The sequence below is a fragment of the Cupressus sempervirens genome, chromosome 2, assembly GCF_028749045.1.
Source record: "Cupressus sempervirens isolate cs-2001-9-10 chromosome 2, ASM2874904v1, whole genome shotgun sequence".
In the NCBI taxonomy this organism is placed as follows: Eukaryota; Viridiplantae; Streptophyta; class Pinopsida; order Cupressales; family Cupressaceae; genus Cupressus; species Cupressus sempervirens.
The window spans coordinates 122,102,073-122,174,161 of NC_143119.1; the positions used below are offsets into that span (position 1 = coordinate 122,102,073).

Sequence of the window (72,089 nt, forward strand, 5' to 3'; positions counted from 1 at the left end):
AGGAACCTTTGACTTTGGAAGACCCCCTCCATTATCAGATCCATCTCACCCGTTGTTTGGGCAACTACCACCACCCATAGGCTCTTGTGATCCAAATTATCCTCAATATATGCCAAAAGAAGAGCCTCCAACCAATCCATGTGATCCAACAGGCCCAAACATACCATCATCCACCCAAGTTGAAATCTCCATGCCGCAAGCCAACCCAACCACCACCACTCCATCCTTGGTTCATACCTCTCCGCTCCAAACCCCCTTTACCCAAAACACCTCACCGTTCACGCCCTTCACTATTGATGTTGTTGCTCCCCAACCCAGCCTTCCAAATCCACCCATCTCCCAAATCAGTGCTAGCATCTTTGGCCAACCTCAGCAATATACAATAGGGATGCCACCCATGGGGCCAAGTAATCAACCTTTCATCACCCCTAGCTTGTTCACCATAGCCCAAAGCACAATCCCATCATTTCCATTAGGTCTTGGGAGCTCAGTGCCATTAGCCACAAATCCACAAGCTACTACCAATTTTTTGCCTAGCTCTTAGGTGACCCAAGCTCCCGCCACCACTCTACCAAGCTTCCAAATCCAACCACCAAGCTATCAAACCCCATCAATTCCATTTCCTAGCTTTCAATTCCCACTACCTCCACCACCAACTAATCCATTACCTCCTATTACCAACTACTTTTCAATGCCACTTCTAGGAGGTAACCCACCAATCCAGCCAACCACCAATTATTTGCAGGTACCATCCCAAATGGGGACGCAGCCCACATACCTTGGTCAAACCCCACAAGCCCCTCGATCCTTTCCCCAAGCTTCACAACCATCTTATACCTTACCTCCACAAAGCAATTCATTTATCCCATCGCCAGCTTATGTTCCTCAATCCCAACCTCAAATTCCATATCAACAGCAAACCTCGTAGCACATGCAGCACTATGCGCCACCTCCCCCTCAGCAAACCATCATCCACCATGCAGCTGCCCAAACAATGTACAATCCCTATCAGCAAATCCCTCACAACCATCCATATTCAGTGGCCCCATCTAGTGCATACCTACCTCAAGGCACTCCTACATTGGGGGCACCCCAACCATCACCCATTAATTCAGAATGGGAAGCCATGAAAATAGCTTTGAAGAACATCCAAGAGGGAAATGATCCAAAAAATTTCAAGTTTGAGAATGTGAGCCCTTACCCATTTGACAGAGCCATTACCATGACACCATTCCCCAAGCATTTTGAGACACCCAAATTTGACAAATTTAGAGGAAAATGAGGCCCTGTCACACATATCAAAGAATTTTACATGCACTGCTAAGAAGTGGCATACGATGACGTCTTCCTCTTGCATCTCTTTCCCAAAAGCTTGGCCGGACCAGCTCTTGAATGGTTTTATAAAATCCCCTATGGCACAATTAAAATTTTCGCTGAATTATCTAAGGCATTTGTAGCCCAATATGCCCATCTTGTTGAAACAGAGCTATCAGTAGTTGATCTTGTCCACACCAAGCAAAAAGGTGGAGAAAGCCTTCCCGAATATCCGCAAAGATGGCAAACCCTTACCACCTGCATATCTTGCACCTTGCCAGAGTGCCATTTGGTGAAAATGTTTATTGATAATGCCCATCCTAGCTTGGCTCACCACATGACCATGAACTGTTTGCAGATCTACAAAGATATCAAAGAGAAAGGAATGATCCTTGAGCAAGGACTCATTAAAGATGGTGTGGTCAAGATTTACAAGGAAGCCAACCAAAATCAATCACATTCCAATGACAAGTCTAGGTATTGGAACAAAAACAACCATGTTGCAACAGATGGCGCCACTGACACCAGACATGTGAATATTGTTGGTCCTTCTCACAAGCAGTCCAACCCACCCTATCAACCAAACAATCATCAAGCTATCAACTACCAACAGTAGAATAACCACAGCTATCAAAACCACAATTCAAGACCAAACTTTCAAGGGTCTAGCAATCAGGCTAATGCCATCAATGTAGCTGCAGGACAAAAGCCCAGATTCCAACCTACACCTAGAAATTATACACCCCTTGGTGAACCTTTGGATGTCATTTTTGAGAAATTAGTCAAGGAAAACCTCATCAAATTTCCTCCTACCCAGCAAATCGACCCAAGCCAATCCAAAGCTGCATGGTACAAAGACAATGAGTACTGCAAATTTCATAGGGTAAAAGGTCACACCACCCTCAGATGCATGAAACTGAAGGATTATGTGCAGGATCTCATTGATCGAAAATAAATCACCATTGGTGCCCAAACCTCTCCCAATGCAGGCTTACAGATCTATCAAAATGCCTTTCCTCCACACAACAACCAAAATCCTAGAAAAACACCTATCCAAGCCAACAACAACAACACCAACCACCGCCAGCCAAACCAACAGCATGGGAAGAACAATGACCACACTTCATCCTATACAGACTATGGTAGCCTTATAGGTTGTATATCCGAGAAACAACCTTCTGTCAATGTTATCAATATCCAAGGACCAAACAATGAGTGTGCAGTCACCACTCGAAGAGCCCGATTTAACATCGCAGGCCCACCTGTTTCACTAGCACCATTAGCTCCATCAAAAAGCCAGTACAATATCTTGGAACACCTTGGGAACATGCCAACCCAAATCTCCATTTTAGACCTTCTTTGCACTAGTCCTGTGTACAAGAACATCCTTGACAGTGCTCTCATAGAATCCCATGTCCCTTCTGATGTCAATGCTACTAATTTTCGTAATCTTGTTGGACACCTTTCATCCTCATGTGCCCTATCGTTCAAGCCCACTGACATACCTGTGGTCGAGCCAGATCACACCCTTCCGCTTCACATAGCCATCATGGTATCCAATTTTGCCGTGAAAAGAGTAATGATAGATAATGGATCAGCCTTGAATATTTGCACCCTATAATTCATAAAACAAGCTGGGTTTATTGAGGCAGATATCATCAATGAGGTTATCACCATCAAAGCTTATGAAAACTTGGAAAGAACCACAGAAGGAACTATTTTGATGCCAATCAAGGTTGGGCCAGTCATCCAAGAAACACTCTGCCATGTTATTGATCTAAACCTACCATTCAACATCCTCCTCAGTCACCCATGGATTCATGCCATGAAAGCCATTCCATCCACTTACCATCAGTGCGTCAAATTTTTGCATCAAGGCACTGAGGTAACCATCCATGCCAATCCAGAACCCTTTGCTTACTGCAATGCGGTTGAAGCTTCATATACAAACCATTGCCCTGGAATTGATATCGGCACATCCATCGCCAGCTCATCCCACACTTGTAATGACCCAAAAACCATCCTCGCCTCTACCCTATCTACCATGAAGATCAATAACAAGGGCTATGGAGAGTATAGTCTGTCAGATGCATTTACTGTCGGGGCACTCCCACTTGATCCACATGCCCATGGATGATCAACATATCACAAAGCTAAGGAGATTCCACCTCCTTGATACAAACAGTTTGGCCCAACAACCTTTGTGTCCTCCAAAATCCCTCTTCATGAGGAGCTCACTCCAGATATCAACAAATGGTTACATAAGGATGCACCTCAAAGGAATCAGGTACGCCTTGATCACTTTAGACAAAAGTATCCCCAAGGTAGACCAATACGGATGGCCACGCTTTTTTGAACATTCACCGCGACCTTGTCAAAATCAAAGACATTCCTGAGGAAGTTGAAAAGAGAGCCTACGACGATATCCTAGACCAAATCTCCCTCAGAGACTTTGTTCTCCAAGAACTATCCATCCACCTCATTGACCTACCACTCGCCCATCCACAACTCATAGATTGGGACCAACCAAGCGTCATACACATTGATGAGTTCACATCAAAGGAAGCGCTTCTAAGATTCATGGGAGCTGAAACACCTCACAAGAAAACAAAGCTAGATTCTGCCTATATCTACAAGCTAGATCCGAAGGGGTATTTTGGAGAAAATCCCCAACCTAGTTCCGATACACCCAAAACTGGAACTAAGGTGAATCTGAGACTAGCTAAGGCAGCGAAGAGAACCCCTCAGCAAGAACATCCAGAGCCACAAGCAGAACACGAGGATTTAGCATTACCTCCTCAAGATAATCGACCAGAGATATCTTCTATTCTAATTGAGGATACTAGGGAAGTCAACATTGGTTCTTCAGAGATCCCAAGGCTTGTTCACATTGCTGCATCCCTATCACAAGACCAAGTTGATCTCCTCTTTGAGGTCTTAAGAGAGAACATTGGTCGATTTGCATGGTCATATCAGGACATGCCAGGGCTTGATCCAAAGCTTGTAGTTCATCATCTTGCAGTCAATCCACAGATCAAGCCCGTCAGACAAAAGGTTAGAAAAATGCACCCCAAGGTGGCATTACTGGTCAAAACCGAGTTAGAAAGAATGTTAGCTGCTAAGGTTATCCGACCTATCGACTATTCAGAGTGGATCTCCAACATGGTCCTCGTCACCAAGCCTTCTGGTGACATCAGAATCTGCACTGATTTCAGAGATCTTAACAAAGCTTGTCCAAAAGATGATTTTCCCTTGCCCAACATAGATATGATTGTAGATCTTATAGCTGGACATGAAATTTTGTCCCTCATGGATGGATTTTCTGGGTATAATCAAATCAATATTTCAGAAGAGGATCAACATAAGACAACATTCACTACCCCTTGGGGAACCTTTTGCTACAACATGATGCCTTTTGGCCTAAAGAATGCTGGGGCTACCTATCAAAGAGCTATGATAGCCATTTTTCATGATCTCATCCATAGCATTTTGAAGGATTATGTGGATGATATCTTGGTCAAGTCTCATACCTTCATGGATCATCTTGCTGACCTAGAGAAAGTCTTTGATAGGTTAGCCAAATATCATCTCATGCTGAATCCCAAGAAATGTGTCTTTGGGGTCACATCTGGCAAGCTTCTAGGCTGTATAGTTTCTAAACGAGGTATAGAGATTGACCCCAAGAAGGTCAAGGCTATCTTAGACATGCCTCCTCCCCAGACACTGCGACAGCTTCGTTCACTTCAGGGAAAGCTTCAATCTGTTCGGCGCTTCATCTCCCAGCTTGCAGATAAGTGCACACCATTTTCACATTTACTGAAGAAGGATGAGAACTTCAAGTGGGATCCTTTATGTCAGGGCAACTTCGACCATCTCAAGCAGTATCTCATCAATCCCCCTATCTTGGTTCCACCAGTTCTTGTTCGTCTCCTGATTTTGTACATATCAGCAACACCTACTGCTCTAGGGGCACTTCTAGCACAGCTCGATGACTACAAAAGAGAAAGAGCCATCTACTACATCAGTAGAACCCTAGTTGGTTATGAACTCAATTACACTCCTATGGAAAAAGCTTGTTTGGCAGTTATTTTCTCAACTCAAAAGCTTCGCCATTACATGCTAAGTCATACCATCCAACTAGTCTCCAAGATTGACCCTCTCAAGTATATGCTCTCCAAAACAACACTTACAGGCCGTTTGGCCAAATGGGTTATGCTCCTTAGTGAATTTGACATCCAGTATGTGGATAGAAAGGCAATCAAAGGGCAAGCTATAGCAGATCACCTAGCTGATGCACCTCTAATAGATGCTTATCCATTGATCACAGAATTTCTAGATGAGCATATTTGTCTAATTGAAGAACAACCCCCATGGAAACTTTATTTTGATGGCTCATACACATCTCATGGATCAGGGGCAGGAATATTGTTGGTCACACCTCAAGGAGATTACATTCCAAAAGCCTTCAACCTACAATTCCTTAGCACCAACAATATAGCTGACTATGAGGTCCTCATAACAGGATTAAAGATAGCTGCAGAATGGAACATTGCTGAGCTACAAATCTTTGGCGATTCTCAGCTTATCATCAAGCAAGCCCTAAATGAATATCAAACCAAAGATGAAAAGCTATTACCCTACAAAGAGCTAGTTGATCAGCTAACCCAGCATTTTACAAGGCTTCAGTTTACACAAGTGCCTCGAATACAGAACAAAGCAGCAAATGCTATGGCTACTATAGGCTCGCTCTTGGAAATTCCCCAAGCAGCTACACAGTATGAGTTTTTAGTGGAGCAGCTCCTCACACCTGCCTATGCGAATGAGGATTCAAACCGTGTTTGTATCTTGGTTGGTCCCCAATCCCCTTGGTACCATGAGATTCACGCTTACCTTAACGATGGTATCATATCCCCTCACCTCACACGTACCCAATGCCAAAACCTCATCCGAAAATCATCCCGCTATGTTATCATAGCCAATACCCTATATCGTCGGGGTTATCATGATACTCTCTCTTGATATTTAGACCAAAACAAGGCTACGATGGTGTTAAAGGAAGTACACTCTGGACTTTGCAGTGCCCACACGAGTGGTATTGTCCTAGCGTGAAAAATCCTTAGAGCAGGCTACTATTGGCCTACCATTGAAGAAGACTCCTATGACTTTGTCAGAAAGTGTCTCCCATGTGAGCAGCATGCAAATCTTGTGCACGCTCCAGCACAGGATCTACAACCTATTGCACCACCTTGGCCTTTTGCTTGTTGGGGCCTTGATCTAGTTGGAACTATCACACCCCTCTCATCTGATGGACATAAATGGATAATAACAGCTACAAACTATTTCACTAAATGGGTGGAAGTAGTCCCCTAGTCTCAGCTACAGGAGTTCAGGTCTCCAAGTTCATCTTGTACCACAATGTTTGCCGCTTCGGCATCCCATCCACCATCTTCACCGACCACGGAGGTAACTTTGAAAATCTCAACATGGAAGAATTATGCACTTCCCTCCGCATCCATCACCATTTTTCTAGCCCATATTTCTCACAAGGTAACGGCCAGGCAGAGGCAACTAACAAAACCCTCCTCAAAATCTTAAAGAAAGTTGTCAATGATTCCGACCGTGATTGGCACCTACAAATAAATCCAGGCCTATGGAACTTCCTTCCGTACATCCACATGCACAACTCCATACTCCCTAGTCTATGGTGCCGAAGCGGTACAACCTATAGAGGTTGAACTTCCCTCCTTGTGCATATCTTTGCAAGGGCAAATATCAGATGAAGAATACAAAGTACCTCGGCTCACCCAGCTAGATCTCTTAGACGAGAAGCGACAACAAGCCTATGATCATCTCATAGTCTATCAAACTCGTCTCAAAAGGAATTTCATCAAGAAGGTGCTTCCACGACACTTTCAGCCAGGTGACATGGTCCTCAAAGAAAACATGAAAGTCCAAGCAGATCGAGAAAAGAAAGGCAAGTTTGAACCTACATGGCTTGGTCCTTATGTTGTCACTGCGTCCTTTGGCTCCAGAGCCTATCAGCTATCTACACCGGAAGGAGAACTCTTGAATGATCTTACTAACATCATTCATCTCAAGAAGTTCTATGCTTGAAGATCCTTGGTATACCCAGCTTTTGAAAAATACAAAAAAAAATAGTAAAGAGAAATAAGCATCCAATGGTGAAAACTTGGCAATTCAAGCGCCTTGGATAGGTACCTTGGTGAAAACCTGGTAATTCAGGCACCTTGTGTACTAAAGACTAATCCATTATCTATCACTATCCTATCCCTCATCCATTCACCCACCATCCCATAAAACACCTGCTTGTTCCCTTGGTGTTCCAACCAAATATCCAAAATCTAATGGAGCTTGTAAATACCTCCTGTACAGCTTGTAAAATCTTGTACCAAAGCTTGTATTATACCTTGTAAATCTTGTACCATACCTTGTATATCCAAATCTTGTCCAAAGTTTGTACCATATTCTAGCCTGTAAATAATCTTGTATCCTAGCTTGTATACTATCACATGCACACACAAAACCCCATTTTCACTTAAGCTTTTCGCAAACCATCTAGCTATCCACCTATCACCTATTATAGACATCCCATCCTTCATAAACATTTCCATCTCACAAAAACCAAAACATGAACAAACTTGTACATTTGTAACATATCTTGGTCCATCAGCTTGTACATCCTCTTTAGCTTAGTACCATTGTATCTATCCAGCGTTCATGTCAGTTCGTCCTTGATTAGTATCCTGCACCCATCGCACATCTTGGTTAGCTATTCCAATGCATCCTTTTAGCTAGATTTCCTGTCACCAAAGTGTTATCTTTCTTAGTTTAGCTTGCTAGACGCATCACTCATCCAAATCCACCCGCTTAAGTGCTCTCCGATAGGTCCTTGCAGGATATAGCTTTCCTCATGTCTGATCTTGGTCCGTTAGTACCTCGTCCTACCCATCTCGTTGGCAAACGGTTCTCTTTTGGGTTTTCGCTTTCTTTTGATTTGGACTCTTCCCTGTTGGGTCTTGAAATATCTTTTCCAAGCAATCTCCTTGTTCCCTCCTCAAGGTTGCCACGATCTTCCATATCATGGTATACTACGAATGAGGCAATCAGAGCATAAGGTCTTGATCATGTCTTTTGCTTGTTTTCTTTTTTGCTTGTGGGTTACCGAGTGTCGTTTCCACATTGCTTCCTCTGGGATTCATGTGTGATACTGGGGCAATCCTTCCGTGTTTGTTTTGAGTCAGTTCGTCAGTCCTCTGGACAGTTGGTGAAAAGGCCTTGATGTTCTTGGTAACCTTGGCAATTAACCAACAGTCCTATAGCAAATCTAGTGCTCAACTACATGGTGGTACTTCTCTTTGAAGTATCCCCCCGCTCAAAAAGCTTCAATGGTTTTCCTTCATCTCCATTATCCCCCATCCATATCCAACATCCATCTCTCTTACCCCAGCTTATGCATCAGTATCTCTTTGAATCACTCCTCACCTTTAGCTTCAGGGATCCACAATCCTAGTCTTAAGGATCCACCAAGCCTCATCTTTCGAGATCCACAATCCTAGTCCTAGGGATCTTCGAAACCCATCTTCCGCCAATCAGACTCTTTGAAATCCTATTGCATCAGCTTTATAATCCCCTCATCCATCTCCCTATCCTGGATTCCTTTTTATAGCGCTCCGCTCCTTCATCCTCCACCTTCCCTAAAGTCTTAAGCTTGCTTCCTCTTGTGCATCTGATTCTCCTTTATCATTCTCCCATAATGAGAGTTTGAGCTAATTCAGCCCCTTCTCTTTGCCAATCTGAGTTTCCTTGCTCATCCGAGATTCTTGAACTTTTCAAGAAGCCATCGAGCCTCGCTTTCTCTCTCCGTCGCCTTCTTGAGGGGGCATCTCACAGTCCATTCTCTCATCTTCTGCTCTAGCCTTGGGCATCTTATTTTCTTATCTTTGATGCCATGCCACTTGCGGCATCACATCAAAGAGGGGCAAAATGTAGACACCTAAAAACCTTTAGAAAATAAAGTATTTTTATTTTCTGAAAAAGTCCTGACGACATCATCATTTATTAATTAATTAATTAATTAATTAATTTATTTATTTTTATGCCATTAAATCCCTTTATCTTAATTAAAAATATTTAATTAAGGAATCCCTCCCAAAAATGTTTAAATCTTATTTAAACATTATTTCCTTATTTATTAATTATTTAATTAATAAATTGACCAAAAAACCCAAAATAAATAAAAATTTTATTTTTTGCCCAAAACTTGGCCAATTTCCTTAAGACCACTAACCTCTTCCAAAATCTTCTAATCCTTCTTTAATTTTGATTAAAGGCTAATCCCATCATTTCCTGCCCCTAATCCCAACTCAAAATATTTAATTAAGATTAAATATTAATCCTCATGTTTATTAAAAAAGTTTTAATAAATATCTCCTCAACCCAAACCCTTGAAATAAATAAAAACTTTATTTATTTCCTAAAATCTAATTTATCCTTATCCTAAGAAGTTCTAGACTCTTCTAGAAAGTCTTCATCCTCATCCTAGGAAGTTCTAGACTATTCTAGAAAGTCTTTATCCTCATCCAAAGTCTAGACTCTTCTAGAAGATGTCTTTAAACCTAATCCTAATCCCCTCCTAACCTTGTCACATTCCCTAAACATGGGTTAAAACTTACTAACCCAAGCCAAAGTTAACAAATATCTCCTCCTTCACCCACCCTCATTAAATGCCATCCACTTGCCTATCCCTAAGCTAATCCTAAACCATTCTAATCCATCCTCTAATCATTTGCACAATCCTAAGCAAGCTTAAAACCCTCCTAATCAAGCCCAAGTCGAAATTGCTCTCATCTCCCTCAAAATATCTCAACCATAAAACTTTATGAAGCCCACTAGGCCATAAATGACTCTTCCAAGCCCTTTTATTGCTCTTACAAGCCATTATGAGGGTCTTTATGAAGATTTTATCCCTTGAGCCTCCTTTGTTGACTCATCCTTCCCCTTTCCTCCATCCTCTCACCCTGTGACATGTGTCACTCCCTGATTGGCTGTAAGGAAGCACAATCCATGTGCTCTTCTCTCATGCAATCTGAGCCCTCCATGAGCTTTTTCCCATCCTTGCATCTTAGCCCTCAATCCCTCAAGCCTCTTGCCTATTTAAGGAATCCTCTCCCAAGCCATTTTAACACAATCCATGAAGTAAAGTCATAATGCCATTTTAAGAAGCCATTTTACATCAAAACCATATACTCACACCCAAATTCCAACTCCATTTGAAGCCCTTTTTGAAGCATAAAGCTTGAGCATACATCCTATCTATTTAGACAAAGCTACTCAACAAGAGAGCTTCTTATTGAGAGAGTCCATTAATGGCTCATATTCTCAATTGAGAGCTCATCTTAGTCTATCTTGAAGTTTATGAATTTTGTTTAGTTCGTAGAAGCTTTATTTAAATTTGGTTTCTATTAGCATACTAACATTGCTCATATACACCACAAATAATGATGCCACATCCAAATTTGACCTCCTCTTCTAGAAATCCTCCAAATACTTTGGCCCTCATAACTATTGAATGCCTTTTAGGAAACTCGGGTCATCGATAACAAAGATGCGTTTCAGGCGCCTCGTGGATATTCGATCTTCATAGGTTTGTATCTAAGAATCTGAACCAAGAGAAAATTTCACCTCCATTTCTGTCTCAAAGAAAAAACAATGAACTTTCCCTACCTTCAGCCTGAATTTATTTCCTCAGAACTCTCTAGAACAAAGTATCAAACCAAACCAAACACTCCTTTGACATGTGCGAGGATACATTGGTATTGTGGAGATCTTTGCTTATCCTGGGATGATTAATGTCCTCGTGAGTCAAATCATGATGCCATTCCTTTCATACTCAAAATTGAGGTACCATGAGTGATTATTAAATCTAATGTCCATCAAATCTGCTCTCTTTATTTACTCTCCAAGGTGACAAAAGTCCTCAAAATTTTCATATTGAGGACCCCATGCTAAATTAGCTAGCCGATCCACCACTCTATTCGCTTCCTTGAAGCAATGTGAAACTTTAAAATCTTCGAAGTCTAGAAGCAACTCCTTGATTTGTTGTATGCTTTGATCCAGATGCCATGCCTCCATCTTTCCTCTCTTAATGCCATTGATAATGATTTCCAAGTCTCCTTCCAAATGTATACGTTTACATCCAATTTTTGCTCCTAACCCCAAAGCTTCCTTGGTAGCAAAACATTCTGCAAAATTATTTATACCATCTTGCAGGTGTTTGGCTATAAATGCAATTATGTTGCCTTTTTGATCTCTTGCCACACATCCACACCCTACTACACCTAGGTTTCCCCTTGCCACCCCGTCAAAATTAATTTTAACCCATCCCTTCTTTGGAGGTATCCATAATGCCTTCTCCCTTTTCAAGATTGGATTAACCCCAATACACCCATGAATGAGCTACACTTTCTTTAATAGTACTATACATAGTGCATGGTAAAAAAATTGTTCAACATATAAAGTTAATTTCTATTATATTATTTTATAATGCACATTGTAATACTAAAATATTATATAGTACATAATTAAAAATTAAAAATTATATTATATATCTATCTTTTTAGCTTTATATATATATATATATATATATATATATATATATATATATATATATATATATATATATATATATATATATATATATATATATATATATATATATATATATATATATATATTCATTATTATAATATTTAATGACTGTTTCTATTACAATACATTCTAACGATAAGTACATGCCACTATGTGACACTTGTTATATTATTATGTCTGAGTCATCTTTAAATGTCAGTAATGGTTATGAAATTTTGCTCCTATAAGAGACAAAACATATGAGCCAATCAAATTAGAGTAAAATAATTTTAATGATTTTTAAAATTTAAATTCACATATAAACATTTGAAAAAATAAAAAATAAAAATAGAAATAAAAGGGTGAAAAATTAAAAGTTAAAATTAGAGATAAAAATACTTAAGGTAAGATGATTACAACAAGTGCCATATAATGACTTAGTACTTGCCTTAGTTTTAATAGTTTTTAGTATAAATCCAGTGTTAAAATAATAAATTTATCATATATAAAATATTTTAATCAACACAAATCTTATATAGTTAAATTCTATTCATATATATCATATATACTATTATAAATAAATTATAATATCAAAATAAAAATATTTTAATAATAATATATAATATTTCTTAAAATATTATATAATATAAGTATAGATAATATTTTTTGAAATATTTTAGTTCAATGAAAAAAATTAATTCTTAAAAATAAAATAATGAAAATATAAACATCTAAACTAACTTACAAATAAAAATATTTAAATTCAATCTTCCACATGTAATATTCAAAACGATTCATCTAATCAAATCACCCATGAATGAGCTACACTTTCTTTAATAGTACTATACATAGTGCATGGTAAAAAAATTGTTCAACATATAAAGTTAATTTTTATTATATTATTTTATAATACACATTGTAATACTAAAATATTATATAGTACATAATTAAAAATTATATTATATATCTATCTTTTTAGCTTTATATATATATATATATATATATATATATATATTATAATATTTAATGACTGTTTCTATTACAATACATTCTAACGATAAGTACATGCCACTATGTGACACTTGTTATATTATTATGTCTGAGTCATCTTTAAATGTCAGTAATGGTTCTGAAATTTCGCTCCTATAAGAGACAAAACATATGAGCCAATCAAATTAGAGTAAAATAGTTTTAATGATTTTTAAAATTTAAATTCACATATAAACATTTGAAAAAATAAAAAATAAAAATAGAAATAAAAGGGTGAAAAATTAAAAGTTAAAATTAGAGATAAAAATACTTAAGGTAAGATGATTACAACAAGTGCCATATAATGACTTAGTACTTGCCTTAGTTTTAATAGTTTTCAGTATAAATCCAATGTTAAAATAATAAATTTATCATATATAAAATATTTTAATCAACATAAATCTTATATAGTTAAATTCTATTCATATATATCATATATACTATTATAAATAAATTATAATATCAAAATAAAAATATTTTAATAATAATATATAATATTTCTAAAAATATTATATAATATAAGTATAGATAATATTTTTTGAAATATTTTAGTTGAAGGAAAAAAATTAATTCTTAAAAATAAAATATTGAAAATATAAACATCTAAACTAACTTACAAATAAAAATATTTAAATTCAATCTTTCACATGTAATATTCAAAACGATTCATCAAAAAATATTTAATAGAAATTTTGTAGTTTAAAAATTTGCATCTAAGCATTTTATAATTCAAAACGATTCATCTAATCAAATCATCAAAAAATATTTAATAGAGATTATGTAGTTAAAAAACTTGCATCTAAACATTTTATAATTAAATTTTAAAATGATAAAATTTAAACTCTAAAAACTCTAAAAATAATAAATTTTAATCACGGTAGCCTATCGGCAAGTACTAATAATAGTACATTTGGGCAGACGTTGCCGTTTTGGTCCACACGATAGCCTGCCTATTCGAACCGGAAAAACGTAAGGGACCTGCGCTTAATTGTGGATAATAGCAGGAATAATTTTGTGTTTTGATTAGCTAAGTATTAGTAGTGCAATTGTGGAGTTATGGCACTCTGTTCTGTTACTCCTGTTACTCTTCCCCTAGTCAGTGTAAATATTTCTACTCCAAAACCCCAAAAATTTAGCGGCAGTTTCTCTCCAGGAACAATTCGTTCATTTCTGAAATGCGGACGCCTGGCAGTTTCATCTACGCCGCGAGCTCTCCTTGTAAGTTCCTCGTTTTCAAGCATCCAAATAATCAGTCTGTTGGCTGCAATCTTCTAGTGCAAAAAGAAAGAGAGACTCAGGTTTAAAGATAGCAACATTGTGTAAGCGAAAGAAATAATCTCCGTTTAAACAAAACAATGCAGTTTAATTAAGAGAAAACGAATAATACTGAAGGTTGGAGTTGTAGGGAGAAGCCGGGCGGAGAGAGTACACATCTGTGTTGATTGTACCAACGGGAGTGGGAGCTACCATTGGGGGCTTTGCAGGGGATGCTCTTCCTGTTGCTCGAGCCATGGCGTCCGTTGTCGACTGCCTTATTTCACATCCAAACGTAATATTTTCTTGCCACTGTCTTTCATTTATAATCTTGGAATCAAATACCTGGTCTTGCTTAAGGGAATTTAAAATTATCTGTATCCGGTTTTCTGTTTTTAGCTATTTGTAGATTGGATTATTGTGTTATTTGCGAACGCGATTAATTCCTTAAATCTGCTGAACTGCTCTACATTAGGTTTTCATGGATGGGTTGGTTTAATTTCATGAAATTTATTTTATACTTCTAAGTTCCTAATGTACTGTTCATTCTCTTGCGAGATATGTTCTTGCTCATGAAACATGGCTCAATTAGTCGAGTAAAAAACTATACTGTTAAGTTAAATTCTGATAGTAATATCATAATTTGACTTATTTGGGAAATATCTCTTATCTCTTACTTATTAGTTGCTGAGCTAAAAGGCTCTATAGTGAATGGTACATAAAGCACAAGACTCGCCGAAGGTTTTGTCAATGGGGTAACAAAAAAAGTCGGCTTAACATTGGAGGAAACTCCATTACTAAGCATGCTTGAGTAGAGTAGTAGTGGATGGGTGACCTCTTAAGAAGGCCTAATGCTTCACCTCTGTGAGCATTGTGAAGGTGCAATGAGTGCTAAGTGTACTATTTGTTCGCATGAGAGATGAGTTCTTGTGAACCATTACTACTCATGAAACATGAGCCAATGTGTTTGACTCAAAAATGACATGGTTGAATCTTGATAGCAATGTCATAATGTAATGACATCCATATTCGTTTCTTTATATTTCTTGCACTGTCCTTTTGGTACTACTGTTCTTCCTAGGAAATGTCTCCATGGGGCATGGACATGATGGAGAAGTATACTTTTTTGAAATAGGGTATGTGAGCAAATGAATAAGTGATTATGTTAAAATATAGTGATGCTCGTAGTTTCCGTTTGGCCTAAAGTGGAGAAACATGGGGCAAACCTACAATTTTTTTGAATTTTTTAGGCCACTCAAGGACCTCTTAAAGTGGGCCTTATTTTGGCCCTTACCTTCATAACTAGGACACAAAGGCTATCAAGGATTCTCCCAACAATGTTCCCCTGAAATTAGTGTGCACATCTTTGAGGGTCCTTATAACTATGTTTTCATGAAATGAGTATACACATCTTGTTGAACCTGTTTGCTTTGACAAAAAGATTGTTAGACTCACTCCATAACTTTGCCAAACCTTAAAAGACGTCTTTGAAGATACCTTTTTGTTTATCTATTTCTTTATCATTGAAGAGTGGAAGAAGATGCAACCATGCCTTTGCACTCTGTATGTGCTATTAGTTTATTTTCTATTGTAGTCAAATAAGGAGAGTGACACCAAAAGGCTGTAGTGCAATTGGTTGAGCATTTTGGTGAGGGTGATGGTACATTCCTTGAATACACCTCCCACTATGGTTCACAACATTGAAAGTATGATTTGAGGAATGAGGTTGGGATTGTGCCCTAATAACTTTGTGGATTGGATACCCTACAATCCTCAACTCTTAGTCAAAGATATGTCAGCATAGGCTTGTGATCTCATATTGGGTATAAACAATGGGCACGTGGATTATATAAAATCCTCCAAAAAAAAAGAAAAGAAAACGAAGGGGCTATTTGTTCAAGAAAATAAAGTACTATAAAAATACAAAATACAAGATTAGAGATAAAAATAAATTTAAAAAAGGCAAATTAAATGTAGTCATTTTTTCCTAATTGATGGTAGTAAACCAATAGTCAAAATTATAATGTAATTATCATTTTTTGCATATACCTCCTTTAATAGATTAGTGGAGGAAGTGTTTTTCACACCTTAGCTTCCTTCCCTCTGATAGTAAAGCATGATCAACTCAAGTGCTAGGTGTTAGGACCAGGTTTTTCAATCTAATCTTATTTGAGTGGGAGTTTGTGTAGGAGATCTTTCAGCAAGAAAACTCAAACACATTGAGCATAAAAATGAAGAGGTTCATTAACACTAACTTTAATTTGTGAGTTCAATATTGAGGATATGCTTGTAGAGAAATATATGGGTTGCCACATCCAGATCCAAACTAATCGTAATGTCATGGGCCAATTAGGATTTGTTGCATAGAAAAGAAAAGGGCATTACTAGACTTTGGTTGACGCATTTAGTGTTCTTGAATATACTTGAAGAACCCACCACCTAAGGTCTTATTGTGACCTTTGCACACCATCACCCCATTGCAAATGGGGATCCCTTCTTTACGTTGTGTTAGTTTTATGGTTTTGACAATAGAATGTTAGTTTGATCTCCATAAGCTCCTGTTTTACACTGAGAAGTGGGTAAGCTTCCAAGTCTCCAAAGTTGCAAATATGGATAAGTCGTAATGTTTTGTGATCATTAGGGTCAAGCTATAAGGTTGGTTAGGATTTGGGTAAATCTTCCTAAGTATCAAAATGTTTGGATAGTCAATTGTTTTTCAATATATATTAATGCCATATTTTACTTGTAAATTTGGGCTAAATGATAAACTCATGCAAGAAAAGTGCAAATTGCTTATGGGGATTATTTTTCCATCAAATTTGGACTATTAGTCCCTATGGAAATCGTCTTTCTGTTAAGTCTTGATGAAATGTTCTTATGGGGGTCCATTTTCCATTCCTAGAAGACAAGAATGAATAAAGTCCACGTTCAAGTGGCCATTAATTCCAACAGGGCTTGAATTTCCACTTGTGGGAGACAAAAGCAAGTGAAATCATGTTGAAAGAGTCATTAGTCCCTATGAAGGTCGAGTTTCCACTCCAGGGCATGAGAAACAAGGTCAAAAGCCAAAAGTCCTTATAGGGGTCATTTTTCCACCAAAGTTCAACCTGACCCATAAAACATTTTTTGGAAAGAGTGGAAGTGGAAAGTTCCTATGGACAAGGAATTTCCACTTTGTCCCTATGAAGGCCATTTCTCCACTAGGTAGCCATTGAGATTTTCTTTTGGAGTTAAAGAGGGGAAAGTCCTTATTGACATGGAATTTCCACCAATCCCCATGACCATAGAATTTCCACTTTGTCCTTATAGAACCAAAATTTCCACTTGAAAGAACTAAGGATGCAATTTGTCCTTGTGGACAAGGAATTTTGACTTGTCTTTGTGCTTGTTGAATTTCCACTTGTCCCCATGATGGTTGATCTTCCCCTTGAGATGAATGAATGAGGACAAGATGTGCTGGGATCAAGATTGTCCCTATAGAGGTTGAATTTTCCCTTTGGTGAGTGAATGAATAAATGAAGTAGAATTTCAGCGGGACTCGAGGTATTTTTTAGTGGCTAATATTCGTAAATTGGCTAAATTTAGAAAATTTTTGCTAGTAATTTGGCTAATAATTTAGATTTAATGCAACCTAAATTGCCACATTTTTTATTAAATTTAGCTCTAAAATATTTTAAATCGCTCAATAATTTATTTTATTAAAAAAATTAAACTCAAAGATTTGCCACAATATTCGATAATGATTAGATTTGATTCACCTAAATATTATATATTATCAAAGAAATTAAAATTAATTCACCAATAGTTATCATAATTATTAGTTACTTTAGGGATATATCACCAATATTTAGTTTTCACTATTGATTTAAAATATAATGTAATTATCCTCATAATTTCCATGAGATAAAACATGTTCAAATTTGATTTGTAATATTCCATAACGATTGGTGGACTTCCTATTATTATTGAGATTCGCAAATACTTTCTGCTCAGAAATTATGATTCCAAAATAATCACCAATGTAAAATAATATTTAAAATAAAAAAACTGAGAGATTCGCCAATAAAAATAATTTGGTTTTTCAAAATAATGAAAGATTCGCCAATATTTTACATCTTTTTTTGGAGGGGGGTTTCTTAAAGTTTACCCTGGCGGGACTACTTTGCCCCTATGAGGATTGAATCCCTAGTGGGGAACAAGTGAAATAGGAACAAGGAAATGTCCTTAATGGCATCGAATAACCCTTTACGGGTGTGATAAAGGCCTCAAGCTAATTTCAAATGCAAGTGTGGGAGAGTATCTATATAGATCGATCCTCCACTAAGCGCAAAATGCAGGGAAATAGTCAAGTCCAAATACAACTAAATTGATAAGTAGGAGATATTTTCCACAGTAAGTCAAATTGTGATATTGTTATTAGGATTTAACTATGTAGCTTTTGAGTCAAACTCATCGACCCATGTTTAATGAGTAGTGATTCACAAGAATCTATCTCTCATGAGAATAAATGGAACACTTAGCACCCATTAGATCTAGGTGATGCTCATAGAGGTGAAACATCGAGACTTCCTAGGAGGTCACCCATCCCAGTACTACTCCGTCTTGAGTGTGCTTAACTATGGAGTTTCCTCCATGGTTAAACCCACTCTGCTTGTAACCCCATTTGCAAAACCTTCACCAAGTGTTGTGCCTTATGAACCTATTCATTAGAAAGCCCCTTAAACTAATCAGTTGATAAGTAGGAGATATTTGCCACAGTAAGTCAAATTGTGATATTGTTATGAAGATTTAACTGTGTAGCTTTTGAGTCAAACTCATTGACCCATGTTTCATGAGTAGTGATTCACAAGAATCCATCTCTCATGAGAATAAATGGAACACTTAGCACTCATTGGATCTAGGTGATGCTCACAGAGGTGAAGCATCGAGACTTCCCGGGAGGTCACTCATCCCAGTACTGCTCTAGCTTGAGCGCGCTTAACTATGGAGTTTCCTCCATGATTAAACCCACTCTGCTTGCAACCCCATTTGCAAAACCTTCACCAAGTGTTGTGCTTTATGAACAATGCATTAGAAAGCCCCTTAAGCTCATCAATTGATAAGTAGGAGATATTTTCCATAGTAAGTCAAGTTGTGATATTGTTATCAAGATTTAACTGTGTAGCTTTTGAGTCAAACTCATTGACCCATGTTTTATGAGTAGTGATTCACAAGAATCCATCTCTCATGAGAATAAATGAAACACTTAGCATTTATTGGATCTAGGCGATGCTCATAGAGGGGAAGCACCGGAACTTCCCAGGAGGTCACCCATCCCAGTACTACTCCAGCTTGAGCACGCTTAACTACGGAGTATCCTCCATGGTTAAACCCACATTGCTTGCAACCCCATCTGCAAAACCTTCACCAAGTGTTGTGCCGTATGAACCATTCATTAGAAAGTCCCTTAAGCTCATCAATTGATAAGTAGGAAATATTTTCCACAGTAAGTCAAATTGTGATATTGTTATCAGAATTTAACTGTGTATCTTTTGAGTCAAACTTATTCCTCATGCTGGCCGATCCTCTGCTAGTTGGGTGAAGCGTGAAGTAAATTAAGAATGCAACCAGATTTTGGTCCCTACAAGTATTGAATATCCACTTGGATGATTAAATGAAACTTTGATGGCAAAATTTAAAGGAAATTAATGAAAATCTATTTGCATGAAGTTTGATGTTTCAAGAGGCAAAACTCTATTAATCTCACATTCCTTATGGAGATGTTCAACAAAGTTCAAAACATTTTAAAAGACCACCAGGTAGAAGGATGGAGTACAATGCAAGAGATCTAAGGTCAAAGGGAAACAGATGGAAGCTGATGGACTAAGGGGAAATCCATTAGCAAACAGTGATTCAAAAAAGCATTGAAGATGAGCAAAGTGGAATACTGGTGAAAGAAGGGCAGGCATTTAAAAGTCTGACATAAACAGAAAACCTGATGCACCAGTCTGGGAATACTGTTTACAAAGGGCTGCCAATTTCAAATAGTGATTGAATTATTACAATGATTATAGAATTACTATTGTTCAGTTATTGGATTCAAATTGCATTTCTTTACTCTCTTGTTCCTATCTACTCGTTATGTTCTACCTTCTTCTACTCTTATTTTTCCCTCCAATGACAACCGCTTCCAGATGCACAGTTGTTATCATCAATTCTTTGACCTCTCTGTTCAATCCCTGACCCTTTCCTATGGAAACCTTTGTAATTCACTTCCTGTCTCTCTCTCCGCTTTCCCAATTTCAATCTTCTGTAGAACTTCTACTTATTCCTTTTCCAACTGTTGAATTCTGCTTTTTATGGAGGGCAGATCAACCGTCAACCGTCGCATTGGAAAGATGATGGATGGACAGAGGGCCCAAAACAAATTATCAACTATCAGGAAGAGACTTTTTAAGTCTTCTCGATCCCCAATGAAGATATATCAGAGAGACTTGCTTTTATTGGTGAGAGTTGAGAAGTCTCCAATCCAAAAACAGAGAACACATCAGTGTGACATGACTGCATTGAACGGAGATCTCCCAAGTCTTTCCAATTTGACCAAGTGCACGACCAAAAGGCATCGAAAGAACCATTGGTAGACAATACTATCTCCTTAACATAATCTTTAGTGATTATATTCAACACGCTGTCTGCGTCTTCTATCACCTTACCTTCAGTATGGAAACAGATCATACTATGCTGGTGACTGATTTTAATTAGGAATAGGTAACATCTAATATAATTAGTAAATGCGGATCAGCGTTTGTTGTGATACTATCTTAGTTGGATGTAATCGAGTTCTTTTATGGAAACATCGATAAGATGATTGCTCAATACATTGTATTATTTGATTTCTGTTGAGAATCAATTCTTTTCACTCGTCAGCCCTTTCCATCTGTTAGTGTAACAGACTGTATGTGTAATACTATTCTGATTTGTTCTCCAAGATAAGAATCTGATTATGAGTTCTTTCAAATAACAGTAGCACAGTGATAGAACCAGATTATATAACAGTATGATGATCAAGAATGCAGGAATACATTTAAGTAATCAATGCTGATATGCACTGGAAGACTGAATTACATGTGTTCGCTGTGTCTAATAATCAGCAGAGATAGCATATTAATAGATGGGAGGGTTGACCATGTGTCATGCCCGATAGACATTACTCGTACTTGAGTCACATCTATTGGGCATGACTCAATAGTCACCCTCGATAACCTTTCCAATATCGACGGGAGAATTATAAACTCTGTTTAATAAGGCAGTTGATAACATAGGAAAAACTTCATTAATTTATTCATATACATTTTGTAATATATATATATATATATATATATATATATATATATATATATATATATATATATATATATATATATATATATATATATATATATATATGATAATATTTAAATATCCTAAACGTATAAGAATAACATAAATATCAACACAAGAGTTATTAATAAATCTTCATAATTTATGTTCAACTAGTCTATACATTAACACTCCCTCTTAGATTAGTAGGATAAACACATAGAAGAAGTCTTTGATCAGAAGACTTCTTTATACAATGTCAGATAAATGTTGATTCATCAATGATAGGATATTCACCAACTTATATTTGATATTATGTAACATGAGTGTTGGCCTATCAGAATATCAATCACATGATATTCACCAAGCACTCTTGAGTAATGGCCTATCAGAACATCGACTGAATGATGTTTACCAAGTACTTAGTGTGGTATTGGCCTATCAGAATATTAGGGCAAGATATTCACCAAGTATCGGAAATATATCTATACAAGCAACTTGTAGATAATCAATTTTAATGATATCTAATGCCTAGTTGTTGATTTATAAGATAAAGCCTTTACATGAAACAATTGCACAAAATGAATCATGCTACAAGTTATTGTAAGGACGTCACTTTACAACAACTTCTCCCAATACAAGTGAAATCATTTTGAAGTCGTCACTTCTTAATGATTAACACAAGTTTCATAAATTAGTATAATATATGTAATGTACAATAATCAATTTCTCTGAGACATTTCCCTAGATTTTACAATCATACCAAGTTCTTTATGAAAGTGCTCCACCTTTGTTTTAGCAAGTGGTTTGGTAAGAGTGTCTGCAATTTGATCCTCTGTACTAATATATTTCAACTTGATTACATCCTTCTTAACCATATCTCAAACCTAGTGGTATGGTATCTCGATGTGTTTTGATCTGTTATGAAACACTAGATTAAGAGATAGTTTAATGCAGCTCTGGTTATCACAATAAATAGTAGTAGGTGGAAGAGGCTTTCCAAATAATCCAAATAGAAGCTTTCTCAACCATACAACTTCTCTTGCTCCCATGGATGCAGCTATATACTTGGCTTCTATAGAACTCTGTGCTACTGAAGACTGCTTCCGACTAAACCAAGATATCATTTGATAAGTAGGAGATGATTTCCACAGCTAGTCAAATTGTGATGTGAATATTAGGATTTAACTGTGTGATTTTGAGTCAAACTCGATGACCCATGTTTCATGAGTAGTGATTCAACATGAATCCATCTCTCATGAGAATAAATGGAACACTTAACACTCATTGGATCTAGGTGATGCTCACAGGGGTGAAGCACCGGGACTTCCCGGGAGGTCACCCATCCCAGTACTACTCCAGCCTGAGCGCGCTTAACTACAGAGTTTCCTCCACAGTTAAACCCAAAGCTTGCAACCCCATTTGCAAAACTTTCACCAAGTGTTGTGCCTTATGAACCATTCATTAGAAAGCCCCTTAAGCTCATCAATTGATAAGTAGGAGATGATTTCCACAGCTAGTCAAATTGTGATGTGAATATCAGGATTTAATTGTGTGATTTTGAGTCAAACTCGATGACCCATGTTTCATGAGTAGTGATTCAACATGAATCCATCTCTCATGAGAATAAATGGAACACTTAACACTCATTGGATCTAGGTGATGCTCACAGGAGTGAAGCACCGGGACTTCCCGGGAGGTCACCCATCCCAGTACTACTCCAGCCTGAGCGCGCTTAACTATAGAGTTTCCTCCACAGTTAAACCCAAAGCTTGCAACCCCATTTGCAAAACCTTCACCAAGTGTTGTGCCTTATGAACCATTCATTAGATAGCCCCTTAAGGAGAACACAACACTTGGTGAAGGTTTTGCAAATGGGGTTGCAAGCTTTGGGTTTAACTGTGGAGGAAACTCTGTAGTTAAGCGCGCTCAGGCTGGAGTAGTACTGGGATGGGTGACCTCCCGGGAAGTCCCAGTGCTTCACCCCTGTGAGCATCACCTAGATCCAATGAGTGTTAAGTGTTCCATTTATTCTCATGAGAGATGGATTCATGTTGAATCACTACTCATGAAACATGGGTCATCGAGTTTGACTCAAAATCACACAGTTAAATCTTGATATTCACATCACAATTTGACTAGCTGTGGAAATCATCTCCTACTTATCAATTGATGAGCTTAAGGGGCTTTCTAATGAATGGTTCATAAGGCACAACACTTGGTGAAGGTTTTGCAAATGGGGTTGCAAGCTTTGGGTTTAACTGTGGAGGAAACTCTGTAGTTAAGCGCGCTCAGGCTGGAGTAGTACTGGGATGGGTGACCTCCCGGGAAGTCCCGGTGCTTCACCCCTGTGAGCATCACCTAGATCCAATGAGTGTTAAGTGTTCCATTTATTCTCATGAGAGATGGATTCATGTTGAATCACTACTCATGAAACATGGGTCATCGAGTTTGACTCAAAATCACACAGTTAAATCCTGATATTCACATCACAAGATATCATTGCTGAACCCAAAGTAAAACAACATCCTGAAGTGCTCTTATGATTCTTTGAATTTCCTGCCTAGTTAGAATCTGTATATCCACTTAGATTTAGTTCAGTTTTAGTGTATTTGAGACCATATGCAATTGTACCACTAAGATACTTGAGAGTGTGTTTTGCTGCTACTAAATGAGTTTGCTTAGGTTCACATATGAACTGACTAAGAACATTTACAACGTAACAGATGTCAGGTCTTGTGTTTACCAAATACATTAAAGAACCAATTATCTGTCAATATAGAGTAGGATCAACATTCGCAGAATCTTCTGTTGCTTCTTTTAGTTTCTTGAGGTTTGTCTCCATAGGAGTCTTCATTGCCTTGCTATCCAACATGCCAAATCCTTTGAGTAGATCTAGAGTATATACTTCCCTTGATTTAAGAAGATTCCATTTGAATGCTGCCATACTTCTAGTCCCAAGAAATAGTGCAGTATTCCTAAGTCCTTCATTTCAAATTCAAATATAAGATCTTGTTTACATTTGTCAATAAGATTATCTTCTCTTGTAATCAAAAGATCATCAACATATAAAACCATAATCAACATATCCCCCTGTATTACCTTGTAATATAAATTAGGATCTGCAATGTTTTTAAAGAAACCAAGTTTAGTTAGGTGATGATCTATCCGTTCATACCAAGCTCGGGGAGCTTGTTTAAATCCATATAAAGCCTTTTTAAATTTGCATACATGAGATTGTTTATTGTGTAATTCAAATCCTTCAGGTTGTTCAAGATAAACTTCCTCTTCTATAATGCCATTCAAAAATGCAGTCTTTACATCCATTTGATGAATTTTCCATCCCTTGGATGCAACAATGGCTAAAACAGTTCTGATGGAGGTATATCTGGCTATTGTAGCAAAAGTTTCCTCATAGTCTATTTCTTCTTTTTGAGAAAACGCTTTTGCTAAAAACCTTGCTCTGTACTTGTCGATACTTCCATCTGCAACATGTTTAATTTTAAATAGGCATTTTGAGGAGACAACTGAGTTATTTTTGGGTCTAGGAACAATATCCCAAACATCATATTTAAGTATGGAATTATATTCTTCTGTCATGGCATCTTTCCAATTTTGATGTTTTATTGCTTCTTTTACATCAGATGGTTCAAATTTGGAGAGTTCACTCATTAATGCAATGCAACTAGAGTATATGTTAGGACATTTTTTTTCCCTAATGAAATCTGAGGGAATGGAATTGTTCTCTTCAATTAGCTTTCTAGTCCATAGTGGTCTCTTCTTTTCCTCAGAAGTGTGAGTAATGTCCATAGGTTTAGCAGAGTTATCTTCCTCCATTAGAAACTCCCTCTCATTATCAGAGTTTTGTTCTTCTAGTGTCTCTTCTGAATTTTATTTAGTTTCATCCTTAGATCTTTTGAAGGCTGAATCTTCATCAAATATTACGTCTCGACTTAGTTCAATATTTCTTTGTCCAGGGATATAGATATGATAAGCTTTGGAAGTTTCATTGTATCCTACAAAGATTCCCTTCTTTCCTGAGGGATCTAGTTTTGTTCTCTTCTCCTTAGGAATGTGCACATAGACAGGGCAACCAAAAATTCTTAGGTATTTAAGATCAGGTTTCTTCTCGGAAAATGCCTCTTCAGGGGTCTTGTATTCAAGATGAGAGTGGACATTTATTTTGAAGGAAAACAACAGTGTTTGAGGCTTCTCCCCAAAGAAAAGTTTCAAGATTTTGCTCATGAAGCATGCTTTAGCAGCTTCAACTATGGTTCTATTCTTTTTCTCAACTATTCTGTTTTGTTGAGGATTATAGGGAACAAAACACTCCCTCTTGATCCCAATAGTTTTATAGTAATTTATAAAGATCTAAGAAATGTACTCTTTACCATTGTCTATTCTCAAAACGTTTATTTTCTTTCTAGATAGATTTTCTACAAGGGCTTTAAACTCTTTAAACTTGTCGAACTGATGTTGAACTTAGTCATTTTTCCAGCTCAGGGGCAGGATGTTTTATACAAATATTATATTAAAGTATTAAGTTATATTTCTATAAATACTATGAAGATGTTTGAGATAGGTTTCAACTTATAGGATTTAAAATGCAGATTCTAGCTTTTGTGGGTTTTCCAAATATTCCAGTGTTATCTCCCACAACCTGTCCAGGCTTTTTGAGGTCAAATTGAAATTCAAACATGGATTTTCCAATGATTCTAACTCATTTCCTCACAAATCACTTCATTTCAATTTTTCATTCCTATTAGACTTAGCTCAACCACTTGCTCGCACCCAAGACAAACACTACTTCGAAAATTGGTCAAACTCACTTTTGGACTTAGAGACTTGAAAATTGCTACCACCTAAGACCATATGAAATCAGCCAAGCGTATGACAATGGAGCAGTTCAGCTCACCAGAATTGGCCCTGTTGGGTTCATGCTGCTTGTTAATGGCCATTGGTTGAAATTGTATCACAAACCAACAAGCAGGTGAGAATTCATGCAACAATTTTCAACAGACCAGTCAATTGAGAGTCCTGCAGCTGAAGGAGTCGGACTTGGTGTCCCACTTTCTTCTACCTAAAAAGACTTTTTCATGCATCCATAATAAATATATTCACATTAAGTGGAAATACTTTTTTTGTAATAAATTTCATTCCTTCATACCATCCTCTTTCATTTCCACATCATCATGTCATTGCCACTTTTTCACAATCACTTCCAATTAATGCTATCAAGCTTGTGCAATTCATCTCATGATAACACCAGTGGCAGGTACGCATGAGGTATGCAATTATTTATTAACACATTAGTTCATTTATTTAATTTCAGTCTTATTTATATGTGTATGTGACATAGCCTGAGTCCTGTGTAGCACCAACCACAATAGGAGGACCTATCGTTTGAGTGGGGGGGGGGGGGGTATCATGCTTACATGTCATGTCTTGTCATTGATTGTGTTATGTCAGTGTCTGAGTGTGCTGTGATTATTTGAATCACAATGTATTCCATTATTATTTGTTATTATGTGATGTGACATTTTACTTAAGTAAGATGTTAAAGTACCAGTTTCCCATCAACCCCTCGTAATTCTTCCTGGGCCATTTTGAATTTCGAAGAGAGTTTGTCTAGCTAAATTTGCAGTTTACAACAGTTGTTCAGAACATAGTGGAGGAATAGGGGATTTGAAGTTTGGGGTTTTAGACATTGTTCCAGAATTACAACTGAAATTCCGGGTTCTGTGGCTGGTTACAAGTGTCTAGATAAGTTTGCAGTGAAGTTTGATATCTTTGAGGGAGAGTCTCATTTTTATTTCACCATGGAGGTGTATCCATTCACCATGAGCCAATTGTTCCTGAGGACCTGCTTCAGAACCAAAGGTGTCAATCAAGTATTTCAAGATTGTGGGTGGTTGGATTATTTTTTGAAGCTTACAAGTTTTGATAATGACATCGCTCGGAAGTTTGCAAAATCTCTTAGAAATAATGTGGCAATGGTGAAGGGTTTAAGAGTAGAGGTTTCTTTAGAGGTTTCAAAAGAAATAATTAAAGAGGTGATTGATTTTCCTGCAAAAGGTGAAGGGTTTCCTGAATCCAAGGATGACCGAACGGCTTGTGCCCAATTTACCTTGCATGGTGACCCTGCTCTTGCAACAGATAAACATAGCACAAAGAGGCTATCACTGCCAGCCGAATACATTCCAATAGCCTTATATGTGATGAGATACCTCACTTGCGAGGGCTGGCTATCATATTTGCACTCTATCCATTTCAAGCTACTCAGCCATGCCAGACACCACAATTGGAAAAGGAATGCTCCAAATGTCTTTTACAATTTACTTCTCCATAGTGCTATTGAGGTTTAAAAAGGTATGCCTAATTCTGTGTCATACCACTGTTTGGTTGAGCTTTTGGTTGAAAGAGCATTAAGGATAGTTTCTACCATTTCTTGGTATGAGCTTGTGGCTGTTAAAAAGTTTAAACAAGAAGATCTAGGGCCTAGGGGGATTCCATTGTTCTATAGGGTTACTACCTCTGAGGGGACTTCTTAAAATAGGGATGACCCTTCATTCTCACAAACCCAACCTGAGGAAACCCCTGTAGCAAAGGTCCTAAAATTGAGTTTACAACTGAGGCTCAAGCCTCAAAGAGCTCTGTTGATGACATAGAGGTTGTTCCATTAAAAATTGATGTTGAGAGCACACCCCAGAGCTCTATGAGAACTATGTCTGCAAGAAAAGGAAACAGGGAAGGAGAAGGAAATTGAGCTAGAGGAAGAGGAAATAGGAAAACAGGAAACTGTAAAAGTCTCTCTCCCCCTAGAAAGAGGAAAACTAATAAAAAAGACTCTTCTTTAAACATTCCTAAAAACAAGAGCCCTCCATGAAAGATTAGGAAAATAAATACTTCTGAGAACAGGAGAGAAAAATCCACTAGGAAGAGTCATAGGTTAAGGGGAAAACCTCCCAAGAAGACTCAAAAACAAGACTCAACCTCTGTCTTCATTAAGTCCTCTGAATCCATTGGTGAGAAGGAGTTAAATGCTGAGGAAAGAGAGGATGCTATGCCAGAACAAAAATATGTCTTTATGGAGGAAAATGCTGCACAATATGACTCAGAAGTCTTCATGGAGCAGAGGGATGTTGTGCAGGAAGTTGAAGAGAAAATGTTGAGGAAAAAGTTGTTGAAGAAGAAGTTGTTGAAGAAGAGGTTGTTAAAGATAAACATGTTCCACTAAATCAAGGTTTAGATGGTCTTGACAAATTGGCTGTTGTAGCCCAACAAATGACAAAAAAATGTTATAGTTGTATGGGCAGGGGAACAAATATTTGAATATATCCATATCTAAATCACCAAGAACCTGATACAACCCCTAATCTTTCTACCACACTTTCTGTAGTATTAAGCCTGCACAAAGATATGTTGCTACAACAGGCTCTGTTGGAATTAGAAAAAGAGAGACTACAAAGCATAATTGATAATCAGAAAATTGAGCTGCAACATAAAGATGAGGGAATCACTCAACTCAAAAATAGAATTACCTCCATCACAAAACCTGGTTCCTGGACTGATGCAATGTAGGCCACAAGCTAGGGTTTACACCCTCAACCTAAAGGTAGAATATCTAAATCTGAGATTGATGAGGGTGGTGAAAGGATTAATTTCATCTTTGGAAACAACTCAAGAATTTTATGATATTTATCAAACCTCTCTTGTAGCCATTAAAAGCTTATTATGTGAATTATATTTACATAATTTTGTTGTTCCACATGATACCGATTAGAACCCACTTTCTCATATTGGGGTCATCCATTTGCGAGCATTTATGTCATGGATACAATATGAAACTAGCAGGGAACTTCAGGCTAGACCTTATAGGCAAGAAAAGGCAGTGTACCACTGGTTATCAGAGCCGAAAGTTAGGATGCTTGTACACTTTATTATGATTGGATGTGGTTGTTCACGAATAATGAGCACAGGGCAAGAATTTAGGTTTGAAGAGAAGATGCATTCTGGAAGTATGAACAAATGACTAGACATGAAGGACAGCTAGTCCTAGCATCTATTATTCAGTGGTGGAACAGTCTGTTGGAAAGTTTAAAGAGGGCCGAGCTACATTCCCCATAGAATTATGTAGTTGCAGCAAAAAGGGCATTGTGGTATGCTGAACTGGGCCGAATAAGGAAAAAGTATTGGCTCCCTCTAAAGTTTCAGCCTCCACTTTTACTTTGACTACTCAAGTATGGTTGATGATGGTAATGAATATTACATGGAAGAGGAAGTGACTAGGTGGGAAAGGTCAAGGGAGAGCAAGGATTACTACTAGAGCTTAGCGAAAGGAGGGGCAGGTCAAAGTCCAACCATCGATTATAGGATGAATGCCAAAATCAGGAACTTTTCAGTTGTTGGAAGACCAACAAGACCTTGAGTTGGGGAAAATGATAGGCCAAAATAATGGCCAAATTTGTCTATGTTCTTGTTTCTTTATGTTAAGACTACTATTAAGTTTTATAATGTTTTAAACCCTTTTATTATTATAGGTCTAGAAACTTTGAACAATATCTGGTAGTCATACAGTTATGGACTTCATCTGTTTTTAGAAAAATTCTAGATGGTTTTGATTCATAGTTATCTTTATATTATTCCTTTGTGAATGATTGAAACATAATGGGTTTCTGCAGCCAAGTAGTTTATTTTCTTGTAGCCATGTGATGTATGCGTATTCATGGGATCCGAGGTTTAATGAATGAATGCAATGTGGAAATAAACGTCTGCATGTTTTGTGCTCTTAACCCCTCACTGCAAGAACACATTAAAAATGAGGAATAACCCAACAAAATTTTAATGTATCACATCAAGTTCTTGGACCAAGTCATTCAGTGTGGAGAGAGAAATAAGGACAACATTGAAGACCTAGCTGATTCGTCTACCTTTTTGGTTGGATTAGTTAGTGATGTTTTAATGAACAATAAATCTAGGGAGTAGTTATCCTAGTTTCTCTCATGCAGATATAATGAAAATTTATTTCTTTCTTGTTGAGAAAGTTTCTCATTTCTGTTTTAATGTAATAACTGCATCTACTCATTTTGTTGGAAGTGGTTAGTAAGCTAAGTTAGTTAGTTATAGGTTTTTAGTATAAATAAGTGGCTGAGATACTCTTCGGAGGTTAGCTAAGAAGTAGAGAAGAAATCAATCTGTACTAGATTGATATTGGTCTACTTGCTCTCAACAATATAGTTTTCAGTTTCAAGGTTCTATTTGTAAATCAAGTTCAGTCATATGAATAAAGAAATGGTTATTCTAAACATATGATATGTTAAGTATCTGGATTCACTTACTTAAGGGGGGCTCACGTGGTGAGCGATCCTTTGCATTTGTTTTACTGCTTTCATAGTTGCTGTTTGGTCCTTTGTTTGTTCCTACAACCACATGGAAACAATTTCTGTGTCTGTTCCTGTAGCCAAAGCGGGCATAATAGTTCCTGCCTAGCAACCCTCAACTTACTTAGTTTTTATGATCATTTGTGCTTTGATAGATAGGATTTAGATAGGTTTATTTTCACATGCTTGCTTTCTTACTACTTTCCTTTGCAAGCGATAGCTAGAATGGCTATAATGGAAACTTAGTGCATAAATTGTGCAAAACATTTAAAGCTTATGCTCCTGGGTCGACATATTAAATGGAACTTTGCCATAGGATAAATAGCTGCTCATAATATGTCCAATCTGTGAGCATGAGAGTGGTGCCTAGTCATTAATCCTGAAAAGTTTACAAAAGGCACGGGAAGCACTAGCTGGTTCAATTGATTTGGATGATATAGATCCTTATAGTGATTGGACGATGTAGGAGCAATCTCCATTTTTTATAGAGATTGACATCACTAATTTGCAGAGGTAGGCTGGATAACATTAATAAGGAGGAGGAGGAGGAGTCAGACGAGGAGTCATTGCTAGTGCTAGGAGGAGCTACATCTAGGATGGAGAGTGAGCCACGTACATCAGCTGAGATACCAAGTGAGGAAGCACAGTCACGCCCAATGCAGGGTTCTACTTCCAGGACTAGACCCTCTAGTTCCTCTCCCCTATTTGCTATTAGAGTTGGGAAGAGGAGGATTTAATTGTAATGATGTTCTCGGTAGCTGGAAGAACATCTTTTGAGATTCAACACATAATCCCAAATTGCTTCTTCACATACATATCCTCCAAGTCTTCAACTTGTACACTCTTTCCCTTTTTCTTATTCTCCTTCTTCACATCCATCCTAGGTGTGCTATAGGTCTGCTTTCCATATTGATCTCCAACCTTCTCAGAATTTACCAACTCAACTCGGCTGCCAATACTTAGGTTCCTCCTATTGAGCTCTTCATTCTGCAAAGGAATCAAGGAAAACTTCTTGCCAGTAAACACATTCTTGACACAATCATGCACAACCCTGCAATCATACTTCTAAGGTCTACCAAGCAACACATGACAATTGTTCATGTCCACAGTATCACACAACACTTGATCCTTATATTGCCCAGTCTGGAAATCAGCAAGGTATTGCTCTCTCACTTCCAAAGCATGCTCACCTTGTGACCAGCCAATCCTATAAGGATAAGAGTGTTTCACTCTCTTCAAACCAAGATTCTAAACCGTCTCCTCAGCAACAAGGTTATTAGTACTACTACCATCCACAATCACTTTGTAGACTTTACCACCAGACTTACAACAAGTCCTGAACAAACTAGTCCTCTGAGAAGAATCTAGTGTCCTCTGACCAATCAGTACTCGCCGAGCTAACAAACTCTCTCCTTGTTGGGGTTGGCTGTCTTGGACTGCAACCTCATTCACAACAACAACTGTCCTACCATGCGGACATTTAAAAGATCTACGCCCTTTCTAACCACATCTGAAACAATTACCTCTAAACACACCTCCACCTATCCTCCTTTTCTAATCAACAGGTTTTGGTTCACCTTCTGCACTCAGTTTAGCTTGTGCCGAGCTATCCTGCTTCTCTTTCCCTCTAGTATTACCTTGACTTTTCCTCTTCAACTTATCTTCTACCTTCATAGCATACTGATAAGCACCCTCAACTAAAGAAATATTCAACATACTAACCTCATCCTGAATATTGAATCTTAAACCATTAATGTACCGAGGTACCTTCTCCTTTGACAATTCTCTATGACCAGACCGAATAGTCAACTTGTAGAACTCCTCAATATAATCTTTCATAGTCATATCTTTTTGCTTCAGATTTTGTAGTCTCTTAAACAACTCAAGTTCATAATCAGCAGGAATGCACTTAGCCTTCAACTTGGTCACCATCAATCTCCATCTAGTGATCTTCATTTCACCTTCTTCTTTGTCTCTTTGCAATTCTTTCCATCAAAGAGTAGCATGTCCTTTCAACTTAGTTTGTTCCAACCTCACTCTGAGTGGATCCTCAATATTCTCAAGATCAAAGTAATCTTCTATTCACCAATCCAATCAATCAGGTCTTCAGGAGTCAAAGTACCTGAGAAATTAGAAACCTCCATCTTATCCTTCAGCTTCAACTGAGATCTAGGTCTAGCAAACTGACCAGCCCTAGTTCCAATAGGTCTCTCCAAACGATCAGTTCTGTCCTCGCCACTAGATCCAGTAACTTCAAAGTCTTCAGCCACTAACTCGTAACCATCTTCAGTACTTGCATGCCTAGGTACATCACCTAAAGCACTCACAATTTCAACAATCATGTCACTCTTCATCAATGCAATCTCAAATCTGAATTCTGCTCTAATCTTCTTTGAGATCGTTTCTTCTACAACATCACTAAGATCATCAATTGCCCTAGGGTCCAATCTTCTTGGAGGCATCTTCCAAAATTTTCGCAAACCTTAAGCAATAGCTCTACAAACCTAGAAGATCAATCAGCTCCACAAGATCAACCTTCACCAATCCAAGATCCTGGTGCAAATTGCCTCAACTTCGGCGATCTGTCAACACACTCAGGAAAACCTTCGCTCTGATACCACCTGATGTAGTGCAAGGCAAAAGAATCCCCAAATGAGATGTCCAAACCCCCAGCAAATGACCACACAACAGAAATACAAAACAAGCAACAATAATGCAAGATCTAATACCAAGTCACAACTCTTTATTCATAAAATAACTAATTACATGCAATATGCCAGGCTGTAAGGCCTTCCGGTTAGGGCCAAATACAAACAACAATTGCAATATCAGTTCTGCAAGATCCCACAAGATCCAACTTACAATCGCAATCGCAACTAGTCCAGAACCACAACTGGATAAGAACACCAAGAAGAATCCACACTTGTACCCTCAGGTCCACCAAGCAACCTTCTGATTCTCAAGCCGCAGCTACTAGCCCTGTAAAGTTCGCATCCTCTTCTCCAAGACGGATCCCTTTATCATGCCTAAAACTCCACAAAGCCCTTTATTTATACCCAACTAAGCCACAAGTCGGCCCAGTTCATTACAAACTAAATTAAATCCCTTACATTAAATATATGTTGAGCCATAAGTCGACTTCAACACAAATTAAATACCCATACATAAATTAAATGCCAAAAGTCAACTCACAGACAACTCGACACCAATAGGAACTAAGACCAAACCGAGCCTTAGAAAGACTAAACCGAGCATTAGCAAGTTCCTAAGCATTGCTAAGCTCCTAGAGCATGCTGAGCTCCAGAGAGCATGCCGAGCTCCAGTATCTACCGAACTCCACAACTTTAAGCCAAAATCCCTTCAAACATGTAGGATTGCAAGCAAGCCCAGGATGCTCCTGCATCAAACATACTGCACAGATGGTGAGTGTTTGCAGAGAAAATATAGTCCAATGCCTACAAACATTTGTGCCCTTGGGAAGAAGTTTAGCCAAGTACAAACAAAGGGATCCTTCCCATTCTAGATAGGAATTGGTAGGAAAAAGAATCCAATGTATGATGATATCTTTGAAAACTGCTGATGTGTTGCCAAGTCCTTGCATGATGAAAGATGAAGTCAAAAACCAATTATATACTTGTCCAATAGACGGTGACAAACAAGGAACACATAGAAACTGATTTTGAACAACCTCCAAAGACAAATATGAAGTGACAATAGTTGTGCCATGATTGTTATCAAGTAAGAGAGATAACCCCTCGAATAGGTCCCTCTAAATCTGAAATATGAGACTTCACAAACAAAGAAGCAATATCTAAAAGATAGCAATTCCAATTAGGAAGACAATGTGATATATATTACAATGAAAACTAGAAGTTCTCAATGAAGCATCAACAAAAAGATGAATGTGTGATCTTAATTCAATAAGTATGAACTGATACCATTTAGGAGTTGATTAGTGACTCCACATTCCTAGGATCCCTCAAGATCAAAACACTTCTACAAGAGTGAATGTTAAGAATAGCTTGCTTCAACAATGCAAAATTGATTGAGTGAACATGAAATGAGGTGCCTTGCTTATAAAGGCAAGGTGAGAAGTAAGGTGAGATCAGATGTTGACATGTGTCTCAATCCTATATAATGAGACAACTACCTCAATCAAATATTAAATGACCTTGTTAACTAGAATTACATAAATGTCATATGGATAAGACATGCCGTGTCTATTAGGATGATAGACAGTTTCTATTATCTCTGTTTAGTATCTAATGGTTATTTATTGTTATCTTTAAATATTAGAATGTTTCTAATATTTAGTTTTCTATTTTTAGAATAGAATGTTTCTATTCTTTACGATTGTTTTTTAATGAAACATTGTTTAGTGTCTTGTATAAATTGATCTCTTGATCACTGTTAATAACAAGCAAATATTTTCTAATTACTTCATAATATGGTATCAGAGCCAATACTCTAAATCTTTTTGAAAATAATTGTAATTTCTTGGTTGAAATTATTTGCCTTTCATTTTCACAATAATTTACATGCATATTTGCTTCCAACTCTCTCTATAATCCGTCTAGGGTTTTTGTTCTGAGATCCATTTTTTTTGTTTGCACATTTCTGCCATCTTTTGTGGTTTTTTTGCAGCAAGGCCGTTTTTGTTCAAAACCCTAATTTTATGTACTGGATCAACTTTTTTTACAGATTCCTGGTGGGTTTTTTGAGATCTCAATTGGGTTGTCTATTTTTTCTGGGTTTTTCGATCTCTTTTCTGAGTTACCCTTCAAATTTTCTGGGTCTCTACTTTTTGAGGGTTGCAAGTACTTGCATGTTGTTTGCATATGCCGCTTTACCATGCAAAGTCTCGTGTTTTGCCTCCGTTAAACATTCTGATGAGTTTTTATAATTTTTTATTTTCCTCAAAAAATAAATTCTAATGGGTTTTCATATTTTTTTCCCTAAAAAAAATCTTATGATTTTCTATAAATTTTCCCTTCAAAATTTTTGATTCTGTATTTCACAAAGTTGTGTGGGATTCCTTTGTGGGTTTCTAATTTTTTTCTCAATAATTATGTGTTGGGTTTTACTGTTTTTCCTAAAAAGCGAAGCTTTGTATTGTCAAGTTTTGATTGTTTTTTCACCTCAAAAACCATGTTGGGTTTTGATTGATTTTTCACCTCAAAAATCATGTTTGGCTTTGATTGATTTTTCACCTCAAAAATCATGTTATCATGACTTTTTGCGGTTTGTTTTGGAGCATTATCCGAAGTACCATCAATAGTCTTCTCAACAGACATCCTCTGCTCCAGATTCAGAAAGCTCCAGAAAGAAAAACATTTAGTGCAACTATTGCCACAAGTTTGGGCACATGAGGTTGAATGTCAGAAGCGCTTAGCTGCCCTATCTAAGCAATTTGGTTTGTAGCCCACGGCGCACAGTGCGAAGCCCCTTGAGCAGACAGAATCTGCCTTTTGCGCTTTTTGACAGCTTCGTTGTCTGGATAGATTAACCATTAAGGGAGGGTATTATGATAATAGATAGTTTCTATTATCTCTGTTTAGTATCTAATGGTTATCTGTTGTAATCTTTTGTAAATATTAGAATGTTTCTAATATTTAATTTTCTATTTCTAGAATATAATTTTTCTATTCTTTACGATTGTTTCTTAAGGAAACATCATTTAGTCTCTTGTATAAATTGATCTCTTGATCACTGTTAATAACAAGCAAATATTTTCCAGTTACTTTGTGATAGTGTTTTGTATTGACAACTAAGACTCCTAGAAACAACAACTAAGACTGAAGTAAAATTAAGTCACTTGAATAATTCCCCTAGTAGGAACTAGCAAAACACGAGTTACAAGACTTTATTCACACCAACACTGTTAGTTTTCTTCATTACATTGATCACTTTTTGATCTGTATTTTATTTTTCTTGCAACATACCTTTGCACATTCCCTGTCCATGGCACTCTATATTGTATCTCTTTTAGTCCCTGGACATTAATATATAAATTAAATAATTTTTACACCAAGAAGCAATCAACTGTATATTCAAGTTAATGGACAGTACTGGCCCAAAGTGATTGTGATTTAATGGTAATATCTGGCTCTTATAAGGGTGTGGCAGTGGAAATAACAATTTTAGGTGGAGCACGTGTATTGGAGGCAGTTATTGTACACCTAATTTGTAATGGTTTATATCTGCACATATTCTATATACTTTTTAAAAATCAATTGAACAGGTTGCTTAGACTACGATGGGCACATCTTCAAGCAGAAAATGTGTTCTGATTGCCAACATCATGTCCTAAATTATTAAGCAACCTACTTTGGGGTGGTAGGAGAAGCTAGTGCTGTTGGGATTTGAAAGCAATTTTATACACTTATAGGATCATGTGCAATGTAAATACCATAAATCTTTTGTGATATCACAATAATAATGAACACAACCTTTAGAGAAACAGTTAGGATAGGAGTTTAGAAAAGGTGCATGCCAAGCACTTTTAAGCATTACCGAAAGAAGCAGATTGAACAAACTTTAATAAAGTCTTGACTTGAATTAAGTTCTATAAATAGATTGAATGAAACAAGAATACAAATTAATATTTCTCTTAGTAGATTGTGAACAAAATTATCATGATACAACTACTAAAACAATTCCTTCTAAAATCCACCTACTATGCAGGTTTTAAATGCAGCAATGCTTTACTGGCCAATGCCTAATGCACTATATGTAGAAGGTTATGCCCTGGACAGGTTTGCTGAAGGATTATGGGGACTTCAAGCTGTTCATCAGAACAAGGTGTGCCTTCAATTTGTTCAAATTACTTTTATGATTAATCATATTAAAATCAGTATTTATTGGAACTGAGATTTTGGATTTACTATGTGTGTGTATAAATATTTCAATTAAAACAGATTGGACTAGTTCTGGATGCTGGAATTGAAGAAGATTTGCAGGTGCGACATTTGCAAGTAGTTGATGCTACTCGAGCATCTTTAGGTCTGCCTGTTATGGAATATATAACAACAGATGTTCCTTTAAAGGTATACATATGCATAACTGAAGTTAGCTTATGAGTGGAAATTCTGATATGTCATCTGTTTGTGAAAACAAACAACTAGTATGATTCATGTATGCACATGTTTCCAAACTATTTTATAGAAAATCTCTTAGGAAGCTTGTCATCTTGAAATGGTTTCTCAAAATTTATTTCAAGATCAATTTTGTACATTTATTTCCAATGCATTGCATTAGACATGAGAGTGTAATTCATAGTCACATGCATGCCAATTTCTAGAAACTGGCTAGGCCAAAAGAAATACTATATATTTAAATTTCTTATTATCTTAAAACTAAAATACATCAAATTCTGAAGTTATATGATATAAACATTGAACAGTGAAATGAAGCTCAGAAAGAAACAAAATACATAAAATATTTAAGCAAAATTTCAGAACAAGCTGAAGATAGTGGAAATAATATTGATCATAAACCTCAGTTCTATTTGAAGTGTTGAGTACAAGAGTTTTGGTGTTTCATGTGTTTTGTAAATTGTTTTTTCTTTCTATTTAGATGTATAGAAAATGGGGATCTCCCTAGGAGACACTCTTGGGAAATGCAGGAGACTCCAAATGAAGTCTGTGAGACCATGGAGAGGTCTTGATATCTGTCTTTCTTCTTTGAGATGTGTTAGTCTCAGTACTAGTGGGTGTGTCTCTTGGACTCAATGGTGTAATGGTGTAATGCTACATTTGTTTCTTAGCATCAAGTTTGTGATGGGTGACTTGAAAAACTAACTCGTTTGTTAGGTTTGTTTCAAATGAGCCACCTGGAAAACCCAGTCTGAAGAAGTGGAAGAAAAATCTTACCTCTTAATCAGTTCACATGGCTGTTGACTCAGAATCATGACCACTTCAGACAAACTATGCTTTTAGAAACCTAGCCTCTAGCTTACGTTTTTTTCTTGCTGAGAATATGACAACCCTGTGGGACAAAACAACCGTTTCTCAGTTGTCCACTATTTTTCAGCTTCAAAAGTTTGTTTTTGAACGTGTCCATTTTTCACCTTCGTCTCCATCTGTTGTGGGCTGCTTCTTTAGTAGACATGATATTGATAAGTAGGAGATATTTTCCACAGCAAGTCAAATTGTGATATTGCCATCAGGATTTAATTGTGTAGTTTTTGAGTCAAAACTCATTGACCCATGTTTCACGAGTGGCAATTCACATGAATCCATCTCTCATGAGAATAAATGGAACTTTTAGCACTCATTGGATCTTGGTGATGCTCATAGAGGTGGAGCTTTGGAACTTCTCGGGAGGTCACCCATTCTAGTACTACTCCAACTTGAGTGCGCTTAACTACGGAGTTTCCTCCACGATTAAACCCACCTTGCTTGCAAACCCATTTGCAAAACCTTCACCAAGTGTTATGATATCGTCAAGAATTTTTGTTACTGCTCACGTGTTAGAGGTAAATGAGTTGTAGAAACAATTCACATAGTTATGGGTATTAGAAATTAGTCTTCACATGGGTTTGTTAGTATTATTACATCAATTGTGATTAGTTTTGTTATTATTAAAATATCACATGCATACGATATTATATTATTGTGATTTGTAATTGTATGTGAGTTATTTAAACAACTCACATAAATATTTACTTAGCTTATGTAATGTCTCCTACTTAATGTGACCATCAGGGTCAATAGATTAGCCTATGATAGGAGCTTCCGTAGGCTAATGAAGTGGTTAGGGAGTTCATTTGGCAATATTTTCAGGAGTTAATTAACTTTAGTAAGTCAATGGGAGTCAAGTGATATGGAAATTTCAGGTGTTCAGCTTGGTAGATTTTGTCAAGCTCTTTCCGATGAGCTATCATACATGGTATTCTAAGTTCAACTCGTATGTGATTTTAATGCCGAAGTTAATTTACTTTATTATAAAGTGGTAATTAAATAAAAGACTAATCAATTAAGTCACTTTATTATAAAGTTGTTTTAAAAAGGTATTTCCCATTTATTCCACATTGCTTATGCAAATGAAGTTGACTTATTGGGGGGCTTTATATTCTCTTAGCTGGAATGAGTTGGGGCATGCTTGGATGATATTATTATTATGCTATTGGAATTTTGAGAAATCTAATTGTTGAGGTTGGAGGACGAAACCCCTCTTTGCTAGCATTCTCTTTGCTGTTGAAAGACACAGTCAGGAGGATTATTGGGTGTTATCATTTAGGAACCACAATGGGATTTATTGGTGATTTTACACATGATTTGAGAGCTCTGAAGTTCAGGTTATGCAGCCATGAATAGTGTTTTATGCGTGAACAATGTTTTTTGCTACATTGCCTGTGAATAATGATTTTGCTACAGTGCGTGTGAATAGTGAAATCGCTACAATGTCGTGAATAGTGCTGCTACAGTGTGCGAACACTGTTGCATTGAGTTCTCTTGCCCACTCTTGCCTGTTAAAAGTTGGGACGCTGTCATTTCATCTATAGATCACTACTTCTAGTAGTTTGCAAGTCTCAAAAAACAAAAGGGGGTGGTTATTACAGCTTAGTTACCTAGTTCTCCCCTTGGCCCTCCAAACTTGGCGAGTTTCAAACTGGTCCTTGGTCCTCATCCTGGTTCATTTGTGGGTTCCACCTGGGTTCAAACCCAGGCAGGCTGGTTCCTTCAGGTGAACCATGGTTGAACTGAGGCAAACCCATGCAAACCAAGTGTGAACCATGTACTGTTCCATTCAGAAGCATTCTATAGTTTAGTGCAGAAAACAATTATTACAGAATTCGACTAAAGATCTTTAACATTACAAAACAAAAATTGCTAAAATTCAGATATTTATTACATCAAATTAAACTAGCCCTCAAGATTTCTTCCTGTGAAATTTTTGTATCCAATTGTTGTTAATGACCCCTATCCGATTAATTGGCAGCTCTCTATACTCTATAGTGATAAATCATATTTTAAACATTAAACAATATCAATAGGTAAAGGGAGTTGCAAGATACTTTTATAACATTTGTCAAGTAGGATGTTAATTACAAACAAACAAGCTTTCTATATAGGGAAAAAGTAATAAGCATTTGAGGTCTTGGAAAGAGAGAATGTTATTAGTGCAGCTGCCATTGGCACTATTTGTGAATCAACTAGAAGAAGAAGAAGATAAAGATTTAGGTTATCCATTAGATGAAGGTTGTACTATGCTTCAATTGTCTAGTTTTTTATTACTAGGGAACCCTTGGAATTTTTTTGGTACCAACAAACCCTAATGAGCCCAAACCCCATTTCAAAATTTTACTGGACCGCTGAACCGGTCCTTCAAAGCCGAGCTTGAACCCGGACCCAAACTGACAACTTAGAGTTTAGGAGTGCAAATAGGAGAGGCAATAAAGGTGGTTGAACAACCCAACTTGATTTAGTGTGAGAAGTTAATTGAGTTGTTTAGGAGTTAGATAACTCATCCTATATATTAGTAATATCTTGTTCATTGCGAGTGGTGTGGAATAGAAGTATAAATATTTTTTTATAGCTTCTATAATTTCTGCCTATTTTTCTCACATTGTTTCAAAGCAGGTTTGGCATCCAAATATCTCCTCTATTGTCAGTTCAATAAAATCATGAATTTCCCCCTTTCCCTTTGGCCTTATTTTTTTCATGCAAAATGAAAGGCAAATTAGATGGGTAGATCAAAGTTTTGTTAAAGAAAAGAACTTTAACGCTAAGTGACTGAAATTGGGATGATTTTTTTTATCATATTTGCTGGAAATCCTCTCTCTAGAGGATTTGCACAGTGGAAATTCTCTTGCCTTAGGATTTCCACCCAAGAACTTTGTCTTCAAGCCTCTAGCGATACTTGAGACATTGGTCATTGCAAGAAGTTAGAAAGGCTTAATCTTGAATAATAGAAATCCATTTTGTTCATTATTGATGTGATTTTATTTTCAGATTTCTTTCACGAACTTAATGAAGTTTTCTTTTTTGTTTTCCAAGGTGATAGATGAAGCTCAAAAATTCAAGAGGAGAACCAAGTGGATGCTACAAGAAGATGACTCAAGCCCAAGGACTCAAGTGAGAAGGAAAGATTCATGTTCAAGTTATAAACTTGCAAATTCAGATTGAAATCGAGAGGAAATTCTGAAAGGCAGAGAAAATCCATCCACATGAGGACATCTTCAAGAAGAATCAAGAATTACATCCAGCGTACAAGTCCTAAGTACAAATTCAAGTTAACACCATGAGAAAATTTCAAAGGGATGGAGGAGATTCGAGGGAAGCAATTTGAAAGCACGTCATTGCCATCATCCTCAAAGAGTTGAAAAGTTAATCCAAAAGTTACTTTCTAACAATCGAGCAAGAAATATTTGTTACAAACACCTTCTACAAGCCAACACACTCCAAACATTGGATAAGGATGATGAGGTGGCAATTGGAAGTCTCCTCCAATTAAAAAAACTCAAGTTAAAGCACAGTGAATCACAAAATGCCCGATATCCTACTTTCTCATTGGCTATCAAAATCATTGTATTTTTCTTATTGGGCCATTAATTAGTGGCCTCTTGTATTGTAGAATTAAATTTTGACCCTTGATTTTGGCTCTTCGTTGTAATGGAACTACTATAAAAGGCCAAGGCCTTCTCATTTGTAATTCATTAGCTTAGAGATTGAACGTAGTAGAGAGCTAGGAGATTAGAGTAGGCTAGCTAAGGGAGAGACTTGATGAAGTTGTTGCTATAATGCTTTTCAAAGTAATTGATAATTCATTGTTGGTTCTTCATGGTGGATTAATTAATACTGCTTTGTAGTATTTGCATGGTTTCCTCAATCTTTCACTTGGAGAAGATTTATTTTCATGTTGAAGTAGTTTAGTTGAATGAAAGTTGTTGGGGATGTTTATTTGCTTGACTCAAACAAATCTGGGCCACTAACCTCTTGTCGATGGTAGGAGTGCCTTGTGCGGTAAGTTGATGATTTAATGCTCCAAACTTCAATTGATGTTGAATCTTTACTTTGCATCCATTTGATGGGATTGGAGAGGAGATATTGATTTGAAAACCATTTGAGTGTTCGTTAGAAGCTTGCATTAGGTGGGTGGAGTTGCTAGCGAGATTACATCTAGTAGTCTCCAAGTTATCTAGTAGTGTCCAAGGCATCCATGATTCCTTGCATTCACAATTAGGAGTAGAAGTTTGTCAATTTAAGTTTGGGGTGAGGTGCAAAGGTTTGAAGATCATAACATTGCATGTTTAAAGCCAAATCTATTAGAGAAAGAGTTGATATCCATTGAATGAATAGGTAAGTCCCTTTGTGATAACCAACATATCACATCATAAAATTGAGTGAAGTCCACGATTAAGAAGAAACTTTGAAGTCATTTCATGATCTTATGTTGCAAGCTTAGCATGGGAGATGACCTTATATCAAGAGAGGATTGAGTAGTCGATGTTTCATCTCAAAACATTGAGTATTTGATTCTGCATGTTGTAGTGGAACAAAACTCACATCAACATGTCTTATTTTGACAGTCTCTCGCAAAGTGTCCCCATTTGTTACATTGTCGACACTGTATGATGGGAAATCCTCTAGAGTCATATTGTATTTGATTTCACCCTCCTTGTTGAGCTCCTTTACCACTTGGTGATACATTTTGTTTAACCATGGAGGAAACTCCGTAGTTAAGCGCACTCAGGCTGGAGTAGTACCGGGATGCGTGACCTCCTAGGAAGTCTCGGTGCTTCACCCCTGTGAGCATCACCTAGATCCAATGAGTGCCAAGTGTTGCATTTATTTCATGATAGATGGATTCATGTTGAATCACTACTCATGAAACATGGGTCAATGAGTTTCACTCAAAATCACATAGTTAAATCTTGATAGCAATATCAAAATTTGACTTGTTGTGGAAATTATCTCCAACTTATCAATTGATGAGCTTAAGGGGCTTTCTAATGAATGGTTCATAAGGCATAACAATTGGTGAAGGTTTTGCAAATGAGGTTGCAAGCTTTGGGTTTAACCATGGAGGAAACTCTGTAGTTAAGTGTGCTCAGGTTGGAGTAGTACTGGGATGGGTGACCTCCCGGGAAGTCCTGGTGCTTCACCCCTGTGAGCATCACCTAGATCCAATGAGTGCTAAGTGTTCCATTTATTCTCACGAGAGATAGATTCATGTTGAATCACTACTCATGAAACATGGGTCAACGAGTTTGACTCAAAATCACACAGTTAAATCCTGATACCAATATCACAATTTTAACTGGGTTCTCAAATCCATGTCAAAACTCAATGAGGTTTTCACAACACTGTTGGACTCTGACAAGATTCTCAAAACCTTCACACTTCTAAAGAACTGCTGCTTTCAAAACTTGAAATGTTTTATGTTTTTGTTGTTAGTCATTGCAAATGGTTTTGAAACCAGTGATGGGGCTCGACAAGGTTTCCTCAACCTTGTCAGAACTCGACTCAAAACTCAAATGTGCCTCATTAGTAATGACAATCTCATCTAAATAAATGACGAGCAGAATGATCTGTGACCAATCAGCTTTCTACTTGACTTTGTACACCATTTGCAGCCTATGGTTCCTTCTTGGTGGAAGTTTTGAAAGAAACCATGTCTTATGTTTCCCATTCAGTTTTACCTTTTGCCTTTGTAAAATCCCTGGGCTCATAAACACACCAAAGACTGGCCATAAGGGTGAAGGAAAACTTTATTTTGCTTGCTCTTGACTTTGGATATTTTATCCTCCATCATTTCGTCATCCTGAACATCAACAATGGTGCTTTCCCATCACTCGGGGTCTCATTTTAGAAACCTCTCCATCTAAATCAATGTTTCCATCATGACTAGGCTGCCTATTGCTATGCCATCTAGATGTTGATCTAGGTTCTCTTCCGAAAAATCTTCTGGTACTTCTACCTTCCTAGAGAATCCACATGCTTAGAATCTTCTCTTTCTTTAGTTGGAGCCAATGGAAGTCAAACACCAAAATGTTTAGCCTTTAAAGGTTGATATTCAATAACCTTGATCTGTAAAGAGAGATGAAAGGTCTTGACTCATGGTTATGGGGAGAATTGTCTCCCCCCTAAAAGACACATCTCAGAGACTTTTCGCATCTTCGGAGACCTCAAAAAAGGTTGGAGACTTCATGACGTAGTCTCCTAAAATCTCCTTGTCTACTAATCCAAAAAGTGGTCTACTGATTAAAAAATAAATGAAAAATATAATATTAAATTATTTTGTCTATTTTAGCCCTCATTTAATATTTTTTATTGCAAAAATTAAGACCAATTACAATTTAAATGATTAAATCACAACCTTGTGGAGTAGATGATAGTACCATCAACATACCAGTACTCGATAGATTTCTGGTTTTTGTATACTGTACTAAGTTTAAATTGTAACATATTTCCACAATCCATACTATTTAATATTTATGCTTCTGGGTGCGATTGTGTGTAAGTTTTACAGCATCAACGTTTTGGATCATACTCGATCCATCATCAGGATGAGAGAGCTAAGAAGGGTGCGATTGTGTGTAAGTTTAACAGCATCAACGTTTCGGATCATACTCGATCCATCATCAGGATGAGAGAGCTAAGAAATTAGCTCTCTCATCCTGATGATGGATCGAGTATGATCCGAAACGTTGATGCTGTTAAACTTACACACAATCGCACCCAGAAGCATAAATATTAAATGTACTAAGTTTGTTCATTTTTGTTTGCATAGCAGCAATTTAGCATCAAACTATACTTTTCTGAATTTAAAATTTGAATATTTAATGATAATCTCGGCAATTATCAATCTGATATGATGAATGATCATATGCAATATTCGGAAAACAAGTATGACTATGAGATACAATAATGTGATTATGTGAGCTTTGAAATATTTGACTCTATATTTATGTGAAATACTATTATTATTTATTTTAGTCATTAGTTTTACAGTATTACTATTTTGTATTTAGTATTAGACTCTTTAAACTATTAAAAAAAAATGTTGTCTCCAAGTACCCCCGTCTCCTATTTTTCAAAAATTGTTGTGCCAGTACCAGTACCAGTACCGGAGACCTCCAAGTCTCCCCATCTCCCATTGACCTTGGCTTGACTTGTTCTTTGATCACAACATCCTTGATGAAAGTCAAGTGGTTGGTGTGAACATCAATCAGCCTGTAGGCTGTAATGATTTTAACTGTACCTTGTAAACATCAACTTCATATTCTTTGAGTCCAACTTTGTTCTCGTCACATTTGAAATCTAGACGTATGTAGTACATTCGAAGACCTTAAGATAACTCACTCTTGATTTCCTCCCAGACCAAGCTTCCTCTAGGGTCTTTTTAATCACCCATGTTAGAGACCTATTGATAAGATAAACTACAATGTAAATTGCCTCAGCCCAGAATTTCTTGGGAGCACTCTTGTTCTCCAACATTTCATTAGTAACTGATAACTTGATCGGCATGATGGCTTCTTGATCATTGTCATCAAGCTTGTCATGTTATTTACTTACAAGTTTGCAACTACTGGCCGAGTGTCAGTGCCGAGTATGATCTTATGAAGGCATTCCTACTCAAAACATGCGAGTATGTGTTGCTTTCAAGTATTAATGTTTATGGTAGCTTTGAGAGAGCTCCTTCATTCCTCCGATGATTGCTTTTGTATGATGTTTAAGCTATCTGAGTACCTGTGATCGCATCTGTATTATGTCTGATACATTTGCTATGTATCTCTGCTTTTGGGAGACTTAAGTCTGTGAGTGTTCTACGTCAGCATATGAAAGCTCTTCCGGTCAATAGAATTGTTAAAGTCACCATTTATTGTAGTGGCTGTGTCTTCTTTCCTTACGTAGATCTTATGCATATGTGGCAGATAGGTATCGAAGAATCCATTCCAGCGTGGATCATTGATAATCAAAGGACTGTTGAGTGTTATGCTCGGATGAAATTGCTGTTTGCTGGCTGTTGTCGAATTGGGGATGACATGAAGCATAACAACCATCAAGTTTCTTACTGCATGTTGGTCTTTCTCAGCATTTAATATTCTCTTGGCTGGGTCTTATTTGAATAAAAAGTTATTACTGTATGGATGTCATTGGTTACTATGATAACTGCTATTTCCTTGTATGCTTGGGTGGAGACCCTTCGAATGCCTGGAAAGTCTATCCAAGATGAGTGGCAGAAGGAAATATACTACTGAATGGCATATCTGGTACATATATCAGGTCTTTGTGATCATGTCTAATATACAGCATGTGTTGGAGGGATTTTTAGGAGAACGATTTAGCAGATCTGCCCAAAAACTGTTAGAAGGCAGGTATCTTGATTGTTAAGAGTCAACAATCTCTGGTTATTTCATCTCCTGATAAAGCTTGTGAGCTTTGTATTGAGTCCTTTGAGTAGTAAATTAAGGATATATTTTGGGTGTGGCTGGGTTTTCCCCTTGAGTAGGAGGTTTTTCCTGGGGTAAATCTCTGTGTATACTTGTTCTTGTGTTTTGTTTAAAATATCTGCTCTTTGGTTTTGTTCAAGTGTTGTAATTTTTGCCAATGAAGCACCGACTTCCTTCCGACATGATGTTGGATAATGAAGCCATCCCTCCTGCAATATGATTTCATGGAAAATAAAGAAGTTATTATTACGCTGCTGTAGTAACTCTGTAAAATCCTTAAAAACTCAAGTTTGCAAATTGTGAATGTGTTTTGCAAATAAGATATGAACAAATATTTGATTTTTTCACTGTCAACCCCTGTCTGTTCTACAAAAGCTAGGATTTTATAGAAAAAAGTACCAGGAACAAATCCCAAGCCACTATGATTTTGGCTAAAAATGTCAAAAACAAACTACAGAAAAGCCACAGTTTTTTCAAAAATCGATTAAAACATAATGCAGAAACTTGTTGGCTGTACCAAAGGCCCATGATTTTTTTTGGAAAAATCACCAAAAAAATTTAAAATTAGGGAAAATGTGCATGATTTGCATAAAAAGTGGCACATGATCTTAAAAAAAAAACCTAGGCACGTTTTGCACATATTTTGGACAAACACATTGTGATGCTTGCAGACACCAAGTGCAACTTTACTGCATAACTCTTGAATTTTTATTTTTTTGGAAAACCTAGCATTATTTTATGGTAAAACTTCAAACAAAAATCTATTATTTTCCTTTGCTGATCTGTGCAATGCCATATTGTACCATAAGATGTCCTTTTGGTCCTTTTGTGTCATGTGTGTGAATCCATTTTAACAATCCGTAGAACTCACATGTTCAGTGATTGTGAGAATTTTCTGTAGATGGCTGTGATACCATATTATGAAAAATATAAGACAGAATGGTTACCATGATTTACAATGTTAAATTGAGGAGTCACAGTCTTCTTAAATTAGAATTACAAAAGATCTGTTTGTGAAGAATAAGATTGACAACTGAAAAAGCAGAGCATATGAACTAAACTAAAAGAATAGAAGAGTATTCCTTAGTCTATCCTTTAATTGACCATTATAAACTTAATATTACAATATTACTTTAATATATTCAAGCCTCCTCAAAATAGGCATGTATCTATTTAGGAATGCCTATACACTAGACAAACTTTTCAAAAAGACACCACCTTTATATTGGGATAATGAAGGGAAGATTTGATTGACCTGAGCTGTTTTATATTGGCATGCATCAATTCACTAAAATATTTTAAACTTTTTGAACAAGATAATTTTTGTATTGTCACGTTCTAGACTCTCGGCGCACATAAATACATTTTGAGGCAATTTTTTCATGATTTGACTCCTTTGTGAAATTTCAGTTGGTTCCGTCATTGCATGTTAGCAAATGTTCTTTTGGTGGTAGGTGAAATGATATTCCTCTCTCAGATGCATGTGTAATTGCTGCAAAATTTGTGTGAAAAAGTCTGTCCAAAAACTTATCAAAGAAAAATCTGCGATTTTCCTTAGCTGATCCATGTGATGTCATAATGTACCGCATTTTGGTCCTTTTGTGTCGTGCATGAATTGTCACTGTAACAGTTTGTATATCTCATGCATTCACCATTCCTGAGAAATTTCTGTAGCTGGATCTGATACGATATTATAATCAATACAAGACATGGAATGATTAGCAAGATATTCAATATTAAACTGAATAGAGAGTCTCCTTAAGTAAGAGTTACAAAAGATTTATCTGCAAAGGATAAAATTGGGAACTAGAAAAGCGAAGAATGAGAACTTAAAAAGTGTAAGGATATTTTTGAAGTCTGTCCTAATTACTTATTATAAAAATACAATACAATAGTACTTTATTTTTAATACATTCAACCCTCCTTGTATGGGTGTCCTTATATAGGCACACCTATAGACTTGAATTTTTAAAAATGCCACCACCTTTATAGTGGTGGTAGTGAAAGGAAAATTTAATTGTACCCAAGCTGCTTTGCATTGGGATGCATTGATACACCTACTAAATATTTGAACAAGATTCTTTTGTATCATCACATTCTAGACTCTTGGTGCACATCAATACATTTGAGGCAAATTTTTCAAGATTTTACTCCTTTGTGAAATTACATTTGTTTCCTTCATTGCATGTTGGCAAATCTTCTTTTGGTGGTAGGTAATATGATATTCTTCTCTAAGATGCATACATGGTGTGAATGTATAAACCAAGTTCAATTCTTTTATTTAGCCACATGCCATTGCTGAGGCGCATGACATTACACTCATTTTAAAGATTTTTAAAGCTTTAGACTCTTTGTTTTGGCATGTCTTTGTTAAGAGGCATGCATTGATGCTCTAAGTAATATTTCCTAGAAAAATAAGCTACCTTTTTAAAGTGCATGCTGTTTTCCTACCATGCCCCTGTACATTGCCTTTTTGTCACTCTTTGCTTCAATGCATGTCCTTCTTTTGACAAATGTTTTCCATTCTTTTTGGTACTTCATTTTGATGCATCTTCTTCCTTAATCCATTTGTATTTTTATTATTTTAGAGACTTGTTGAGTTTAGGCAGGTGCCATTGCTCAGCAAATTATTGACTTTTTATTTTGTTATGTGCCAATATATTGTAGAATTTTTTTGAAGTCTTTTGGTTCTTTGTTGAGGCATGTGTCAAAATCACTACATGGGCTGATACACTGGCTTTAGCAACGCATCCTTGAAACTCTTCCCATTCACCTTTTTGATTTATTTAGGTACATTTCTTTGCTTGGTGCATCCTGCATTCCTTTTTGCAATGATGCACTAATTTCTCCAAGTGCTTGAATTTATGATCTTTTAGGGTTGGCAAAAAGAACCAACAATATGATGTGTAGAAGATAAGATTTTGAAAGAAATCAAGGTTGTAAGTGAAGATTTCCAGTTGATAAACTTGAGTTAAATACAACTTTTTTGCATGGGTACAACATCATAACAAGCTAGTTGGTCCATAATGAAACAATTCATTATTTCCCTAAAGAGAAGCAGAATGCAGGTATAATGACAACCTCATAGTAGAATTAAAGTTGTTAATTTTGGCAATAAGCTTGGAATTGTATCGGTTTAGTCATTAAGTGGGGGGATTGCAGGGGGTTTTCTGAGGTTAAACGAGTGGAATTAATAAATAAAAATAATAAAAATATGTATTTAGACATATCTATTTCCTCTTGTTTGTTCATGTTAGCTTGATAGTAGGAAACTTGTTATGCCTAAAACACATGCTGGTTAGTATTTTATTTTGTTTTACTAATTATTAGGATGCTAGCATAGGTAGTATTTTCCCATGTAATTAATTTTACAGTCTGCACATTCACTCTACTAATAACTCTGTTAGTGTTAATGACTCTCTAGAGGCTGTATTCACTGTTTTTGTAACAATATACCACTACCGTGTGGCCTTAATGACTTGTAGAAGGTGCTGGAATTTTGTAATATCTTACCCTTAATACAAAATTACAAATATAGGTTCTTATATAAAAACAAATTCCAACTATACAAAGAAAGAAATCGATAAAAAACGGCATTCCTTTAATAAGTGCTAAACACAGATACAAAAACTGGTGAAGGCATTAGATTAAGGTTCGTATGTGTTAATAATTTTGCATGTGGTTTGCAGGTAGAAAAATGGGTTGATGGACATACTGGGCAGTCCACAGGACGGATTGGACATCCCGATTCACTGCTAAGGGCAGTTGACACTCTTATCAATTGTGCAGGTGTGAATGCTGTAGCAGTTGTCGGTCGGTTTCCAGATGATAACCTTGATGAATTAGAGGACTACCGGCAAGGGAAGGTTAGGATTTATCAAGCTCATTCAGTTGGGTTCTTCTCCTCTATAAACTCATGAAGTATATACATCATTTTTTCTTTAGAAAATCCTCAAGAATTTGTTTTCCTTGAACACAAGAGTTGTTTCTGTTTGAATATGGATTCAATAGGTTCTATGTGGAAGTTTTTTCAATGGAAATGGTGCCCCGTTAGATGGTATATTGTGCACTGTGTTGTCCATGTTTTATCAGAAAAAAACTTATTATCATTTTGATATAATCTTAGTTCTGTGTCTTTTACAGGGAGTGGATGTCTTGGCAGGTGTAGAGGCTATAATAAGCCACCTTGTGGTAAAGGAATTCCACATTCCTTGTGCACATGCTCCTGCATTGTTGCCTCTTCCCTTAGATTCATTGCTTTGTCCTAGGTCTGCTGCAGAAGAGGTATAATAACAACACTAAATCTTACATGCAGATGCAGAATTTAAAGGCATTGTTCACTTTCATATTTTTATTAGAATTTGAAAACTTTGGTCTTTTCTGGTTAAATGGAATGATTGCTTGTTACTATATGGATGAGTTAGATTGGATATACCTTCTTGCCATCTGTACTAGCTGGTCTAAGCAAGGCACCCCAGTATATTGTTAAAAAGGAAGAATATCCTGGTTGTATCTCAAGGCGTGGTTGTATATGGGCAGATGCTGTAGACAGTGTTGTAGTTCCTATTGATGCTTGTGGTGGGTCTGGAATTCTTGCTTTTGGACATAAAGTAGGATCTAAGGTAAGAAGGCAACCTTATTCTTAAGTCATGTAAAAGGTCATCTTGTAATTCCATTAGTTGTTTTATATATTTGTTTCTTTGTATTGAGAAAAGTATATTGTGATAACTCATTCCTTCTGTTTAATATATTCAGCCGCTGATTATTGGTGTTGAGGAGAATGAAACAGTTCTGGATGACACTCCTGATAAACTAGGTCTTAATGTGGTAATGACATTTAATCTATAGCCAAATTCAAGGCTTTGACATATATCTACGAATTAAGTAAATTGTTATTTATTTTTGCAGAAAAATCAAATAAGACTTTGACATAATAAAAGTGTTCATGATAGAATTGAATATAAGCCGAGTTCTGGTACTTCGGTTATATTTCTTGAGGATTAAATGAGAAGCCATTTTTTAACAAACTAATTATTGTTTCTGCAGTTGAAAGTTGCAAACTATTGGGAAGCATTGGGTGTCATTGCTGCCCATAAGTCAGGGATTGATCCTAAATCTCTCCAAAGAGATGGGGTGAAACACATTCAATTCTCATCCTCTATGCTCCAACAGAATCATTTTCCAAACTCTAGACTATTAAAATCCACTGCTTTATATTGACTTAGAGTTGAAGAATGTTTTACCTTTCCAAATTTAAGTACATCTACTGTCATCAAGACTCAAGAGAGAAGGTGCATATTGCTTGTCATTTCAATGCTGAGATCGACAAGTCATTTTAGAAGTGGCCATGTTTCTAAGAAATTGGTATAGTTAAATATCACATTGTTCTGCTGCACAATTTCAACTTTGCACTTTCAACATTTCATGCTTCTGATAAGGTGTTAAGTACTTACATGCTAGGGAGCTAAATATATAGTATATCTTTTGCCAAGGTGTAGAACATCATTTTAATATGTTTTTTCTATATTTTCAAATTGAAGTTTTATCTGACATGGCCTGTTTTATTGTAATACAGACTACTGGAATGTCCATATGAGTTTTATCCAAAAACATTGTAAAACATGAACTCTGCTTCTGCATGAGGGAAAAAGCTTCACGAAGTACATATGTCGCTGCAGAAGTATTATGGATTTTTCATACTCAGACCATTACATGCTAGCTATGCATTTATGTTATCTACTGGTAAATACAACTTTATATTGTATTTTGGGAGATCATAACCAGTAGCTTCTTCAATCTTTCTAATTGAAGTGACATTGCTATTTATTATCTTGCATTGTTTAATATTGTATTGAATCAATCATCAAAATTGTTGAGTCGCACCATGAAATGTAATTTGAATTTTTTTTGAAATTGTTATGCATTGACATGTTTTTGATCTAGAACTTGGACAATAGAGATCATTTTTTACTTGTTTGAATCAGGTGATGTTTCCTTTTGACGAATACAAGAAGGCTGTTGGTGGCCCTTATTCCTATATGAAAAGATAAACAAGAAGAAACTGCCAATTCAATTATAAGCTAAGTTGCTGGTTCGGGGTTAGGTTTGGATTCCTGTACGCGAAAAAATAAATTCCATTTGGGTTTGTGTGTGTATATATATATATGAGAGAGAAACAATATTTAGGACTAGGCTTGACTGCCAATATTTTTCCTAGATATTCAATATATATTTCAATTTGGTGTGATATTTTAAATAATCTTTGTATTGGGTTTGGATTAATTCAATTGCTATTGATATTTAGTGTCATAATTTATTTAATTAATGGTGATATATATATATATATATATAGTGTTTTTAACATACTTTTTGGCCTCATGGGTTGTGGGTCCTTGAGGGTTTGCACAGGGTCTGGGAAGGGTTTGCAATGCAACCAGTGGGTCCTTGTGGATTTGTCGACCCACAAGGACCCACAATTTGTGGTGCAAGCCCTGCATAGACCCACCACGAACCAACAAGAATCTGGACTTGAGAAGGACACAAACTTGTCTGGTAGGGTTTGAACCTTGCAACCTAGATTACAAGGCATTTGGGCATTACAAATAAAAACCAAGGATGTACTCCATCCATTACCTCTAGAAAAAACAATTGTGCAATTGTGGCTTAGAAGTTTTCATCCAAATGTACTAATAACTTGAAGACAACATTGTGCTTATAGATCATAACCATTGAAGAGCATCAATTGAACTCTTAGGGTTACATCCTAACTTATTGAGCTCTTCCAAGTGCTACTTTCAAAAAGTGATCTTCTAGAGGTTGGGCTCCTTCCATAGTCATGGTGATGAAAGAACTCATTCTAGGGGTTTGTCCAATGGTATGATGAACCTTGCCTTTTGTTCTCACTAAAGGATAAAAAAGATTACACATGATTCAATCTTGGTAGATTGCAAATGAACTTAAAACCACTTTGAAGCTGAGATTTGATCTTCATCCTCATCATCTTTGTTCTCCAACTCACCATTCCAATGTACTTGTACTTAACTAATTTTCAAGATGAAGCATTGCCACAGTGTGTGTGATCCATACAGGAAGAGGGTAAGTGTTTTCAAAAGCCACTAGGCATTTAATCAATAAAGAAGAGTAATAAAATGCATCAACTTCATTAAAGAATACTTGCCATTGTAAGACTACTTGAAAAAGTGTCCAAACATATACTCGAAGGTGTTGGAGCAAGGCATAACAAGAATTTTCATTCAGCCAAAGATCTCTGTGTATGGAACCATCAAAATTGAGCTATGTTTGCACCATGTCACTTTAACAAAACTTGTTGCACTAGCTAGATTTAGAAATAGGTGCTTACGTTTAAGATTGTTGGATAAATTTGGGGAGAACTCTAACCCATCATCATGTGCTTCACATATACACCATTTATACATCTTCATCTATCGCATATGTAGTTTTATGGTGCTACCTCCTTGACAATGATGGTTAAGGATTTAGTGGATTTGATCGCTTATTTTTGTAAATATAATTCAATTGAATGTTGGGTTTTTTTTAGCTTGGAGAGGAACTTTTACACAAGTTCAACATGTATATGTAGGGAAAAGTTAAGTGGTTCAAGTTAGTCTATTTTGAATTTCCCTTTGGAGGACAAAAGTAAAAGTCTTATATGCGTTAATGATTGAGATTGATATTCCATTTCATCCTTGTAAGTGATAATAATGTTTTTTTAAGTAAATAATGTTGATTTTTGGGAGATAAGATTTTAGGTGAATTAGTATAAAGGTAAGAGCAAGATTAAGGTTTGATATATAGATTGTCATTCAAAGGAATGAATTATAATTTTTTAAAGGATTGAAAAATCATATGAAAAAGAATAGTTCATGTTGATTTATGTGTAGTTGCGAGTTGTATCAGTTACAATGATCCCACATTGTATTGGTAGTTGATAACTTAATAGTTTCCTTGATGTACTTGGTCAACACCAAATCAAATTTATATTTTGCAATGAACACCTTGAGTCAATTCGCGGTGGAGGATAAACATGAGCAGTGATTAGCAACAAAGTATGTGCTCAAATATTTGAAGGACATAGTGGAATATGGCTTGAGATATCTTGGAGATGATGAAGTAAAGTTGTAGGATATATAGGGTTTAGTTGGGTATGTAGAGAAACATATAGGAAAAGTGTCTTAGGGTGTTGCTTGAGCTTGGGTTTGAGAATGGTATCTTGGTATGGAATGAAGTAGAGTTTAGCGACACTAAGTCAAATATAGCCAAAGTGTATGTCAGTTAGTATTGCTAATTGTGAGTTCATTTGCCTTCACAAGTTGCTTGCAAGGTTATTTGATTAGGAGTGGGATTCCATGGTCATTTATTGTGATAATCAAAGTAATGTCAAACTCTTAGAGAATTTAGCGTTTTGAGATAAGTCCAAGCACGTTGAGATAACATATCAATTCATCAAAGAATAGATTTAGAAGGGAGCAATGAAGCTCTAGCCCATCTCCTCTAATCAAGAGGTAATTGCTTGTTTGATGAAGGGTGCTCCCCTTTAATACCATACACATAACAAAAAAAAAAGAAACAACAAATATGAGAACAAAATATGGACTTCTTATTTGTGCCGCAAATGCGAAAGTACATAATTCATAAGTACAATATGCTAACCTACATGGGTGCCTTTATTACAGTAATTTGCAAGACTAAGTTGCAAACTACCACCTAAAGCTATCCTGGACAATGTTTGGGCTTTTCTTAAATAGGCAATTTTATGCTGCCCAAGAAAGTTCTAGACATTGAAACTTAATAGCTAGGGCCGATAGACTCTAACGATACATATAGAGTCGACCAAATACATTCTTGACAAATATTTTAGATATTTCATGTAGCCCAATTTTGAAAGACCATAATTCACGAACCGTTGCTCCAATTGGCTATTATAGCCACTTTTCAAAAATGCCAACTCGTGAATTATAGACTCAAAACGATGCAAGCACCCTTCCATTGAGTTTTCGGACCTCATCTGGGCGCTCTAAGGCCTCCAACGGTGAGCCTGAAGATTTTTTTGCAATTTTTTCCATCGAAAATCCGCAATAGCTTCTCCAATACTTAAGCTGAAGCAATGAGATTTTTATGGTAGGCTTATAACTCTAAAATGAACCTTATGTAGAAAATGAGAACATTTCGAGCTTGTATGAAAAACTTACTAAAAATAGCAAGTTTTCATAAATAGTAACCACCCTGTCTACTAGTCCTTATTAGAATAGAAAAAAACGAAATGAATTTTTTTTTTTGGGTGATGCAAGATTGCTCTTACACCCAAGATGCTCCTGCATCATAGTTTGACCAAGCCCTTAACAAAAAGGAAGTTTGAGAATATTGGTGCATAACTCCTTCCTTGGTAAGAGGGAGGGTTGAGTTTTTCTCTTAGATGGGAACTTCTGCACAAGTTTAGTGTGAATGTTCAAGGAAAAAATTCAAGTGGTTTGAGTTAGTCTGCTTTGCACTTCAGTTTGAGGAAATAAAGCGAGTCTTATGTTTAGCTAAAAATATTTTCTAAAAATTGCTTTTATTACAAAAAAAACATCCTTCACACACTTACATGGATGAGACCAAATTTTTAGAAAACCCTAGTCATATATTTTGCCATGGTTGGCACTTATACCATTGTTGTAGATTACAAACTTTGATTTATTGTGTTGAAACACTAGCTTAAACTTAGCAAAATCTTTTTGCCTTGAATGTACAAACCATTTACTCATGGGCTTGAACTTTAAAAAAATGATGTGGTTCAATCATAAAATCTATGTATGGGGTTCATAAGCTCAACTTATGTGTGAAATGGTATTTAGTTTCCATTGGATACATCAAACCATATGGGCTGCTAGTAATCACAGTCACCCCATGTATCACAACTGGTTTGGAATAATGAAGATGTTTCTAGTTCAAAACTTACAAAATCTGAGGTGTTGATTATTTGGTTTAAACAATAAAGAATTATTGATATCTATGATTTGAATTTTTTCAAATGATCAATGTTGGAAATAAGTTGCTGATTTGTTAGTTAGAAAATTGATAAGTTAGGTAGGTCAAATTAGGGATGGTTTGAAACTAAATTAACTGCACAACTATCTTCTATTTGGTTCCCCCACACATACACTCTCTTTGAAAGTGGGTGAGATACAATTTTTTTTACAACATTATGAGATGATGATTGTTTGGAAATAAGTTTTTGAACTTGTAACAAACTAGATGTAGATTAAAAATTATTGAATGTTTATAATTCGTTTGTGTGGTGATTTTGAAGACAACATTTGATAGATATCTTGTTGATTGAAGGCAACAGATTGATGTTCAAGTTGACTAATTTTAAGGTATCAGGTATATTCGTGATTATGAGCTTCTTAAGTCAGTTTTAGCAGTAGTCAAGGCTACATTTAGAGAAACGTCTGTCATTTATCGAAACAATAGACAAGTTTTTGATATAGACAACAAGGGTTCCTTATCTATGCAAAATTATAATTGCAGATTTAGTTTAAATTGTAGGGTGTTAATGTTTATTTATACGTATTGTGGAAGGATATCATAGATTTGTAATCAGTCGATTACCTGATTGTAATCTTTGTACTCATTTATAATTTCCTTAGAGACGGTGCTCTAGAAAATTTCTATGATGATGAGTTGGTGGTCATCAAAGGGGATTTGTTGATTTCTTTGGTTGGTGTCCTAAGCATTCTAACTTTTCAATCACAAGGCTGGATTAGAATGGTACTCCTAGCAACATTTCTCACTCTGGTTTTCCCCATTTTGGGTTTCCATGTCAAATTTTGTACGTTGGATTTTCTTGTGGTCAATGTTAACATTTTTTGTCAACTTTTATCCCATTATAGATAATTGATTAGAGACATTGTTCATAGGCTAAATTCTGTTCGTTTTCAACTAGGAAAAGTTATGAATTTTTGGGCATTCTCAAGTGCACGAAAACATTGTACATTTTCAAGTGTCCAAGGAGTTGGTCGAATGAATTTGCATTTCATATGAGTCATCTTCTGCTCATTCGACATTTGCAGGCCAAATTTGTGGTGCATCTTTGGGCGTCAAAGGAACTTCATCGAATGAGTTGACTTATCCAAGGAATACTTTTTTGCTGATTCAAAGTCGTGATCTTGCGTAGGTTGCGATCTTGCGCTATGTGACATGGCATGTTGTACGTTGTAGTGATGTTTCATTCCACGATGTTGCATTGCAGTGCATTTTCAAGCTTGTGCATGATCTCAGGACATTTTGAAGAGATAAATTTTAGGTCGCAATCTTGCGCTACAAAAGGTTCTAGTTTTTGCATGATTGAAAGGCTTGCCAAGAAAAAGGAATTTGATGTTGCGATCTTGCGCTGGATATTTTCATGCCTTCTCGCATGATCGCAGGTTGGGTTGAAGAGAGGGAGATTCATCTTGTGATCTTGTGCCCAGTGCCTTTTTTGTGTTTGCGTGACATCGTGGGTCTTTGCGGTGATGGATGTTTTCATGTTGTGATCTTGCACAATGGTGTGTGTTTGTGCCTACGCGACATCATTGGTCTTTTGTGCATGAAAGGGATATGCAGTGCGATGGTGCGTAGGCTGAAATTGTTGTGCATGTGTTATTTTTCCCAGTTGACTGTGATGCGACTTGAGAGATAAATATTTATTATCGAATTGCATTTATTTGGATTTTTTATGTCACGTAAAGGCTTTTTCATGTTGTGTTGCCACTTGTAGAGGGTATGGGCATGATTTTCTTGACTACAAGAGTATTTATTGGCCCATTTTACATCATTTCATGTAGCAGATACACATGGAAATCAATTTTTTTTTTTTCTTGATTTATTTTACTTGAGTTGTCTATTCCTTCTATAGAGTTCTTCATTTCTGGTTGTTTTCTACCATTACATGATAAAATGTACACACAGAATCAAACTTTTTCCGATTTCTTTCTTGATTGCAAATCTATAACTTAACTCCAATGTAGTTGGAGTTTGAGCTCAACTGTTGTAACTGAGTTAAGCTTGATCTCTTTGAAAGGTAGCTTTGTATATATTTTCTAGGTTCTCCTCTATTGTATTTTTGCAGCAACATTATGCTCTCCAATTGTATTCCTTTTTCCTTCCATTAATGAAATACTTATTTTACCTGTTCTTTCATTTAGCTATCTTGTGCAGTTTTCTACCTTGTGTTGGATGTTCTTTACTATGCTCTTATTTTTCATGTTGTGTTTATTATGCTACTAAATGTTGTGTTGTGAAGTTCTTCCTTTTAACATTTTTTTAGTTTCTAAACTACATGTAAGTCCTTTGGAGATAGATTGGATTTTAGAACTATGTAGTTTGGTATTCCATTGATGTGTAGTGCATTTGTAGGCAGAGTTAGTAACCAAATTTCAATCCGGTGCATCACCTTTCCCTTTCAACAATTTATTTCTAGCATCTCCTTCTCCCCTTTTCCTCCAAAGTTGTAGTTTAGGTGCACCATGATTATAAGGAAGCTGACCTTCTCTAGAGATTTAACCTCAAAGCGCAAGTGCCACACTTGAAGGTTGTTTCCATGTTACACAAGGTCACTGGAGGGTCATACCTCATGGAGGGGTGTAGACTTTTGTGTCAACAGTCACTTGGCTTTATTGTTGTTGGTTATAGTTACTTTTAGATTTCAATTGAAAGTATACAACTTTTAATTGCATTTAAGTCTTTAGAAGAATTGGAAATTTAGTTTAATATTGATTCACACCTTTAGTATGAAGGTTGTGGTCTTTAACTGGAATATGAGCCAAGTACTTGGAAAATACTTAATCAATTTAAATAGATCATGAAGTTAGAACATGTGGCTTGTCAACATAGATCTATTAAGACATGTTTGTTTGATGGCACCAATTATGCTTTTTGGAGCATAAGAATGTAAAACTACTAGACTTCTCGAGGGTTTGATGTTTGGATGTCTATTGAAAATGGATATACTATGCCTAAGCCTTTGATATAATTGAACCTTTTGATAGGAAATATTATTAAGATAATGGTAAGGTTATGAGTGCTATTTTGTATGGGTTGTCTATCATTGAAATTCTCAAAGTTTACATTGCGAGACTCCCAAGGAGATGTGGGACACATTAAAGAACATATATGAGGGAGATGACAAAGTGAAGCAAGCATAGTTGCAAGCCTTGAAGGGTAAGTTCAAAAGTTTGAAAATGAAAGAGAAACAACGAATTACAAAATGTCTCCTCAGGGTTAATGAAATAGTGAGTTCTCTCCAAGGGCTTGGCGAATTTTTTTTTTGTTGTTGTTGTAGTACAAAAAGTTTTAAGATCTACACTTCCTAAGTATAATGCCAAAAGTTCTTCTATAGAAGCATGAGATCTTAAAAGAATTACAATTGATGAATTACATGGTATTCTAGCTGATTATGAAATGAATATGTGTAGTGAAGAAAATACAAACAAAGAGAGACAACATTTAAAATATCTCAAAGGAAAAAGAGGAATGTGTAGAACTGGATAATGACATGGATGAGAATTGACAATTTTGGTGAAGAAACTAAAAGGAACTCTTGACAAGTATAGATGGAAGTTACTCTTCAAGTGCTTCAATTGTAGCAAAATTTGAGCATTTTGTTGGACCCCTCAATACTATTCAAAGTGAAGAAGAACTACAAGATGTTGAAAAAAGTGAGATTATTCTTGAAAGGGAGTTATGTACATTGGGAGAAATCAACAAGCTAAAGAAAGAGAACGTTGTTTAAAGTAATGCTCTCAAAAGACAACTTCAAGAAATAAAACCAAATGATTGTCAATCTAAAGATTGAGATTAAAGAAGGTAAAGAACAAGGCTACTAGCTAATCGCCTCATAAAAAGGACATGCTAAGATGTATAAGGTTTACCATACATACATATGATATCCATCATGTCATACATAGATAACTGTAGTCAAAATAGAGGAAGCCAAATGGTGATAAGATAAATGGTGATGAAAATAAACATTTTACATTTTAAAAAGTCCTAATTGTAAAATTTTGTCTAAAACTAGTTCAAAATAATTATTTTGAATTCCTCCTGCTTTGCTCTACATTTCCATTTTTATTTTCTTCTAGGGCCCATTTGGTTGGGGAAGATGAATTTTTTATTTTCTTCTAGGGCCCACTTGGTTGGGGAAGATGAATTTGGCTCAAAACCATATTATCTCATAACCAGGTTTTTGAAAACCTGGTTTTGCACTTTGGGAAGATAGTTGGACCGTTTGGTTGACATGGAAGATGAATATACAAATTCATATTCTGCGTTTGGTTGCCAATTTAGAAATTGGAACAAAATATGATCGGGAATATCCTTTTCTTGTGTTTGATTGTTCTTTTTGAATTGGAATTGGAATTTGATGTAGATTTCTTTAATCTTGTTTTATTATGGAACACAAGTATTAGAAGTAGATACCATTTTCATCTTATATGATTTGATTGATGGAATTCATCACACATGATTGCATAATTTAGTTTAAAAAGACAATCCTTGCTTTATAATTATATTATTATTAAAACAAATTAATTACTATTATTTTATCTTATTATTATTTTCTCATTTTAAAATTATTTTGTAATTAAAATGCACCACATTTTTTGACACATGAATGTCAAATGAGCAGAAAGATATTCATTTGATATTTGACTCATTTGGTGTAGCTCCTTCAACACACAAGACTGTACAACATTGCGAGATCACAAGAAGGATTCCCTTCACTTCAAATAGTCCTACGATCCTACACAGACATGAAAATCTACCACAATTTTTGACCTGTGAATGTCAAATGAGTAGAAACACATTCATTTGATATTTGACTCATTCGATGTATCTCCTTCGACACACAAAACTACACAACATCGCAAGATCATTGTCAACAGTCATTTCTGGTCATTACTCACCCACTCCACGAAGAATATATTCAAATAAATGATTGTTGTAAATCTTAGCGAAAAGCATGGGTGATCCCACAATAATGGGTGCCACTTTTCGACCAATTTTGACATTTAAATCAATATTTTGAAACAAACCTCACATTCGAGTGACTATATCTCTAAAACTATGAATAATTTAAAGATGGCATAAACTAGTAATTTCTAGTACTCTGTTCCTTCTTTCTAACCATATTTTTTAATTTTAAAAAAATTATTTAAGTCAATTTTTTCTTCTTTTCAAACCACTGTTCACATTTTGACCTTACGGGCCATCATTGAGGAGGCTCACCACTGCTTGGTGAAAGTTTACTATTGTTTTGTTGACTTTCACAAAGCCTTCCACTCTATTCCTCGGGTGACTCTCTTTCAGCATCTTAGGGACATTAGGATCTCAGAGATTCTCCTTACAGCTATTATGAGGATATACAAGTGTGTTGTAGGCAGATTTAGGACTCCATAGGGCTTCTCTAACCCTATCTAGAGCACTATCGAGGTGAAACATGGCTGCCCTCTCTCCCCCACTCTCTTTGGCATCAACATCAATGAGCTTGAGGCATTTCTTCGTGATTGCTCGCTCCCTGGTGATGGTTGTTACCTACATTAGGTGTTGATCTCTATTCTCCTATTTCTTGATGATGCGATTCTCCTAGCACCTTCCCTTGATGGTCTTTAGCGGCTCCTTAATGGCTTGGCCCTTTTCTGTGACTCATGTGAGCTAGTTGTAAATCTGGGCAAGACTTAGGTTATGCTTTTCAATAATTTGAGGACATCACACCTCCATTTTTTCTTCCAGGGTACCAAGATCGAGATTGCATCTTCATATACTTACTTGGGGGTTAAGTAATCTGGACCTCAATTCAGCCTGAGACCAGCCATGCAGCCCAGAGTTAACAAGGGGCTCAACTCCCTCGCTATTCTTGAGTGATAATGCTTTTGACACCACTTCCAAGACACCACGGCTAAGATGTCCCTTTCAGATTCCTTGGTCAAGCCGACTGTCCTCTATGGCTCTACTGTTTGGGCCCCCTCCCTCTTGGAGTCTGACTAGGCCTTTTTTGAGAGGGTCCAAACTCTTTTCCTTCGACACATTATCAAATGTCACTGGTCCACACCACACAACATCGTTCTGCCAGAGTTTGGTGCTCACCCTTTCAGATTGGGACCATCTTTGATTTAGTTTGGATTCTTCACCAACTTTGGAGCTTCACTGATTCCTTCGATGGTCATCACAGATATTCCTACTTGACTTACTGTTCCTCTATGGAGGTTGTGAGTTTAGACTCTGGCCACATGTCTCATTGCTGGTACACCCAGGTCTCTGCCCTCTTGGGCTTGATTGGTATTAGTTTGGATCATCTTCCCCCCTTTCAATTTTCTTTGGACACTCTAGCCCATCTTCTTCCACCTCAGCAAGAGTTGAATGAGCATGTTAGACTTGACATCTATAGACAGTATGCTATCACGACCTAGAGGAATCCATAGGTAGGCCGCTCACGTATGGCCTTCTATGTTGAGCACTTCCTTGATATCTAGGATGGGATCATCTTATACCCTTGGTACCTCACTCGTCATTGGACTCACACTCTTCGCATCTCCTTGGGATCTTTTAGAGTGGGATCTCACTGGCTACATATTTAGACTAATCACTAGATTGACAAGGGGGACAAGATCTGTTAGCTTTGTCACCTTGGGGACGTTGAGACCAAATCTCACTTTATTTTTCGTTGTCCCATTTACTATGAGATCTCAAGGAGATTCTACTATTTTTTCAGAGAGTGTCAATCTCTTCCCTGATTCTTCAGATATACTGACCAACACTCTCTTGCACTCTACCTTCAGGAGACCATGCGGCTTCATGAGCACACTATACAACTCCAATTTTGCTTGACATTGACCCCTATGTAGCTCATCACCTCTTTCTTCAGTCCTACAATCCTTGTACGAGGATTGAAGTGGCCTCCTTGTACTATCTCGGTTCACACTAGATCTATGAGACCCCACAGAGATCACACTCTACTTCTCATCTATGAGGAGTTCTTAGTTGTTATTCATTTTCTTGGTTCTTTTGTTTTTTTTCTTTCATTTTTTTTTTGTCTATGGACACCGTTTGGTGCTCTTCCCTATTGGCATTTTCCCTTTGTACTGTTTCTAGCCCCTTAGACCCTCGTTGGTCTCCTGTTAGACATTAATAAATTTATCTTATCTTATCTCTTTCGAAAGTGGAACATATGAAAATCACAAATTTTAAAGAGTGACAGTTTGCTTGACAAGCATACATTTTTTCTAGAAATGATAATGAAGTAATTATTTTGATGTTGGATTTGTAACATCAATATGTAGAGGATGCATTTGGTTTGATTCAATTTGGTTGGATATTGTATAGTTCATGAAGTTTTGAAGTGACATCAATCGTAATTCAGACATATGTTTATTTTGACAAGGATAATTTGAACTCAATTTATCATAAATCAAAATTTCTTTTTTCAATAGAAAGCTATCTCAGTAACCTATTTCCTAGATATTTTTCCAAAAAAAAAAATTGACCTAATTTACATTTTTTCCTGAAGTGTCGAAGTTAGTTGATGTTCAATTGTTAATCAACCTATAATGAGTTAAAATCATATTTGAAAGTCTTAATAAATATAATATGTACTAAAATTATAGTCATTGGAAAGCTTGCTCCAAGTAGCACAAATTAAATTTTTTTGATTTATAGTAGGAGATCATTTGATCTCAATTTTGGGGGTCAAAACAACAAATTTTAATTTTTTTCCTAAGAAAACAACAACAAATATTTGAAAATCATGTGTTTGCGTGAACACAATGTTCACATGAACATATTTAGTATGTTCGCACAAACATGAGTCAGAACAATCTGGCCACTAGAAAATAGTTTTAATAGGTTTGCACGAACATTCAAAAATCCATATGTTTGCACGAACATATAGAAAAGAAAATGTCATCACTTTTGCATTTAGGACAAATGTTTGATAGTGAAGGCTAGTTTTATACAATAAATGCAATTTTTGTAAGGAAATAATTTTTTTAAAAAAATATTTTTATGATTTTTTGATGGGAGACAAGAAAGGAAGACAAAGCAAACATGCAAGAAAGAGAACTCATCAAGTAGAACAAAGAAATCTTCAGAAAACTTTGGCACATTATCATCAAAATAAAAACAGTGTATATAATTATCTATATATTAATTTTTAAAATGTTTTTAATGGTCTTGAATTTAATTATGTATTAATCTTTTTTTTTAAAATCTAATTTGATTAATTTATAAACATGTTGCAGACAATCAACAAGGTGAAGGTGAATAAAATGTTGAAGGAGGCTCAACAAAAGTAGAAGAAGTGCATATGGGAGAAGGGTCAAGATTGCTCTCTACAGATTCTCAAACAATGAATGTTGGAGAAGGTTCAAGATTAGTCCCTATAGAAGTTCAAGTAAAAGAAGTCGGAGAAGGGTCAGGATCTTTCCCTACAGATTCTCAAACAATGAATGTTGGAGAAGGCTCAAGATTGCCCCCTATAGAAATTCAAGTAACAAAAGTTAGAGAAGGGTTGGGATCAACTGCAGGAATTGGTATGGACAAACTCATAAATATTGCTCAATATATAAAAATGGAATTTCTCATAAAAATTTAGATCATTTACTTAAAATGGATGTGAATAAATTGAGAACACTTGCAGCTACTATTCAACTATTAAGTTTATCTCAGAAAAGGTCAATGAATAAGGCAATAGAGAAATAATGACTAAGTTTGATAACATTGAAATACTTGAACTAGCTCAGTTTCTTTCACTTTTTCTTACACAAAAGAAGTTGCAAGAGGCATTGAAATTGTTAGGTGTAGACACAACATCACAAAAGAGAAGATTTTCTAACATGCAAACTAATGCGATTGAAAATGTTAAACAAGGTTTGAGAAACATAGGAAAGCAGTCTTGAACTAGAGCTAAGTCCATGGCAAGAAAAGTGATTTTGATGTCTATTGTAAATAAGAATATGACCCAAAATAGACAAATATATTCAATTTTGTCTGAAATGGGTTTTAGTGGGAAAATAGTGAGAGAATATGTTAAGAGAAGATTAATTTTTGATGATAGTACTATGGAAGGCAATTGGGCAATCATGTGTAGAGCACCTCATTTTGATAAGATTGATGATGGATTCAAAAATTTAGTCATATCATTTTGAATTGATAATATTCATCCTTCATCAAACAGTAGAGATGTTATCAAGCATAGGATTGCATCTGGTCAATATGAACATCATACAAAACATTGGTTCGGCATAACAAAACATGAGTTATATGTGTCATTTTGTTGTGAATATTCTAATGTAAAAATTGGGCAAACATTGTTTGATAGATTGAAGCCATACTTTGTGAGGTCAAATAAAGTGTTTGAAACATGTTGTTGTTGTCATCATATTGAGTTTGATCTCCACTATCAGGTATTTCGAAAGTTTGGAAAAGACACATATGGTTTTGACATTGCTCCTCCTAGTAGTCAAAGTGAGTTTATATGTTTCATTTTATGTGACAAAATAGATGATCCAGCTGGTCAAATAAATTGCATCAAAAGAATATGTGAAACATGTAGTGAATTGACTCTATTTCCTTTGAAAATTGAAAATATCGATGTAACAAAAAAATTGAATTGCAAAAGTTACAAGTATGTGAAGAATGAAACAAAGTTGGAGAAAGAGACTAAAAGGTTGGAATATATTGAAGAGGAGTTACCTATTGTAACATTTATGGACATATTTAAGAATTTGATTCAACCTTATATTCAACATGCATTTTTTGCAAAGTGGCAAGCACAATAGTTTCAAACTTTGAGAGATAATTTCTTGCTTGGAACGATTGTATCACTCATTGATTTTGTAGAGTACTATTCCTTTGTTCATCAGAAAGCAATTCAGTTAGATTATTTCTTTTCTAAACAGGTCACTATTATGGTACATGTTTGTTATAGACATACACAATTAGATTTGGATGGTGTTCAAAGAACACTTAAAACATGAGCCATTAAAAAAGAATATCACTTTTATATAAGTGATGATAAAGATCATGACATTCACTATGTAGAACATTGCTTCAATATTTTTTTTTCTTATTTGAAAGAAAGAGACATAAATGTTGATAAACATTATGTTTGGTCTAATGGATGTTCTGCATAGTTCAAATTATCTAAACCATTTTATGTATTATGTAGATATCATTGTAATGGGAATATAAAACACATATAGAGTTTCTTTAAGAGTGGGCATGGAAAAGGTGAACATGATGGTGTTGAAGCTTGCATCAAATGTGCTATGCAAAAGTATCAAATGAATTATAAAGGAGTTCGTATAAATAATGCACATATTGTTGTTGAATAGTGTAAGACACATTTTGCATCAGACGAGGTTGAGACATCATCGGGAACGAGTCAACATGTACCATATAGAGTCTTTTGGGAGATAACAGGTATGGATGTGTACATTTGTTTAAATTTTATGCAATTAAGTTTTAATAATGTAATTTTGATTCGTTGAAGTTTATATTTAATTTGTCCATATTATTGTAATGAACTTTAAGGTGTTAATAGAAAAAATATGCATGATTGCAAGAGGATAGAAAAGACACGTTCCTTGCATTCGGTCATGAGTACAAATAATTGCAATTGGACATTGAAGACAAGAGAATACTCATGTTTTTGTGATAGTTGCATTGATGAAGACTATGAATAATGCATCAATCAAACACATGGATATACAAGTGCATAGATTTTGGTACCACTTGATGTTACCGATACAATTGATAAAAATGATGAAAATTTTGATGATATTCCATTGATTTCTAATTATTATAATCATATCTTTGGATTGGTAAAAGTGGGTAAGTATCATAAAAATTAATCTCAACTTGCCAATTAATCTCAACTTGTTATTTAATATCAATGAATTGTCTTATATAATGTAGATGTATGTATACTTGTTTTGCAGGAGATGTCTTTGCAGTGATTATTGAGCCTACAAATCATGAAGGTGTCAGTTATTATTTATTGCAATGTACTACAGAAAGGACAAAGTTATATCATCCTGAAGAAAGTGATGAAATGTTGTTCCCCATAGGTATTATACATACATGTGCACTTATATATATATATATATATATATATATATATATATATATATAGGTAAGTATATATCTATCAAATTTTAAAATGTTTAAATTTATGGTGCAGGTTTTGTTGTGATACAGGGAACATATTTGAAGCAAGAAAGAATAGTCCAACATGGAATATACTTTTTTGATTATCAACCTAACAACAAGGTTTTACAATACATCCACCTGGTTGTTGCCATTGGGCTTTGTCTACATCCAGTCAAATTTAAGCGTGTACGTCGCAAGTGGAGACTAGACAATGAAGATCATGAGAAGATATTACCTGTTCTAAGTGTACATCATGGTTGGACTGAGCTTTGAGATGGTCTAATTTAATTTAAATCGAATTTTAGGACCTTTAAATGTAGACATTTTGTTAATATTAATTGATTTAACAATTAGAAGGGATGAATGTTATATTAATTTAATAATATTATCTTATTTATTAGTTCTTCTTAAGATTTATTTTATAATAATTTGAATTAATTTAAATTTGTTTGACTTGATATATCAAATTTCAGGACCTTTAAATGTATACATTTTAATAATAATAATTATTATTATTACCATGGATGAAGGTTTTTAAGAATATTATATTTTGTAATTTAAAAAAAAAATAATGTATTGGCTTATAGGTACTACCATATTTTTATCCACATAAAACAAATATGTATCTTTAGTCCTACTAATTGATTTAACAATTATAAGGGACGAATGTTATATTAATTTAATAATATTATCTTATCTATTACTTCTTCTTAAGATTTATTTTATAATAATTTTAATTAATTTAAAGTTGTTTGGCTTGATATATCAAATTTCAGGACATTTAAATGTATACATTTTAATAATAATAATTACCATGGATGAAAGTTTTTAAGAATATTATATTTTGTAAAAGTTTTTCAAAATAATGTATTGGCTTACCCATTACCATAATTTTATCCACATAAAACAAATATGTATCTTTACTCCTACTAATTGATTTAACAATTATAAGGGACAAATGTTATATTAATTTAATAATATTATCTTATCTATTACTTCTTCTTACGATTTAGTTTATGGTAATTTTAATTAATTTAAAGTTGTTTGGCTTGATATATCCAATGAAAAATAATCTAATTCATTTGGGTTAATTTAGTAGTTTTAAGCACCTAAATTAGTATACTTGGCATGAAAAATAATTGAACTGCTTAGATAAAATGGGCACATAGTTTGAACATAAGCTAGTGACGATAACAATACAACATTAACTAGATGTAATTAAAAAAAAACAAGTAATGAATTCAATTCAATCATGCCCTATATATATTGAAGTATAAATTAGGTTCATAGATCAATTTTGAACTTCTTCATATTTAACTATTGAAGTAGGAAAAGATTTAAGTTAATCTGATTATTTTATAATAGTAAAAAAAATCTAAAGTTTAAAATCTATAATCTAATTTATGAAGAATGTTCTACAAAAATACAAAAATATACATGTACGTCTCAAGAATGAACACATGTAGATCTAATATCTATACAGAAATGTATGTATGCAAATTAGGCATGAACAACAAATGCATGTAAGTCTTGAATAAACATGTATATGTAAAATACAAATAGTCAAATACATGTCATCCAGCTACTGAAGTACTAAATAGTGAAATGTACATGTCATCGAGGTACTGAAATACATGTATGTAAGTCTCCAGAATAGGCAAACATGTATACAAAATCTCGAATATATAAATGCATCAAAATATACATAAATAGATAGCACTACTAGAGGGACCCCTCAAGATGCATACGAACAAAATGACCCTCTAATTGAGTCTCTTGTACATCCTCTGGCTGAGGCGCAACAACCGAGCCTTGCAAATATATATACATTAGAACTATATACATGTGTACATGAATATAAATGCATATAGTTTGAAACATAAATAACTTTAAAAACTATTTAAAAGTTGTACCTAAGCACTATTAGGTGTCTCAGTAGAATTCTCTCTTTGACCTACATGCCCTGACCCAACACTAGATGCAATAATGTGCTCAGTGACCTATGCCTACACAATTTATTTAACTTATTATAATTTTTAATATCTATCTGAACTATTTTAAAATTTCATATATTTAAATTTAAAAATATTATATATGTACCTGAGTCTCATGAGTTGGAGGATGATCATTAGACTCCATCGTATCATCTATCAATGCACCTCTAGTACTAATGTCAACATCTCATCTGAATACACCAACAACATCTCCTAAAGCTCCAACACCTACCAAAGCACCCTCATTGCCACAATCTCCTAAAGCACCCTCAACACCACAATCTCCAAGTGCTAGAAATGACGAGTGAAGTGGCGTGTGTAACTAGCTGGGTAATGGTGTAGAATCAATGACGGGTCAGAATAACATGTCCATGTATGATGAAAATTTCATTCTCAGACTAGTTTCAATCTCAGATAGCCTTCGTAACTGCTCACCAAAATCATTAAGGTCCTCAACTGTGATCCGAACATCTCCAACTCATAGGCCCAAACCATTTGTAGAGTGTCATGAGCTTGGTGCAGAATATTGTGAGCTATGTTGTGTGGAAACTATCACTGGTGTGGTTTGTGCAGATGGAACTATGGGGTGATGCAGTCTAATGGTGTCCATCACTGAGTGAACTAGTATCCCCTGTGTATCAGAAATATAACTAATACCCTGCAACAGGTCCTCCAAAAAATATAACGCTACATCCATATGTGTGTGTTGTCCACAAAGAGCACGAACATCACCTGGTACTGGTAGTCCAGAAACTCTATATGCCTCATTAGGGGAGGTGCTTGAAGTGCTACACGATGTCTTTAAAGATGTTGGACTTGGACGACCCCATCAACTATGAATATACTGAGCAAGAGAGTCAAATGTGATACTGGCAGCTATAGATACAATGTGTCCAATATTGTCAATTGCTCCCCTCTAGGAAGCAATCACAACTCTATCGACGATAGGAGCTAGTGCTAGAGTTGCTGGAGGAAGTCTCAGCCCAACAAATTATCTGAGATTTGGAGGTGGCAAACGTTATGTACTTGATACTAGTCACAATTTGCGATCCGACCACTTCCCTGTCCACAACAATATGGAATATCCAAGTAGTTGACATTGAGCCCCACATAGAACTCAACATACAACTATTGTGCAAAATAAAGAGGGATCTAATTATTATTAGGATAACGACCATGTGCGGTTAAGAAACGAGGATAGATCATACTAGTGACAACAAGATCTTTGCAAAGTGTCACTCGATAGCCCCTCACCCTACCCTGGGTAACCTCATATGATAGAAACAAATCTATTTTGATGACATCTTTGGGGGCCACCCTCTTGATGTTATCAAAAGATGCATCTCTTGAAATCTCAGCTCTAAGCTCCCTAGACATGGCAGCTAATACATCAGGGGTAAATGAATGGTGTGCTCTAAATCTAGCAGTCAAATCCTGTAAACTCCTACATATGGTTGCACAAATGTCTCTATATAAACCATCATCAAATGACAGTATAGACTGCTCTAATCTAATAACCTCCTGTCCTACAAATGCAAATAGTTCATCAAT

The 72,089-nt window shown here is 35.9% G+C and overlaps 1 protein-coding gene across 7 annotated transcripts; it reads left to right on the forward strand.

Moving 5' to 3' along the window:
• Window positions 1-13,891: 13,891 nt before the first annotated feature.
• Window positions 13,892-53,620, forward strand: LOC149571316 (uncharacterized). 7 transcript variants are annotated; one of them, XR_016359800.1, is made up of 10 exons: window positions 13,893-14,208; window positions 14,396-14,539; window positions 37,647-37,763; window positions 37,880-38,008; window positions 51,051-51,251; window positions 51,505-51,645; window positions 51,786-51,983; window positions 52,117-52,188; window positions 52,408-53,103; window positions 53,346-53,620. XR_016359800.1 is itself a non-coding variant. In XM_089812867.1 (9 exons), the coding sequence occupies exons 1-9, from the start codon at window positions 14,047-14,049 to the stop codon at window positions 52,579-52,581; spliced, it is 1,251 nt and encodes a 416-aa protein (XP_089668993.1). In that variant the 5' UTR covers window positions 13,892-14,046; the 3' UTR covers window positions 52,582-53,306. The 7 variants fall into 7 exon arrangements, 4 of the variants coding, with proteins under 4 accessions (XP_089668993.1, XP_089668991.1, XP_089668992.1 ...); XR_016359799.1 differs by lacking the exon at window positions 53,346-53,620 and having other exon boundaries at window positions 52,408-52,725; window positions 52,937-53,306; XR_016359801.1 differs by lacking the exon at window positions 53,346-53,620 and having other exon boundaries at window positions 51,051-51,227; window positions 52,408-52,725; window positions 52,937-53,306.
• Window positions 53,621-72,089: the final 18,469 nt, after the last annotated feature.

Bases quoted from the DNA above. Each gene is read 5' to 3' on its own strand.
- LOC149571316 (XM_089812865.1), top strand. From the start codon at position 14,047: ATGGCACTCTGTTCTGTTACTCCTGTTACTCTTCCCCTAGTCAGTGTA. The intron at 14,540-37,646 runs GTAATATTTTCT...CCTACTATGCAG, and splicing joins GCCTTATTTCACATCCAAAC to GTTTTAAATGCAGCAATGCT. The intron at 51,646-51,785 runs GTATAATAACAA...TGGATGAGTTAG, and splicing joins CTAGGTCTGCTGCAGAAGAG to ATTGGATATACCTTCTTGCC.